The sequence below is a fragment of the Dermacentor silvarum genome, chromosome 9 (assembly GCF_013339745.2).
Source record: "Dermacentor silvarum isolate Dsil-2018 chromosome 9, BIME_Dsil_1.4, whole genome shotgun sequence".
Lineage (NCBI taxonomy): Eukaryota > Metazoa > Arthropoda > Arachnida > Ixodida > Ixodidae > Dermacentor > Dermacentor silvarum.
The window spans coordinates 115,562,820-115,631,905 of record NC_051162.1 but is presented as its reverse complement, the minus strand read 5'-3'; the positions used below and the strand labels follow the sequence as shown (position 1 = coordinate 115,631,905).

Genomic DNA, 69,086 nt, shown 5'->3' with positions numbered 1-69,086 from the left:
AAGCTCGCGCTGCAGCCCTCCACCGATATTACGGCGCTCGCGAGCGGACGCCGTATGGGTGGACGCAGCCTGCACGGGCGATGAAGCGGTCGCTGCGGGTGGTGGAAACACTCTCTCCCCATCGGAACACACACACATCCCCCCAGACACCTCTCCCGAAGCTGCAGAGGAAGCTGCCATTGCCCTGGCCATCGTCAACACAGAAGCCGGTATGTTTTATCAGATTCAAAACTCTGCAATCCTAAATTTCGCACGAGGCCGAGTCCACGTTTCCTGCTTTTTGCATACTGGACTCGCCCGCGCGCCCCCGCCCCGTCATGTGGAGCTGATTTGGGTGCCCGCGCACTGCGGGAATCCTGGAAACGAGGCCGCAGACCTCTTAGCCAGAGGTTCTTTAAACCGGGCTCTTGCGGCCTCCGATCCGGGATTCACGAAGGAGCGCGCGCACACTTTCAACGAGCTGACGCATGCCTCCAAGGCGGCGCGCCAGCTGTACCCTCCACCGCACGAATCCCTTAGCAATCGACAAGCAACCCTTTGGCGCAAATTACAGACACACACTCTCTCTCCTCTCATTCTTTCTCACTATCACCCCACTTTTCCTCACTTCAGCCTGTACTCTCTGTCCGGAACCTCGCGCTTCTGCTCTCCATCTCCTTTCTCATTGCCGGCGGATCCTCCCCGCGGGGCCTAGAGCACCTGAAGACTTGGGAGGACTGGGAGACCCTGCTCCGCTCCGGAGACCCGGTCGTGCAGACCATTGCCACTGACCGGGCTGCCAGCGTTATGGACCGGACTACATAAACGCTTGAGTGCCGTGGGGTCGTGCGGGGGCCCTGGAGCCTGCGTGCCAAAACTCCCCAGTCTATATATTAAAGTTTTTATGATGATGATGATGATCACACAGAGCCAATCAATGCACTTGTCATGCCTTTGTAGTAGAGGCTGTCACGACAGCCTAAGAAGCACAAATCGTGTGCTCTGCGCAACTGCAATCGGGCGCTACACGAACGTCAGGCTTTCGCAACTGTAAGAAAACATGGACGACGGATTCTTAGCATATGCATGGCCTCGGTGAGATTTTCTGAGAGTGAACCCCTCCTGCATACCATGATTAGCAAACCCAAAAACTGTGCCTTTTTCTCTGCACGGAAAGGTCACGGCTGCGATCAGCCTTTCTATGTTCGACTGCTTTGTTTCAGATACCGACACATTTGAACATTTTAGCTTAGCGTGACTGCTACCGATTCCGCCTCTGCCATCCGCAGTGGTGGCGTATTGACTTTGGCCTTGCGCTGCTATAAGCCGACGGTGCGGCATCAAATCCCGGCTGCTGCCACCGCATTTCACTGGAGGCGAAATGCAAAAACGCCGGTGTACCGTTCATTTGATACACGTTAAAAACACTAGGTAGTCAAAATGAATCCGCCGTCCACCACTACGGCGTGCGTTTTAATATGTCATTCGTTTGGCACGTGCAGACGAACGTTTATTCCTATTCCGCTCTCCGCCGACCCGCGCATGCCTGGATTTGAACGTGAATGCAGATAGTTGGAAAGACGCGGTAAAGGAAACGGTTGAACGTCCCGCTATGATAACTATTCTATTAGTCAGCAGATGAAACGCCATGGTTGCTCAGCAGCTTATCAGAAGCTCGTAGGTTCAACCCAGCCGGGGTGGTCGCATTTCGATGCAGGCGAAACGCGAAAAAGCTCGTGCTTAGAGATAGATGCGCGTTAAAGTACCCCAGGTGCATGGTCAAAATTATTCAGGGGTCCCCCCACGACGACGTTCCGCCAGCAATACCCAGGAATTTGATCAATATTTAGAGTGTAACTGGCGGTAATCACTAAAGGAAGTTTTCACATTACCCACGACCTGCTCACTATCGCTCAGAAAGCAGTGTGAAGGTGACACTAGTTGGTTGAGGCATGCGTAAGGCGACAAGGGTGGCACACCTCGTGAAATAGGGCGTTTCACGAGATGGGATGAGTGTTCAGCCCTGCAATGTAACCGCGAAAACAAGTAATGTTATGTGCCCGGACCACCAAAACCATTTTTTCAGGTACGGGTCGTGAGGAATCAGGTGACGTGCAAACAAGGATGTTTCGTAAACCGCGTCGTCGCGTAGCCGCCGCCTTTAGGCGCAGCACAGGCCGAGCACTTCCGCAATGCACATCGCCTCCAGTCGCGGCGTCCACATTTGTGGACGCAACCTATTTTTATCGTTTCTGTGCAGTGGTAGCATGGAATTAAGCTTAGGGTAAATTGAATGTTCTGCTAACCTAAATCACTTCCATTTTACTTCTGAGTGATATGTATCCGTGCAGAGTACCGCACTGGTGAATGCACTACCGTGTTTTACGTGACGTTTGACGTGGGGTCGCAGGTTGCAACCTCGAAATATTTTTCTTTCTTTCTTGAAATTCTTCATGCCAATAAATAACTTGTGCATGTAATTCGAACGGGTGATTCAATCCTTTTTATGAAGAAACGTAGCATGACTGGCTTGGCAATATTCAATATTTAGCATCTCTGTAATTATGGTGACTCATCATAAAACTGCACAGTCATTCTACCACCTTGATTTGCTTCCAGTGGAGTCTCAAGCACCCTGGCATACAATCATGCATGTTTCACACACGTATCGGCAATCGATCATAATTCGTGACCCAAGGAGATACATTCAATATTGGCGCCAAGTCCTCGCTCTATATAGATGAACTGAATCTCCTCTTCCCGCCTACCCATGATTGCGTGGAGCGAGTTTCCGTGCTTTGTCGTCACCGCGAGGAAAATTAATCTCAGTCATGAGGCACAAGTATACAGGATTATGCAACCCTTGCATTTGTCTCGTTCACAACGCGCAGAATTTTAAGAACACGCGAGTCCCAGCAGTGCTAGTGTCACGCCCTTGTTATGGGTTGCTCAAGCCGTTGCGCGCGCACTGTATCAAAAATAATTTGTTAACCACCTAGCTCATAGCCGAGAGAAATGCTTCGAATCTGTCACGCTTTGGAGATGTTGTAGGTCATCGCTAAAGCATTGCCTTACGTGGCCGTTGGGACGTTATGGGGTTTATGGAATGGCTCAAGGCTAAATCGAAATGTAGGAACCGCGAACGGCGATACACATGCCAGAGTTGACGTCAGTCCTCCCAGTGAGAGGGAAATTGTTTTAATGATTCATGGGGTTTATAATGCTTGAAAGCCACACTATAGGGCCATGATACACACCGTAACACCGCGCTTCTGGTTAATTTTAACCGCTAGGAGTTTCTTAATGCGCTGCTAAATGTAAGTACACGAGAGCTTTTCGCATCCCCATCGAAATGCGACAGCCATAGTCGGGAATCGTACCCGGCCACGACCCCGTACTCAGCAGCAGAAGGACATACGTATCAACTTAAGCACCGCAGTGGATAGTGAGATGCACGAAATGTCGACCTGAGCTGGTGGGCTCTATATCCGGCTATTCTGCAATGGGGCCGGCAAGAAGGGTAGTGAAAGAATAAGAACTAATGATGATGAGGAGAAGGAGCGAATTCTTACGCACTTACATTGCACAGAATGGGCCGACTAACGCCACTCGTCAGGTCCCGTGGCACGCAGAAACAGCAACAACACTTCCGTTGCCTGCATCGCAGCTCTGCCAAGGACTGTGTCATCAGGCCATGCATCACGTGACCTTTGTCCCGCAACACTGGCATACAGAAAACGGTACGCCCTAATGTCGTTGCAGAGCGCACGTGAAAGGAGAGTGAAACCCAGTGGAAGCCACGGCTGAGTCGACTGTACGGCGTCGACGATTAGAAGGCTTCGCGCGTGCGATACCAGTGAGCCTGAGGCCATAAAACTTTTTGTCACGTGCCATTACCAGTCTACTACGACGGAACAGAAACCGCGTTTTTATGTCGTTTACGTGTACGCAAAATTTTATTTTCTGATGTTTTCAGATGATGGAACGGCGCATGAGGAAGTCAAGGCTGATTTTTGGTATAACTTGAGGCAAACTTGATGCGTGAAATTGCATCTATTTAACAGAGAAAAAGCGTCGACAATTGGCGGGCTCCCGTTTTAACGACGCTCCTACTGCTCATCCTTGTCATTTTTCCCAGTTTAATTTAGCGAGCTATGTCAGCGGACAAAATAGAAAGTCATACAGAGCCCACGTTAAATTTGCAAACACCCAAATGGTATTAATGACACCTTTTAGCACATAAGGCACACATTTCTATGTTTCTGTTAGTGACAACAAAGGCAACGGCAGCACGCCAATCGCGCTTTGCTGTCCGCAGTTCTGCTCGGTTCACTGCGAAGCATTGGCATTATTAATGCGAAATCATTAAAACAGATCAAGACGGAGCGTAGGCGTTGTGAACCGGGTTTGCAACGCGGACTGATCCCGCAGACTGTATAATCGAATCCGCTGGTGGGCCGTAGCTGACACCTGTGCATAATATAAGTCCTCGCAAACGTTTTAAGGTCATATAATTGAACAGATGAAAACATGCAACATTAGATTAACGAGGCTTTTCCCGTATATATGCCAACACACTGATTCTTGCGTTAGCGTGCCTTCTGTATCACTGAATAGTAAAAACCAGTCAAAAGACGAAGTACAGAGAAGAGACGTGGCACACACAACGACTGGCCTAACAACTGTGCTTTAATGAAAAAACCCCGTCTCCCCGGAAAAACCAGGCGAGCATGCGCACCATGCGCAGCTCAAAAGCCGACACCCACACACAATATAATGTTGATTGCAAAAGGCCACGTTGGTAACGCCAGTGCGATAGGAAACTTAGTTCCTTCTGCATCAGTGAGATAGAGGTAGAACTTATTCAATCATCCCCTTGTTCATATGGTAAGCTTCGATAATTTCACGCTCCGTCTTGCCCTTGCCCCTACCAAGGATTTTAACGTGGCCTTTTGCAATAAACATTAGTTTGCGTGTCGGTGTTGGCTTTTGAGCTGCGCATGCTCGCCTGGTTTTTCCTGGGAGACGTTTTTTTTTTTTCAATAAAGCACAGTTGTTAGTGCAGTCGTTGTGTGTGCCACGTCTTTTCTCTGTACTACGTCTTTTGACTGGTTTTTTCTATTCAGTATGTACCAACTGAACCAGATAGCTACTCTACTGTATCACTGCATTGTATTGAAATACGCTATACCTTGCGAAGCAGCGCAGTTTAGCCCAGTTTATACACTCGTCCAACCTTCCCTGATGTAGGGAGGTATGTCCTCGACAGAGCAAGTGCCGAGATGGGAGAGCGACGAAACTGGGAAGGAGGAGCAGTGGAGCATTGTGACGTAGGGAGGCACGTGACCGAGGCAGGCGGTGGCGCTTGCACGGACGTGGGGCGGACGCACTGGATTGCGCAGTGTTCTCCACCCCCCACCCAAAAATTGCAACATCAAAGAATATATAGTGTAACAAGCATTGAAGCGTGTCAGCTGCAAACTGTTTTGTAGCATGCAAGGCACCACGAATGTGCCGGCTCGGCAACTGCTTTGTCAAAAGGGGTACGCGCATTCTGGTAAAGGTCAAACATAAGCAAGGTCGGCGCATATTCTGAATTATGAATGATATTCGTAATCTCATTTCCGCTTCATTATTTTTGCCGGCGCCGTTAGAATAGCGTCAAAGAAGTTCAGAAAGGCAATTGGTATACCACATTGAAACGCCAAATCGGAATAGAAAGAGCCAGAGAGAGAAGCTTTATTAAGAGAACGGTTGAGAGGTCGGCCTGAGTGACGTTTCTGTATCCTGCAACTGCAGTTTCAGAAAGGGGTTTGTGGGAACGGCAGGGACAGGGTAGAAATATGAAGGCGGTTTGACGAAGGTGATGTTGAGAACTGCTGCACAGTCTAAAATATGTCAGTCTAAATGTATGAGATCAAAATAACTTTCAAAGTCTCAGAGTTTACTGTGAGTTGCGTGAATGTCTCGTGATTTCCAAATAAACAGCGTCAGCTCTTTATAAATAAGTAAACAGCGTTTGGGCTGAAGCAAGTTATGTTATTAATAGATACGTTTCAAACCGGTTCATCGGTCACGAACCAATGAAATCAGACGAAAGGCGGAACATCGCAAAACAAGTCGTAGCAAACGGAGACGTTGAAGCGATGTCACCTGTTGCGATTGCAATTCGCAGCATGCAACACTGCACCATACTGCACCCGTACGAGAGGAAGGATAGAATGAACATGTGTCCCGGTGAAGAAGTATCTCTCGGCGCTTCCACCTACAATGGAAATGCCCTGACAGAGAGGACAGAAGAAACACACTTTTTTTCGACCGTAATCTCACCTAGCGGTCCGGCCACCCTCTGAGCACTGCATGGTGCACAGTTCAAACCATAGCTCACATCTCTCCCCAGTATTTCTTCTTTTTTCTCCACGTGAAAGATGTCCTCCGACAGGAGTGGAAAAGTATGTCAGTAAGCATATTTCACCACCCCCAACACTTTCTCTCTACAGTAAAGTAGTCTTGCGCCGATTCATTGTTGTGAAGAAGCAGCCAAAAGCAGGCGTCGAGGATAATATTTGAATAGGGATGTTAATAGAACCTGCTCATCTATCATCGCTGTGCAACAATAAAATTTTGTCCCTCTCTCTCTCGTCAATAATTGGCTGACAGGAACCCTATAGCCTCCAAGGCGCTGCACAGAGCTCTGTTAGGACGGAGGTATAGTATGCCAAACTCCCCGCCCCCACCTCCTCTATAAATATGAAAGGTCAATGACCTGCGTATAGGAACGTGACGAATGTGTACAAGACCTTCGCTTAAGGGATAACACAGATGTACCTGAACGAAGAAATAAGAAAGCTACTTGCCGGGTGCCGTCGTCGAGTTGTGGGATTGGAAACAGACTTTGAGGTGGTTGGAAGCGCGCACAACACGAGAGTTCATTTCACGCGACAACGCCCCCAGAGCAGTTGAATTTTGGCGAACGTAATGCGGCTTTGTCACGTAATCCATATTAGACTATGCGCTTCGCGCAGCCTGTGCTCGTTTCTCTGTCTTGCTGTGCACCTTAAGACGAGTCACGGCGCCTTTCGTAACCACCGAAATGTAATCTGGCTGAATTCCACTTCTGGTCGGGAAATTAAGAAACGTGAGCTCCGCACAAGATTCGTCTCCTATGCAAAAAAAAAAAGTGAAATGAGACACGTTCATCTTATTCTATCGAAGATGAGATTCGTCGCGCTGCGAAGAAAAGAACAATATATGAAGCGTTTTAATGCAAATTATGCGAGCAATGGACCAACAACATAAACAATAATGTCTATCGGCCTTCTGGAGAAGCTTCACGAGCCCGTCATTTACAATTTTTTCTGAAAAGACAAACCTGTCCCCGTGATTGAAGACGCCGAAAATATCACTAAAGCAATATTTCATAATCTATTAGGTGACGAAGCAGTGCGAAATACGAGCCTCAGTTTAGTCGTAGTTGGAATAGCCAGGAAAACTTAAAATAATTATTTTAACCAGCAAACTGGAAGTTCCCAAAAGCAATAAAACTACAGTATAGGCTGAGCTATTCGGTGTTGTCTGGTTCTCTTCTTTTTTGTCCGTGTATGCACGTCTTAAGGCGCGGATATAACCCGACGAAGCGTAAGCGCGCGCCCGTACACGCTACGTCACGTTGGCGAGAACAACAGCGTGTATAGTTCGACCATATATGGTTCGACGTACTGACGCAGCCAACGTAGAGTGTACTAGACAATCGTATTCTAGTACACTCTAGCAAACGTAACCAGACGCGGCCAGCGCGCTCCGACGTGCCCGACGTCAAGATGGCTTTTGCTCCATCCGGGTGTTGGTCACGCAGACTGCGCCGACACAGAATGCACTGCGCGCGAAGAAAGAAAGGCGCCCACGCCGCTTCGCCGACGGTCGCAGACAGCCGTTGAAATGGGCGCTCGGGTTGGGGATCGTTCTGCGCATGCTCTAAATATAACTGGGGATGGCGCGCGCGATCGCAGCGTGACTGGACACAAACGACGCTCGCCCGCATGGCGATAACGTGGGACTATAAACGGGACTTTACCTTCTTTCCCAAAAGCAATTCGTTCGGTTTGCTGCCATCTCAGTCGCAATAATTTTATCTTTTCTCTCTCTCTCTCTCTCTCTCTCTCTCTCTTACTCTCACGTACTGATTAAAAAAAAAAACTAATCGAACATCTTCAGCTTATCTCGTTGCTTTTTAAGCATCACTTCACGATGTCCAAGAGATTCTTAAAGCACTTGGCAAAGAGCGCAATCCACATTTCTAGTACCTGGTAGGCTCTGGTCTGTTTTCTTGCTAAACTCTACTGTGTTGTACCGAAATTTTATATTTTGTCCACTGCAAAGCAAAATGAAAAAAAAAGGTAACTGAAGCGCATATCTGTTGTAATCCCTGGTAGATGTTGATAGTTACAAGCTTTTCCAGCGCGAAATATTTATAAAGGAATCCAGTGGAACCCGGATGTATTGAACCCTCATATAACGAATTATTCTGCATAACGAACAGTAGTAAAACCCCCGGGAAAATTTCTGTGTCAAATTTTAATTTGATACATCGAATTACCTATATATCGAGCTTTTGTGTGATCCCCTCCTGATTCGATATATCCGGGTTCGACCGTATATGCCCTCTAAAAGATCAGATAAATGATTACACACTGCTAGTTACGCATTGCTACACGTCACATTTTGTTTCCACTTTTGAGTCACTGCAACACTCAGCGAGACCATGGGCCACCATTCACTCACGCCATAAAATACCCTCAACGTTCACCTTTCCTGAAGCAGCAGCATTAACGATGGAGCAATCCGGAAATTCTATCACATCCCGCGTTCGTATGCCCAGCCATGTTACGTCCCAATTTATTTTAAAGTAGCCTCAGTAGCTAAGTATGAAGCATTTCATAGCATGATTGGTTAAGACCGTCGCTTAAGATGAAGTTTAAAAAAATAAAGTTGGGGATGCTTCCTTAATCCCATAGCAGGCAAAGAGCAGTGATCTATTACTGTTAAGAAAATTGACGGCAGGGATGATGTTACGTTTTGGCCGAGCAAGGCTCCGAGCTGAGTCAGGAACCTTACGAGGAACAACGTATTTAATCCGGCGCCGGAAGACACACAACAAGCCTTCGGCGTGGCTACGCTATCCCGTTTAAATGCCTCGCCTTCACGAAGGGAGAGGGAAACAGAACCGTCTCGTAGATAATAATAATGCGCGACGGCACATTATCACGGTGACCAGGGTCGCCGGGCTTCGGCGCTTGCTGAAAACAGACGCATGCGAGCGAGCGCAACAATGGAAAGGGAAAGTGCGGATTATTATTGCTACAAGAGTTGTTAGGCTGTTACTTACGATAGCTGTTTATTCGTATTAAGTACGTATACTAGCCAATGATTGCTATACACACACACACACACACATATATATATATATTTATATAAAATATATTTAAGATACATCAATATATATATATATATAATATTGTAATATAATATATATATATATATATATATATATATATATATATATTAAAAGTAGAGTACCGTAGTCACATACGCGCTTTCAATGACCATTGAAATCGAAGATCATAGGAAAGCACTCACCTCACTGGCTTCTTTCTGCGGGCTCCCACAAAGCCATTGATGCCCTTTGGTTTAGTGGCCTTTGGTTTGAGTAGCCTTTGGTTTGTGTGGCCTTTGTTGTGGCCTAGCTTCGGTTATCTATCGCCTTTGGAGTGGCCTTTGGCCTGTTGTTGAGTGGCTTTTGGTTTCAACTTTTAATAGTCACTAAAATAAAATCCTGTGGCTGCGGTGTAAGATACCTGAGTAAAGTTTAAGATGGACAGCAGCAGGATGGAAGAATCAGCCCTCGGCTGTGACGAAGACACAAACAAGTCCATCGCATCACCTCTAATAGGGGCGGAACGTTATTCAATATGAATGGTGCCACCAGATTTCCAATCTAATACCCTTACCAGAACGTTGTCTGCTAGTGTTACAACATTTTACCTATTTTTCAACTGCGCTGTTCGAAATGTCAAAGAGCACCGTTCTCCGAACATCAATAATGTTGTACGACTCCACGAAAACGCATTTCCCCAGTGACAGTAGTCATCACTGCCCGAAGTAGGCGTCAATATCGAACGAAAGAAACAATTTACGTCCCCACAGCCAATGGATTTTCCTCGTTAGGGAATCTCAGAACAGGTGTCAGTGTCTCTTGGTCTACATACTACAGAAAAAAAAACAATACGTGCTACCGTATAAAACTGCGACTGTAAGGGGTTGCGACAGAAAGTTCAGGTCGTGAACACGATGCCACTAACGGATACACCCTCACTCATAAGCACTCGACGTACGTCCATCCGACCACCCGCCCGCTTCAGTGCTTTTAGGCCTCAGTACGTGATCAGTGCTTTCAATGCTAATCCATTTTTTTTTGCCCTGCGACGAGAAGTAGGCGATGTGACTAAAATAAAGACCACCAACCTGCCTTTTAGCATTATATCAATGAACTCAAAAAGCCACTGGAAATATAAACCTACGCAAAAGTTCTAGGGAGTTTTTCATTTCCTATTCTTTTAGTCGATTACTTACTCGGATACTTTCAACGAACGCTGTAGCTGATTGGCTAAGCCCGCAAACGATGGCTTTTGCATCAGCAAACGATTGCCTTCTGTCGTTGTCCTCTATGTCGACATCTGCACAGCGCGACCCCGTTTGAAATATCTTCAATATCACACCTACACCTTTCCACCGAAAGGAATACGCAGGTGATAAACAATACCTACCACGAGCCAATACTCTCGTGTTCTCAACGCTAACGACTCGCTTTTCTCTTCTTTGGTGACGTATTTTCTTGTGCCAGACCGGGTAAAACTTTTTCGACAGCTCTCAAACTCACGCATGGCCTTCGGAAGCTAGGCATGGGCCCAATATACTCTGTTGAGTTGACCGAGTTGACCGAGCCCAGGCTCATGTTTGCCTGATTTTACTTTCATGACCGCCTTTGTGCGGGGAACTGGGACGGCTCGTATGTGAAAGCTCAGTTTTCTATGCAGATCGCTTTTGACGAAGTTCGTATATCCAAAGACACGCGACAGACGAATGAGACGATGTCGGCTTCTGTGGTTGAAGGAAGGAAAAAAAGTAAAGCTTACTGTGACTGCGTGTACCTTTACAGCCTGTTGCTCGTGCTCGAAGCGCAGTGAAAATAAAAGGAAAGAAACTGCAAACAGTGGATCATAGTAAGCTCACAAGTTATAGTTCTCGGAAGAAGGCATAGCTCACATGGACTCCTAAGTTTGCTGGACCAGTTCGCTTACGAGGTGATATTTTTATCGTAATCTACCAACTAACTAATGTGGCTGACTATCTAGCCTCGAAGCTGCAGCGTAGGTTACTCGGTTACGAAGTGGGTCCTTTGTTAAAGTCTTTAGCCTCGATAATCAGCCCAGTGCAATCTTCTTGAACTATATTTTAAAAGCGATATCAAAAGTATATATGTGAGGCCTTCAGTGTGTCATATGTGCTTCCGAAATGTGCAGTCAAGGGTAGTTACTTTCCTCGGAGCCCTGACCAATGAAAGTCCCTTTCTCTAAACGTTGGTCCTGACAAATAAAAGACTTCTTGTCGAATCGCTGGCCGGTCCCTTTGTTGCGATACTACTGGGAAAGCCGATAGGTCATGGAACGGAGATAAGGGAGAAGTCAAAAGGCTGCTTTACAGTTTTAGAGTCGAGCGTTGCGCTATCCGCGCAACTGGCAGCCAGTCTGCCGTCGTGCGATGCGCTCCTGCTTTGAGAGATCCTCCCGCTATGAGAGACTGTGCAGCCCGGAGACGTCGGCCTTGCGACAATTTCACCTTAGCTACTCTTCCTCTATAAATTACTTTCGAAACTTTCGTTTCAAGCCGAAGACTAAAGCGCAAACGCAGATAGCGTTGCGCTCTCCTGTGACCATGCGTTATTTTCTCACTCCCGTAAGTTTTACCTAAGGTTCAACTACTTCGTGAGCCCTCTTCTCGAAGGCCACTCGTGTCATATGTGCCTCCAAATGCACTTGTGAAAACGTTGACTTTGATGAAGGCAAGTACCGCTGTCTAGTCGCTGGCTCTATGCTGAAGTGTTTCTTGTTCGTCCGCAGTTGATAACTTCAAGTGGCAATCTTCGTGCGAATATTTTGCCTCGTTTGAAACAAACAAACAAAAAACAGCACCTGCACAGGGAGAGTCTGCTCCTTTTATCGACGCGCCAGCGCAGTGAAGCTATCAGATGTCATTCCCGATTGTTAACGTATCTGCTTTTCATCTCGTCTGTCTTTCTCCCTTCCACTGTCTCTTCTTCAAAGAAGGCCTTCTATAGCTGTGAGGACGAACCCAATTAACACGTAGAGAGTTCTCGAACGGATTAAGAGGGGGACAAGCGGCTCCATTCTGCATATTTATTCGCGTAGCATTCAGCGTTTTGGTTTCACTCGTCCACTTTTTCCCTGCATGTACTCACTCACTTTATGGCACCACATTTCTGTCAGGTAGGGCTGTCTGACTAGAGGGTGTTACGGTAGAAAATATGCCGCGTACTTGCGCACGTACACGCGTGTTGAAATAGTGCGGAATACAATATAACACATTTTCTTAGCTCCTTGTCGTACCTATGCAGAGGTTAACGAGAACGTAGTATATACCTCTGGCCGAAGCATATCAACTCCAACAGTATCGCGAATTCTCGGTGTAGCGACACACCTATTACGTTATTTCCTTAGTCTTTTTTTCTGTGTGTGTGTGTGTTTCACTGTACATATTGCTTTTCTTTTTCTTTATTTTTCGTTTGAGTTGGTGTGCAATGTTAGTCAGAGAATGGCCCACAACGCCGTATAAGAACACCCAGCCGGACGCCAGCGTCGGTATACAGCCGGCGCCGCTTACAGGAACACGTGCCGGATATAGCAGAGAGTATCCCTTACAAAAAGTGTTGTTGGAATTCCATTGGTTTTCCATTGATATTTCGTGCCACCATCAACAAAAAAATTGTGGAATTTTTATTGGTATTTCATTGTAGATTTGTTGAGTAGTCATGGAAAAGTGGCCACCGTGAATCCATTGGAAATCTATTGTAGTATTATTGTGTTGTTTTTCCATTGGTTCGTTGTTGTATATTCATTGGATTTAGATCGAGATGAATTTTCATTGTATTTTCATTGTACTGGGATATATCTCACTAAGGTCTAAAGTAGCAAGATTTGGCTCACTGAGGCTGAATATTAACTGCAGCCAACAGGAAAACAAAAAAGGCACATGAAAAGGCATTTTTATATAGTGATTTTATTTCCCTTGTGAGGGGAGAGAACAGGCTTTCTTTTATATAAGAAACACTTGCGCCTGGAAACTTCGTGCTGGCATATTCTGAAAAAAAAAGATATGTAATCAGTATGATAACCAACATGTACCGTCATCAATAGCAGTGAAAGATGATGCTTAAAGCCATAAAAGTAAGCAAGTTATATTAGTGCTTAAAACTTTTGTGGTTTAATGCAGGTGAAATTGTTCTGCCTAAGGCATAAGAACAGTATAACGAGCCATGGTAAATGTGGCAAGAGTGATGTCTCTGCTGCGACACAGGATCGTCAATGAACTTCTATGCAGTGAACTATGAAATAAGTGCATATATGCAATAAGTGAACTTCTATGCAGATTAAGCTAGCTTGATGTTCTTATCATGCACGAGAACAGACCTCTAATATTTTTGTGTTCTTGCCTAAATGCTTATCACAAATTACAACTTTAAAATTAACATATGGTCACTATGTCAACACAAGGCTTGTAAAGCATATTTGAGAATATTGCGTCTGTTTGCAATGCACTACTTCCTGTATAGCTCTTTTTATGACTAAGTGAAAGACCTCAAATCTTCATAAGGTCCATGAAGCCTGCTGAACTAAATGAACTTCATGCATAATGTGCCTGTGACACAAACGTGAAGAGGCTCTTCATCTTCGTATGGCTGCTAAGGTCCTGCTAATGGTGAGGCTAGCATTTAGCATGAGTAGGGTTAATGCCACCTTGTGATAGCAATAAGCTATATGTGAGAGCTGAGTGAAGCCGAGAATCTTCTATTAAAAAGCTTTTGCAGGTCTTTTAAAAAAAGAGCAACAAAAAAGGTAGCGTGTCGCAAACAGCTAATAATGCGCCATCATAGCCATCTAGAGCAAAAATACACCTAGGACTGTGTATGTGTGTGCTAGCGGGTGGGCTATGATGAATTCATAACTCAATCGATCATTTATTTATCTCTACTTTAATGCCCTCTGGTTTCGACAAGATGTGCATTCGTGCATTTCGCTTTCATTTCATGCTTCTTGGCTTGATCAAAAATATCTGGATACAACTGAGATTCTAGTTCTTTCTTTTTATTGCTCTTTCTTTTGCAATATCCAAACCATATACCTTCGTTCTCGTTTAACTAGGCCCAACAAAGGAAACACTTGCATACACACAAATTGTCTTCTAGGTTTGTCACCCCTACTTGGATTAAGCAACACTAGTAGCCCTACATGTTCTCTATTACAAGAAACCTACACCTTCTTGTATTCTTTCTGTCCTCTTTTTTGAACACTTACAATTCCTCACCTTACTCTATGCACTGCCTGCATCATTCTCATCTTCCCCCAATGAAGTGGGGGAGCAGAAATCAGGTGCTGGCTTGACATAAGACAATTCCCTTGCCAAAATGTTGGTCCTAGTGATATTTTTGTTTAACCATTCTTCCAGCCTTCTTCTTCTGCAAGTTCTGTCTTGTTTGAATTTCTGGAAACATTGTGTGCTAGTAACCACTTTACGAGATTAGCATTCTAAAAATTTATGTATGATGTGACAATGTTACAAGGCTCTCACCAACAACATTGGCATGCTGCTCTTGCATCTTCTTCCAACTTCTCCTTTCGGGGCCTGGGATGCCTCGTGAACTGTTGCACTTGAGTGGCACACATGCTGCATAGATAGTTTTGAATGAAAAAAAAATTACCATAGCTATTTTTTCTAGCAGCAAAAGGAACGTAAAAATCAGCAGTATGAGCACATCATAACTTCTTTTTAAGATCCCACACTATTCAATATTCCTTATAAAAGCTGGCACGGATTGAAGGCTAACAGGAACAACATTGTTGCAGTGTTTTTCTGTTTTTCCTGTCCATAGTCATGGAATTCCTACATAATGCTGCTAGAGGGCCTCAACACCTACACACTCATAAGTATTATGGAGCACGTGCACAGGAACTTTTTACGAGGAAGGGCATGTTCAACTGTGGCTTGTTGTCTTACCACTGTTTATTCTGTGTGTAAGAATATTCACGAACGCAGGTAACAGTCTTAAACATTCTTTTTACATTCACACAAAGCATTAACCAGTTGGTATAAGAATGTTTTCTGCTGCTGATGTGTCACGCAAGTTTGCACCAGCAACTGCCATACCCTTTTCTCCAGATGCTGTGGATGCCGCTATTTAAAGAATTGTATAAACGCAGTATTGTGCAAGCTTTTTCTCGGCGGTGTCGCAATTCTTGTCAGTCCTCCGACTTGCATATTTTCTCTCTCTGGCTTGCATACTTTCACAGATCTTATTTTCCATTTTCTTTTGCGCGAAGGAATATACTTATAGTAACACCTGACTTGCGTGTTTTTTCTATCATACGCCACGAGTAAAATATTGGTTTTCAAATTATTAACAGTATAGAACAATAATTTAGTAGAAATAGTTTTGCAACGTGAAAAAGATATCCAAGGATGGGAGGGAAACTGGTGGCGTCGATCCCATGCGCTGTGAGCATTTATTTTCTTTTTTTACAATACGATAGCATTCCATTCGCGAACGATCAAACTGGCTGTTTTTTTTTAGACATGACACGATATCGTTCACGACATTTCTGTATGATTATTTTATAACGTACAACAAAAAAACGGACAGCGAGTTCGATGTTTACATAAACGGATGTGGCATGGGCCCCGCTGTAATAGTACCACTTAAAAAACAGGGTCAAACATTACGTTTATCAATCACATTCTGGGATTTTACGAGCCAAAACCATTATATCATTATAAGCCACACCGCAGTGTATGGCTCTGGATTAAATTTAACCACCTGGGAATCTTTAAAGAGCACCTATATCTAAGCACGAGCGTTTCTGCATTTCGCCCAATCGAAATCCGGCTGCCGCGGCCGGAGCTGAACCCGCGACCTTGCAGCGCAACGGGTAGGGACGAGCATGAGAACACATAAACAAGCGCCCATGTTTAAGTGGTTTGTTGCAGTTCAGTATTTAGGTGGTCTGATTGCGACAAACTTGCTTAAACTGCAGTACAGATAAATCGGCCTGGCTGCTAAATGCTCAGCTTAAACGGACGACATGCCCACACCTTGGCGCTCCATCGGCGGAAGGCGAAATGCAACACGCCACACGCACGCCGGACCGGCCCCGCACAAAATTCTTTGACACTGGCGCCGTGAACCAGGCGTGAAACATACATTCAGCTAGGAAATCAGTTATACACACAACACGAGACAAGTGCTTACCGCAGTCAAAGTATCGTTGGTCAGTCGGCGCTCCTTTCTTCGTGCCCGCGTCCACGCAGCCGAGTCGGTAGCATATCTCCGCGTCAGCCAATGCACGGACGGTATATAGATACATCCCGCTTTTCGTCTTGTACGCTCTTGACAAAATGTTCCTTATCGCGCAGCAGCAGATGACAACACACACTCACGTGCTTAGAGCTCACGACACACACGTGGCGCACACGCCGACCAAGAAAAAAAATGAGAAATGGCGACAAAAACAAACGCAAAAAAAGAAATGATATACCAATGTTGCTTGTTAACTTATTTAGATTTCGCTAGGTTTGGTAAAAACATAGAACATCATTTTTTTTCGAAGAACTTCAGTATTTTATTATATGTCGTCAGCTATACACAGAGTGTAATACAATAAAATACATCCTTGTGCAAATGACTATTGGCTGCGTTAAAACAATCATTTAGTGTTGAGGACAACACTTAGGCAAAGCCTTCGAGATCACCTGAGCGCAACAGATCTCAAAGGCCACACTTCGATCAATTTGGTCACAACGCAACCGATCGCAAATGATCGCGAATCACCACTGTTCTGGCTCATTCGCTAAGAGCTTGATTTCTCAGTCGCGCGAACGCAGTGGCAAAGCTGGTTAACCAATGCGCTGAAGATTATGTTACGCGGCGATGATCAATCGCGAAATGTTTTGTTGATGCGATTGGGCAGGTCGCGCTTGCTGCTGTGAACATGAGTCTCCATGAGTCGAGTCGCCATTTACAGATGTTGTAAATCTTGAATAAACCAAGCAGGCTAGGTGACATATGTCTCCGCCCTGTTTCAAACGTTTTTGATGCCGATAAATATAATAATAATCATCATCATCATCATTGTGGCTGGTCGCACGACCTCTGCCAACCGTCGGTGGGAATCGCACTGCATTTTGTTGCATGTCTTGCCGTAAAGTAATAGTGAAAATTTACTCAAGGTCGCGAAACCACTGGCTCTGTATCCGCGTGATAGCTTGCGATGCCACGTAATAGACATTTTAGTAGACACCAGTGGGATCCATACATTGACGTATGATGGGTTCGAAACACAAGTTCAAAAACCAGTCATCTGTTAGTATTCTGTCTCCTTCTGCATGCATTGAGCAAGGCATGAAGCTAGGCATGCTATCGCCAGCCATTGTAAATAAATGATGAGGGGTATTAGCGCAACAAAAGAGGCGCTCAGTGGTTAGTTCGTGGACAGCAGGAAACGTAAGTTTGGGCAAGTTGGTGCGTCATCCTGAAGTATGTGCTTACAGCGCGAGGCTACACGTGGGCGAAGAGAAGTAAACACGGACAACGTTTTCGTTGTTATGTCGCAGGGTCTCTTTTCTGGATCCGCCAATGGGTAAGACGGGGGGAGGGGGGATTGGGGGAGGTGGGAGAGTGACCTCAAAAATTCAAGAATGGCAATCTTCGGCCTACGATGGCAGCGCATATCCGAACGTAAAGCAAACAGTTAGCCAGGATGCCTGGCTTCCCTCATTGGATCGCGCGCCTTAAGTGAGAAAATGCAACGAGAAATCCATGAAAATTCGTCAACAGAAATCTTATTGAGCAATGCACAACGGAATTTTTAATGAAATCTCATTGTGCTGGCTCATTGAGTGTTGTAATTTCATAGAATTTCCATGGAATCAATGATAGTTCAACAAATCGACAACGGAAATTCAATACTCATTTTTGTAAGGGATAGAAGCACTATGCTCTTATAAAGTGAAGTATTCTAAAAGGCCCGGGTGTAATGAAGTATCCGCAACTTATAAAAGCAAAAAAGTTCTGGGTAGATTCCGTGTAGTGATAAACCAAACTCTACAGGACTATCGAAGTCTGATAGGAACTTCGATCATTATGAAGCTATACAGTCTTTGATGTATCAGTCCATCTAATTTGCATACATTTGTAGAACTGTTCTCTTTTTTGTGGCTTCTAAAGAGCTGACATACTTAGATAACACGCGATTATCTGCAGGCTTCGCGACGTCACCGTGGTCCGACAAGCCTACGGACACCAGTAGTTCTTGCGCGCAAGTGGTCTTGTTTTGGTTTGTTTTATGGTGCTCTGCCATGCTTATTTAGCGTTAACTGTTAGCGGTACGAGAAAAGGTAGAGTGCACGTGACACAGAAGCTAAGCAAAGAGCAGACGACCGGTAAAAGAGAACACAGTGGAAAGCTGTATGTCCCGCGTGTTGGCATGGTACATTAGCTAGGCGCGCCATTTTCATTACGAATGAAGGGCGAGCCGGCGTTCCTGTCGATCAGAGGTAATAAACTGGCGTTCGTTGGCGAAACGGTCGTTTGGCTTTAACTACATTTGTCGTCCCTGGCTGTACATGCGCAACGTGTTATATCCTCTGCCTGCTAACGTGCAGGAGATAAGTTGACAGTCACTTTAGCATGCATTAAAGAGGATGAGGAGGACCTGCGCGCTCACGACACATTCATTGAATGTGTCATTACGACAAGTTTGCCATTCGAATAATGCCTTAACAGACCTTAAAATTGAATTCGAGGACATATTTCCAAATCATGCTAAACTATTGCCTAGCCGACATTTAAACAATATATTAGAAGATCAGCTAAACCAGCTAGCTACTGACAACATAATAGCTACCGACGCTTCCGTGTGCAATGAGAAGGCAGGAGTGGGGATCTTCTCTGAATCTCTTCAATGGTCTTACTCCCTTCGCCTTCCCGACTTCACACCCATTTTTCAGGCAGAACTAATAGCGATTATATTAGCCCTACGAAAAATTCCCCAAAACGATTCATTAGCGGTTATTGTCACTGACTCACTGTCTGTATGCACAGCACTTACAGCCTCGTCGAATTCAAAAAAATTGCGAACATTTTGTTCAATGGTTCCTTCGTACTTGCGGCAAGTATACTTGCTTTGGGTACCGGGACATCGCGGTTTGCACTTGAATGAAATGGCTCATTCACTCGCACGAGCATCACTTAATGGCCCTGTCATGTCTGTTTTGCCGACATCAGCTTATGTCACCGCGGCTAGGTACAGAAATTTCTCTATATCGCAAAATTCCGGAAAATCTATTTTAACATCATCCTCTGATTTCCACCATTTTTGCTTGTCATGGAATAATAATTGGTGTACATCAAGGCAATTGGAAGTTTCCATTACAAAATTGAGATGCTGTATACCGCCACTAAAATTTTACTTATACAGGTCCGGTCTCGCTGTATCCCCTTTATGTTCTTTTTGCAATGAATCCGAATCCATTGAGCATTTTTTCCTTTCGTGCCGCCGATTTTTAACAGAAAAAAATCTTAGAAATTGCATTTAGAAAACTTGGCTTATTATTAACCTCACCAACCATTCTCTCCTTTGGGGCGACTTTACTGGGACACAGTCACAGGGATGCTTACAGTTTACAATTTCATTAGAGATACAAAAAGATTACCTTGCTGAATTTCTAGAATTATGAATTATTCCTATTATTTCACTTCTTTATGACATAATTGCTTTATCTCAATATTACGATTAAATCTCAAATTGAGATTAAGTTTTTGTTAAATTTCTCATAAACATAGTTGAAACCGCCTGCTTCTTGGCCAATCCCCCGTAGTGGGTATGCGCCAAAGTTTAGGAAACAAGACAAGACACATTCATTAAATGACTTGGCATTCTCGTTCGAATGAGTTGTTACTTCCTATTACTTGTTTTCTCTCACCGATGGTCATGGATTCGAGTGCCTTAATTAAGTATATCTTAATTACCTGTGTCTTAATTAACTTCACCCTAACCAACACCAAAGGTCGAGGGTTTGACTCCCACCAATGGTGGTGGGTTCTACTTCCATCAATGGAAGTAGCAGTTCCATCAATGGAACGGTGGACGGTCAATTATTCGATAACGCCGGTCAACGGATTGTGCAACCCAAAAGTCACTTAAAGCATTTCGCCTTAATAATTAAGCGTGATGTGGCAAAAGCTTTGGGTAGGTGTACGACAGAGGATGTTGCGGCCACAGAGTTTCCTAGAAAACGCTGTAGAGGGAAATCTTGCACAAGTGTTCGCGGGAGCTGCAAGTATTGCGGATCAGCTGTGCATCGGATTAATGAAAAGATACCTATACTCGCCGATGCTTTGTCCTTGAGGTTTGGATCCAAAGACTTGGTGATATTGCGAATTGCCCGTTTTCAACAAAATGTTGCGTTGTAAATGCGACAATTCGCGATGATTACTGCATTGACGTGTTCAGAAAAGTATTCTTGCTTGAAAACTCATTCAGAAGTATAGCGTGAGAAATAATGTTACAAGAACCTTTGAAGCTACAAACAATAATATTACACAAATCCTTGTAGTAAACGGAATTCACGTGGTAGCTGAACCGTTAGAGCGCCCCAGAATTCCCTCTAGTAATTTTTGTTGGGAACTCCAAATTCTTGCATCATTGCCCGGAAACCGACGAGAGCTTCTTTCTCGTATTTGTCCGAGCCAGCAAGTCCGCACTGTAGAGAGCGATCTGGGGAACATTATTGGAGACCGTTTTGCGAGATCCGGGTACTTTTGCCTAGAGAACCTTGCACGTAAAGGTGCCTTTGCCGGTACCACGGAAGTCGACATGCTTTTCTCTGTTTAGCCACCGCTTAGGCTTCCGTTGAAACGGGGCCGGTCATAGCGGCCAATACAGTGTCCGTGACGGTGAATCTTCAGTGCTTTTAGATGCGAAGCATCTGATGGTCGGGGCTATGTCACTCCCTCCCTCCATCCATCCATCCGCCGTGCGGCGTCCATACCCCTACTGCGCAAGCGCATCCTCCTCCCCCTCCTCTCCTTGTCTCATCTCATCTCCTCTCGGCAGTCCTCCTCTCCTCTCCGACGCTCCTCTCCTCTCCAGATTGCGCAACGAATGGCAACAACTGTGGCTCCGCGCGCGATAATGCGAAGCAGCTTAGGTTAGAGGCGCGACGGTAGGCGCCCTATAGAGGCACCGGCAACAGTCACCAACGCCGCGCGCGTTCGGTGCGAACGCGGGCAAAACGCCGACGGCGTCGACAACAGTTCTGCGCGTTGCTGGTGCTGCTGCATGTCCAAGTTTATACAGCTGATAAAACTACCTTGAGTCGACCCCATGGCTGCTTCGCATACTACTCAGGGTTCCCCTACGGGAAGATGGTGTAATTTTTTGTCACCAGGTTCGTCCGTATCACTGGAGTGCGCGTAGCATAGGGTTTGTCGCTTCACAGTGCGGCTTCCTCGCTATGCCTGTGCCAGGGTCATCGACGACGGTAGGAGTACGTGCAACATGGACACACTCTGCGTATGCACCGCACAGCTATGAACAAGTTCAGTATAACCTACTAATTAATATGTTACAGTAGAGCAAAATTTCAGTAAAAAGGTGTCATTATTCATTGGCCTGCGGCCGTTAAAGCTGCATTTCACTAAACTGTTTCCACCTCCTCCTCCTACTCCACTTCGCACCGGGCCACTTTGTTCGTGCACAGCTTACCAGGAACCCTTTGTGGCAGGCCTGCTGGTCAAGCATAGAAAAAAAAATTCCCCAACAATTCCGATACTCCCTAACGCGAAATTTGATTACAACTCTATACGTGTTTTCGTTTCACGATATATTGGCTGGCGTGGACAATCTGTCTCGTGCGGCACGTTGCACACGGAGCGAAGTGTGGCGTGACTACATCGCTAATCTGGAGATCACGAGAGCCAGTGCGCGGATGACTCACGGGCGCGATTTACAGCACCAGCCGCCGCTGACAGACCTATGCCAGACGACGCACGCTACTCTGGCGCCATGTCGTAGCGATCGTCGCCGCACTACGTTTTTATTCTCACGCTTTCGCCATACCCTCCTCCGCTTTCCGCCTCATGGTTCCACTGCACCCTCCTCTCCGCTTTCCTCCTCATATGTAATGCCCCTCAAGCGGCCTTTAAGGGTCAAATAAATGATGACGATGAGATGTCCTCATTGTAACAACTACACGTTATCAAGAGCATCATTCGTTTGAATAGAGCAAACATTTATATGCCTAATTTGCTAAGGTTTAGCGTTTGCCACGACTGGTTGGTCGGTCTTTCGCTGAGTAATGTGCGGTTTATCATTACAGTATCTATCCAGGATAAACCCGCTTTAGTCAGCGTGCCGACTCTGGGCATACAGTGTCATTGCAAAGGCGTCCGATGCCGGAGGCGGTATAATGCGCGGTGACCTGGGTACCAGGGGCGTAGCCAGGGGGGGGGGGGGTTCAAACACCCCCCCCCCGAAATTTTTCCGCACCCCCCCCCCTCACACACACCCTTTGTTCTCGTCGCTTCGCGCTGACATAATTCGTGAAACCGGTGCTACTATCACAATTTCATTCCTGGGCGCTTCCGTTTGGGTTGGTACGTAATTTACAGGGAGTCATGTCTGCATTTGGAAAAAAATGTGGTTCATCCCTCTTGTATAGGAATCGGTATAGAACACGAAAGTGAAACGTGTCTTCACAGAAGTAGTGTAATGTTTATTGCACATTGATATATAATGTCTATTGGTGTTTTGTGGCTAAAGCGCCCTTAGGCGTTGATGCACCCACGCTGACGCCTGGTGGCACGTCTCATCCATCACGACTACCAACGTCGATGACCATGAGCAACCGTCGTGCATATGGAAGCTGCACTACGCTGCACACGCTAGCACAACGCGAAAGACGAAGCACGTAACTGACACACTAATACAACGCGCAAGACAAAGCACGCAACTGAATCGTCACCGAGTCAAATCAGCGCGTACAGCGCGTCGTAATTGCAGCCTCCGCGATCAACTTCAGAAACATTTTCAGAGCTAATTGCGGAGGCCACGCTCCGCTGTGCTGAGTACGGTGAACGCCACCTAGGTGGCGTTGGTAGTGCTTCTTGATGCCAGCGTCCCTTCGAATGCTGGCATCGAGGCGTCGTAGTGCTGAGACCACCGAAGCGTTCACTGTCGGTGCGCGTTAGTGTCATAATGCAGTACTTCTCTTTTCTGCTCGTAGGCGGCGGCACCGCCCCGAGCAAGAGCGCGGGTACACGGAGGAGTGTTAGATATATAAGGCGCGTCTGTGTAGCTCTCTGCAAATGCGTTTGTGGCGCAATGGGTTAAACGCTCGGCGATCAATCGTCGCGGACCGAGAGGTCGTGGGTTCGATTTCCAAATTTTGCATGTTTGTGGAACTTTTTCTTCTGGTTTCTTTCTTTGTATTATGTTCTATGACGTATTTCCGTGACGGAAATACGTCAGTGAAGTCTTGGTGGACCCCGGCATAAAACACTTTCGTGTTAAAAATTGTCACGGTGTTTGTCAAGGCTTTGACACTCTGTGAAGTGTTGGGCGAGAATGTGGCGGCCGCATTCTGGAGCAACAAATGCGCAACAAATGAAGCAACAAATGCGGCAGCCGCATTTTAAATGATGGCGAAAACGCTCGAGGTCCATTTACTTAGATTTACGTGCACGTTAAAGACCCCAGGTGGTCGAAATCTCCGGTATACATTTCCGCCGCTTCCCTTCAGGTGCCGGTTAGGCCGCGCTCGCGCAGGATCTTAGGCTACGTTCACACTTGGTCTCGAAGCTGTCGGAAGCGGCAAAATCTTGCAAAAATCCGCCCGCCTAGGCGACAAAACAAGCAGAAAAACAGGCTGCGAGCCAAATCGGTCTCGGGCCGATTTTTTCGCCATGGCGAATCGGAAACGGGGCGGCAAGTCGTTCTGCTTCACTGGAAGCTACACTAGCATGTAAACAACCGGTCGTAAAATTGAACATGGCACCAAAAGTGTAGGCTGTAATGCTGATCGACGCGATCAAGAACCAGCCCTTGCTCTACGACAAGAGTGGAACTAAAACGTACTGTCAGCAATACTCGCGATAGTATTCAACGTCGCGCGACCGGAGGTGCGGCAACGAAGCCTTGGCATGACCCAACTTCTCGCGCTTTTGCAAAGCCAGGCGAACCCACCACCGCCGTTTCCGAGGTGTCCGCGTCTTCCGTTTATTCATTGTCTATTTCTAGAAAACAAGTAGGTAGAAGTTTCTTCTTCCACTTCCACAGCACAAAATAGTTAGGCAGATTCCTCGTTGGCGCTCCTTAATTCTCCTCGCACGTGTACGGTATGTTGCAGAAGTCGCGGGGTGCCTTTCTCGTCGCGAATAGATTGGGAGCGTAGGTCTCACGTAGGACGCGCAGGCTTTGGCGAGCCCCAACACAAGGACCAGCCCGGGTTTTAGCTGTGGTGTTCCCGTTGCCCCTTTGGTGTCCTGGAGGTGCCGACAATACGAAATGATGAAATGTTATTACAACTTGTAAATAAAAGCTATTAAAGAAATGTGATCACGCCTAGGCACGAACCTGTGACTCAGCGCTACCGCGCCCGTGTGAGCAGAATTACGGAACGCCAACGAGGAATTTACCGAAGGTCGCAGATGACACGCGAAGTTGCGTAAGATGATCACTTTTGATGACGGTACGTGGGTCAAAGAATGAACATACCGCTCGAAATAATGCGAAAGAATGAACATACCGCTCGAAATAATGCGATAATGAGCGCCACCACGCCGACAAACGTACGCAGACGAGATGGATCTGGACGAAAACAGCAGCGGCGGCCGCGGCGGTAGCAAAACAAATGTGAACAACTTGGACAGGCGCGGAAAAAGTTTTCCGGCCGCTTTGGCCTTTCCGCCCGCTTGCCGCTTCGCAAGTCTGCGCGACAAACGTCTCTTGTTTGCGATTGCGCCCCTACGGAAGGCTGGTAATTACTGTTGTGTTGTTGAATCCCAAACCAGCAATTACGGAAGGCTGGTAGTTGCTGTTTTGTTGTGGAATCCCAAACCAGCAATGTACACACGAAAGGGTTGATGACAGCAGTGAAATTCCACCGACTCGCAACAGAATGCACGAAACAGACAGCCGACAAGCGTGAATTACTGCTGTGCGCAGTACAGCGTAAGTAAACTCTTGTTGCAGGCGCTGACAGTTCTCGTCGGAGTTCACGCGTCCTGAGAAATTGATTATGTGCACTATGCACTGAACAAGACCGGAGTTCATTCCTGCATCACTATAGTACACCAATCAGTCGAGATTCTGTGAGGTACAAGGCCGCTTCCTGTTTGCACCGGCGTAAGTGAAGCAGAAATGAGTTGCACGCACTACTTAAAATGCGTACACATGCCATATCTATGCTGTGCGGTGAAATATTCTGTACAATTCTGAATCTGTTGACGTAAAGGCAAATGACGGCTGCACGCTCGCACACAGCGGAAGACACAGCGGCCCATGCACTTGCCGCAGGAAATGCAACCCTCTCGTATGAGGGAGCAGGGCGACAAAGCTTCGAAAGAAAAAAAAAAGAAGCCTTACGCGTTTTTGCGCGTATTTAAGTTTTCTAGCGCAAAGACGCAGCGAACAAGCTATTGCTATGGATGTAGATATAGACATGTGGTCACACGTGCATTTTCACGCGTATAGCCGTCCTTGACTTGTGAAACGCACTTCGCCCCGACGAAGACGACGCCATCTACGCTTAACGGAAATTTAACAATTAATGATGTCTTCTCCGATCGCACGGGTCGTCTCAATGATGCGGTTTCGAAGACTGGTCCATTCAGTGGCGCGATGAGAGACCGTTGCTCCAAACGCCCACTGTACCGGTCGTACTTACTGTATTTACTGAGCTTTCTTTAGTTTTTATTTAATTTCTTCACAAGCACACGCACACGCGAGGGGGGGGGGGGGGGGGGGGGGGAGCGGCCCCATGTCCTTGATATACATGTATAGAGTCTGCTGAAACTACCGATATTTGTTATCGATCACGTGACGTAGAGGAAAGCAGAAGCTTGCCCCCCCCCCCCCTCTCTTGGTCGGGCCGGTGATCCCCCCCCCCCCCCCCCCGAAAGAAATTTCTGGCTACGCCCCTGCTGGGTCCCGTGTTAAGGGTCTCTGCGTCTTGCGGTCTGCTCTGGCAGGCAGGTGATCGCTGTGGTGCACAACGCGGTACAGAATACGCTCAGTTGCATGGCATTTATTTAACGGCTTCACGACAACTTCACTTCTGAGATTCCAACATTTCTATTGAGTCAGCATAACATTATTTTTAGAGTGATAGCTTTGCTATACTTCAGGTGCAAACCCAGAAAACGCCCGGTTCCGTAAATCTGACCTTCAAGCACAGCCAAGGTAAAACTAGGGCTTAGCCTCCCTAATGCGTTTTGGACACGGGCACGCCTTGGGGCAACAGCAAACAATTAACAAAATAATACAGGAAAAAGGTTCTCGGGCCTTCATATTTTGATAACAGAGGGCCTATATTGCCCCTGGAAAGATGTCTTCCCAGCAATGCACTTGTGTTTAAACGTCAAGCCGACATTACGGGAATTGGTGTAAGCTTCGTCTTTGTAAGTTGGCTTTCCGACATGTTATGTTGCAGTGAAGCCTACTTATCAAGAGCAATGCGATGCGAACGGGGCCCCACAACGCTATCGCGTTCCGCTCTTAAAGGCAAAGCGTCTGAATTTCTTCCGATAAATTGAATGTTAACGTCGATATCGTAACACCTTCATTAAATATCTACTTGCAGCGAACATTTCAACAGCATTGTTCAAGGCAAATTGTTCCAGTATTTGGAGATGTTAGCATAAAGGGACCCGAGTCAGTTAAGGCGTTGCGCTGCTGAGCATGAGATCGCGGGATCGAATCCCGGCCGCGGTGGCCGCATTTCGATGGAGGCGAAATGCAAAAACGCCCGTGTGCTTGCGTTGTAGTGCACGTTAAAGAACCCCAGGTGGTCAAAATTAATCCGGAGCCCTCCACTACGGCGTGCCTCATAATCAGAACTGGTTTTGGCACGTGAAACCCCAGAAAGTAAGGTTAGCATAAAGGACCTAAAGTAATATCAAAATCTTTCTCAGTTAGACTTTATATGTTTAAGTATCACACCACGGTGATCATACCTGCAGAAAATAAACGCAGACTACCCAGAGCAAGCACTCAGGCTTTTCAGGATAGCACATGTTACCAGGCCTCCGTATATTCGCTTTCAATGAAAATAATTCCTGCCGCAATTCTTGCCTTCTTAAGAAACCAAGGTTTCTTTTAGATGGCACGTTCTCGCCTGAAGTACGTGTGAGACTGAGTCCCCAGTTCCCCTTGCGCCATTGATGCCGCAGTACGACGTCGCCCCCCTCCCTCCCTCCCATCCCCCATGGCCTTTCGCGCGACGGTCGCGTTCGCTCTCCGTCAAAGCGCGCGTACCTCGCGCGTTTTCACTCGCATCTATGGCGCCCGGCGACGATTTTATCGCCCTTGGAATTTATACGAAACCTCAGGGCGACGACGGCTAGGAAGCCTACATGCAACGCCATTTTAGGGTGGTGACAGCCTTTGTAAGGGTACTTGCCACCGCCAGCTAAACTTGCGGGTTAAATCTGGGGCACAAAATGGCGAAAGACCAGCCGACAGACCACATTTCCCGCAACCCTTGGTGATGTGAAATTAATTAACTTCTTTTAATAAACTTTGGCCTCAGCAGCCAGAGACAAATTGCGCGTCTGAACGCCGTACACGGCACGTCTACGTTTTAGGTAAACAGACTAGTAAGGACCGTCTTTATTACAGCACACTACGAAAAGCACCCTTACATATTATGTACAACTGGAAGGCAACGACAATGCTTAATGCCGTTCACATTCTTGGCGTGAGATAATCGTATACCACGAGCACGCCATCGTGCCTTATAACTTGTTGCTTTATATGTGTCGCACGACGTGCAATAGAAGAGTAAGTTTGATGTGTTCAAAAAAAAATTGAAAAGGCAACAAGTATAATAAAAATGTATGCAGGTTTCTTGTGCGCGTTGGCGCAAAACTAAATAAAGAAATTTAATAGATCGCGTGCCAACATGAGTACATCAGAGCGTGACAAAAAAAAAAAAAAAGGTAGAAAGACTGGGGACCAAAATGGCTAGCCACCAAATTTGGCGGTAAATAGCGGTTAAAGTGTTGGTGTTGTCCCCACCCTAAAACACCGCTTGAATGTAGGCTCCCTAACGACGGCGGTGACGACGCGACGCCGGCGGCAGAAATCCGCTTGGAGTGTCCATATAATTGCCGTCGAAATAAAATGAAAACCACAAGAAATCTTTAAACAGAATAGTACGTAGGCAGGCATATAGATGGTGCTGTGTGCGTTTGTTCATGCGCATGTGCGCGTGTTAGTGCGGTGCGCGTGCAAGAGAAAGGAGGTTTCTTCCGGAGCAAGTGAAAGGACTGGCAACGTTGGATTTGTTGAGTTTCTTATTTCGCGAGTCTCTCTCGGAAGCTTGCGCATTGGACCGCGATACATTTTGTGATTCGGCGTAACAAGAACAGAAAGCCCTAGGTGCGAACAGTGCCACCACTAAGCTTAACATACGCCTAGAAACGCCCTCGAAGCAAACTGAGTACTCGGATTGATGAACGCATCTTTCATCCCTGTCTATTTCGATGCACAGTCGGTGCGAAAGTGTTTACGGACTATATATATACGGTAAAATTCTCGCATTCGCAAACGCTCTTGGAGCCGGAATCTGGATGAAAGCATCACTAGATTCAGGCACGTCGTTCTGTTCACACAACGCACTCCCTTCGAGTCGGTGTGCCGTGTAACTTTTTCTCGGAAATCGTACGGTAGTACGAGGCGAATACCTCGCATCATATATATATATACGTTGATGTCCATGTTGAGTAAAAAATAGTACTGACGCACACGTATCGCATCCCGCTTTTAATTTTTAGCTGTCGGCTTCACACTTACGGCACAAAACCTCAATTCCTCAGGAGCGCCACAATTATTTCATTAAACCAAAATTGATATGACCCGTTGAGCATTCGCGTGAAGCGCACGGCAAGTTCGAATGCGAAAATTGCGAGTGCTCACGTCACCGAAACAGGAGGTGGCGTGACATGAACAAAATGTGTGTGTGAGAGAGGGGGGGGGGGGAGGGGGGGATGTTTGTCTTAGTGAGAAGGTGGGCGATGTGTTGTGCCTCGGTTAGGCCAAAGAAGCTGGGATGACGAAAACGTAAAATATCGCTTAGGCAGCGTTGTTAATCCGGTGTGCTTAGTTTTAACAGAAAACTGGACATAAAAGAAAATAGGAATCAGAGTTGAAACGTGAAATATAGAGGAATATTTGTTAAAAAGCAAATGTTGTGGTTGAAAAAGAACTGAGTCTTCTTCTTCTTTCCGGGGTTTTACGTGCCAAAACCAGTTCTGATTACGAGGCACGCCGTAGTGGAGGGCTCCGGATTAATTTTGACCACCTGGGGTTCTTTAACGTGCACTACAACGCAAGCACATGCACTTCGCCTCCATCGAAATGCGGCCGCCGCGGCCGGGATTCGATCCCGCGATCTCGTGCTCAGCAGCGCAACGCCTTAGCTGACTGAGCCACCCCGGCGGGTAGAACTGAGTCGGGTTCATATACGTAAGAAGTGCACGCAAATGGGAAGTAAAAGTACTGGTTGCAAATGCGTCGAGAAATTACAGCGAAGGAAAGACATCGATCAATCAATCATAAAACCTATCAAATATTTATTGATTGTAGTGAATACAAATAATTATATACATTCTTCATTTGTCTGTATGCATGGTGCATACGGTGAACATCTTCGTAATCGTTTGGCATTCTGCTATCGCGACTACAATACACACCGATTCGCGTAGAACAATCAACGAACATGGCTCAGAGGACTGTTTAGGCAAGCATTCCTGTACCCGACTCGGTACACCAAATATAATTCGCTGCGACCTGTATTGACAAAGCCTCCGAGACTAGAAGGGGCGCATGGTACAGAGCGCGACGTCCGATCTTAGAGGCAATGCAGTTATGAACACCTTCCACCGCAGCCGCCAAACGGGCGCCTCGCACAGCGACGATTTTTTTGTTTCGTTTTGCTGCAGAGTGGCGGCAGGTGGTTTCTGACGAGAGCTTCTTTCTCGCGTTTGCCCTAACGTTCGCGCGCACGCGCGAGTTAGGCCATCAGGGGACTTTCGCTTCTGGAAAGCTCTTAGGCGCCCGCTCCTGCGGCCAGCGAACGCGGAGCGTAGCGGGCGATGAAAGACGCGATAAAGGGGGTCCGGGTACAGCAATAAAAAAAAAAAAAAAAATCAGAAAGCAGGATGAGCGTAAAGCGAAATGATAATTTGCGTGGGAGTGATATCACAGAAAATGTATGTACGCAGAACGGTCGAAAAGCAACATACTTATCAACTAAATGCTAGGCAGAAAAAGGCTTCCATTGATGAAACAGTAAAGAAGAATTTTCCAAAGGAAACCGTGAAGGTGCTCTGTGATAAATTTAACGATGTGTTCTTAAATACAACAGAAAAATTGCGAAGCGTAACAGTCAGTAATCCTGTATCACATCAACCGAAACGAGCATGTGCGCATACAGCGTATCTGCCCCTCATATCAGCGGATGATCTGTGGAGCATTATTTGCAGAATGAAACAGTTCAAGCCACCAGGATATGATGGCATTCGTCTCAGAGATTTGCACAGGAACTTTGGCGTTTTAAAAGATGTTCTTCTGAACATACTGAACGGTATATTTGAAACTGGTGACATACCTGACGAACTTAAAATATCTGTTGTCAGGCCTGTGTATAAACACGGCAAGAAAGGCGACTTAATAAATTATAGGCCCATTGCAATACTGTCATCGATAGCACATATTATGGAAAAGCATGTTGCATACGTTATGCAATCATTCTGTGAAAAATACTCTTTGGACAATGATGCGCAAATTGGCTTTACAAAGAATAGAAATACGACAACACTACTTGAAGAATTTTCTGATTATGTTTACAATGCAATAGAAAATAACCGTGTTGTGTTAGCGCTATTCCTGTATTTAACGAAGGCATTTGACACGATAGACCATGCGTTATTACTCAAAAATTAAGCTCACTTGGTTTCCGCGGTCATTTCAAAAAGTTTTTTGTCAGTTATTTTACAAACAGGTTGCAGTGTGTAAAGCTTGATAATACATACGGAAATTTGAAGAATGTTACATTCGGTGTACCTCAAGGAAGTACACTCGGCCCACTGCTTTTTAACATTTATGTGTCTGATTTGGGTTTATTGCAGATTAAGTCAAAAATCTTTCAATATGCTGACGATACAGCGCTCGCACTGGAAATCACTGACTATTGTGCTGGCGTTAAAACGTTTCAGGCAGATATAACGGAAGTAATTGACTGGTTCTCGCAAAATTTTATTTTTTTAAACCTTCACAAAACAAAACTGACTTGTTTTAACCCCCATAAAACTGTTGCTTTAACCCAACCACTGTACTTACACTCATCCCGTTGTTACCCATGTGATTGCGAAGCCATGCAAATAGAGCGAACAGTTCAGTATCTGGGTATTTACTTCGACCAACATCTCACTTGGAATGAACACATCGTTTACCTTTCTAGAAAGATTACGGCCATCGCGGCTATGTTGTATCACCTTCGGGGGAAATCTCCGCTTCACCTTAGACGAGTAATCTACACAGCATTAGTCGAACCTGTTTTAAAATACGGTATTACATTATATGGCAACTGTTCCGAATATAAGAAGCAAGCATTAAATGTCATACTAAAACGAATTGTGAACAGCACATCTTACGGTACCAAATTACACTCAGTTGACATGAAAGAGAAATACGATGAGTTAGGTATCCTACAGATTCGTGAGCTGTTTTATTTTGTTGTGTTGACGCGGTATTGTTATTCAAATGAATATAAAACTCCTGTGAAAAAAGATGTTACATTGAGGAAAACAGAACGCTTTGATAAACCACGGGTCTATGGTAATTATGGTAAAAAGATGCGCAATTACTATGTACCAGCTATGTTTAATGAAATTCCTGATGATCTATGTCTTGCAAGCAACAAGAGAAAGATGATGACTAGTTTAAGACATTGGTGCGTAAATTTATTGCCTTGCGTATAGCTTTACTTGTTTTGTATGTGTTATTTTGCGCTGTCAAATTTATTGGCAATGTCGTGTATAACATGAAATGCATGTATATGAAGTTATTTCTTTAGAAGATTCTCCACCTGCTGCCTGACCAGCCAACAAGCACAACATGCTTAGGCAGGTCAGAATTTTTGTATGTATATCCTGTATTGACAAATAAACTTTGAAGTAACAATAATTATAAACATACATAGAAGTCACATACACATATACAAAAGGGTGCAAATGCGAGGGCGGAGTATTAACGAGATTATGAGCGAAAATGGTTTGTTATTAGTTGTTTGAATTTTAGCGGGTCACGCTCTGTAACGATCAATTCGGGTAAGTTGTTCCATTCCTCTATGGCTACAGGAAGAAATAATTTGTTAAATGCGGTGGTTCTACCAAAAAGTCGTTGGATGCTCATAGAGTTGAATAGGCGGCGTGAATAGCGGGCGGGAGGTAGTAGTAAGGAGCCATGCAAGTTCGGGAAGCAGTAACATAATTTATGAAATAAGCAGAGTCGAGACAGTTTGCGTCTGACGTCTAGACATTGCAGTGCTAGCGACTCCCTAATACTCAGTGAGTTATCAACTAGTCAAAGCCAACATATTAATTAAAGACAACTAACAAAACAGATTAGAGCAACACAACGCTGTGCTCTTGAAATGCAACCTCAACATTGACGACAGGCTCACTCATTGCCGCGCATAAATTTCGCAACACCTAACAAGTCGCGTGACTGCGCTGACCGGATAACGCGTCCTAACAAGATTGATGACCCCCCCCCCCCCCCCCCCGGTCCTCCCCTCCTATATTCACTTTCAAGAGGTCTCTTGACCATAGGCTGATGACCTTAGCTTTTTGTATACACATTCAGGGCCAAAGTCTTGCGAAACCACGGATTCTTGTAAAGCCATTGACGTTAGTGAAAGTGCCATGTCCATGTCGAAACTTTGTGATGATGGATGTACAGGATTTAAGCCTGCATGATTGTACTAAGGACAAAAGCTCCAGTCCGCGACAACAAAGGTGGTTTTTACAACGAGCGCTTCGCACACAAAACTGCCTCACGAAACAGCGCGTGAAAATCAATTCGTGACGTAACGTGCGGAAGATCTCGAATCACACACCCGTCTCGACCATTCTTCAGAAAGGCTAAACCGTACAGAGATAAGTGCATCTCCGTTGCTTCACTGAAAGCGGCGATCAATATCATGTCACTTAGCCCTGAAAAAAGAATGGTCGGGCTTTCCATTATACGGAGATAAATGAACGGCCGAGTCAATAGGTTACGTCTTTTTCTCAATTTAAATTGAAACTGTTGCACAGTTTAACAACCCGGCAAAGAGATTCGAGCGCTTTGTCAGAGGCAGCATTATCAAAATTCATCGCTTCTGCCACAGCTTTCGCGTATATTGACAGAAAGGCCTAGGTTGACCAAGAAATTTAGAGTACTGTCCTCAATGAGCTTCCTTTGCACTAACACACCTTTGAACTGCAAATAATTAACAATAAATCATTTACTTATGAGGTTGAACGTCTCAAATCAGCGCACTGTCAGGTACGAAGGTAGTGTAGAAGTGGCAGTCAGGTGAAGGCCATTGTTGACATGTGCTCAGTTGTTACTACTTATTTTCTTTATTGTGACATATCCACCTGGAGTTTAAACGGAAGTTTACAGTTAGACAAAGCATGCGCCATGAACGTATATTTCGCCTAGGTAATGTAAGGCAGAGTACGCAAAATACGTAGCGTACTCAACAGCACTGTAACCTACTCTTAAGAGCCTCTCCGACAAGAACGGAACTTTCCGACGCCGAATTGGGACAGAATGAGCGAGCTGCCCTTTCCCTCCAGTCAGTCAGGAACCCTGCCGGGTTACATATCCCGGAGAGATCCTCATGATCATGGCGGCATAGTAATTGGGGAAATGGATCTCGGCGCGCACCGACCTCCACTGATTACCGCCTTGGTGACGCTGTTCTGAATGTGGCTTCTGAGACTATCCTCTCGGAAAGATTAGGTGCATCCACAAAGCAGAGTGACCGAAGTGGTGGGCGTGTAATCAACTGCTCTTGCTTTTGTTTTGCTTCATTTGGTATCCCTTTTGTCCCTCTGTCGGGAACAAAAACGCCGAAACAAAAGAGACTGTCGTGTGGGAAGAGGAACAAAAGGAAGTATGACGTCCGTCTTCTTTTTTCTTCCTCCTGTTTCTTATATTTCTTTAATTGATGCTCACTTGAGCGGTGGGTTCTGTGAGTGAACAATGTCGCAAGTGCATCAGACCTGTTATCGGCGCCAAATGTTAACTAAAAAGACCTGTTATCTAAAAAGCCAAATGTACTAGAGGAAAGCAGGGAGAAAAGATAGCAGAAAAATGAAGTCTTTCCGGCCATTCAAAAGAGCTCAGCGAGCTGTTTAAAGAGAAAGAGAGAGAGAAGATGGAGAGCGTAGAAGTTAGCCCAAATAAATGTCCGGCTAGACAACGCTGTGTAATTAAAAATATATGAAAAATGTGGCATTTTATGATCGAGAACTACCGTCTGATTATGAAGCAAGCCGCACTTGGAGACTGAGGACAAATTTTGACCACCTGTGTTTCTTTAACGTGCACCTACACCTAAGTACACAACCTAAGTTCACTGCAAACCGCGCGTTATGCGACCGCCGAGGTAGGATGGAACCCCCAACCTCGAGCTTAGCATTGTACCGGCATATCCACTCGGTTTCCGCAGAGGATCTCTATGAAAGAAGGCAGAAGCGTAGAAGAGGTAAGGAATGATGGCGTGTAGGAACACAATAAAAAAATTCACCGACGATTACGATGCTCCCTAATGCGAAAGTTGAGCGCAGCTGTATACGTCTTTTCATTTCGCGTGCAATATTTTGTATCTTCATTATATAGATCATCATCATCATCACCCTATATTTATGTCCTCTGCAGGACGAAGGCCCCTTCCCTGCAATCTTCATTTACCCCTGCCTTGCGCTAGCTGATTACAACTTGCAGCTGCAAATTTCCTAAGTTCATCAAGCATTATATAGGTACACGGTTTATATTTAGGATTGCTCGTTTTCCGGTAAAACCTGATTTTACCCGATTTTGACCCTCCGAACATGCTTCAGGAGAATCGGGTTAAACCCGATCTCTCCCCGAATTCCAAAACCACATACCAACCTTTTTCTTTTTTTAAGCAGCACGGTGTTTGCGGAGTGCACGCGCTAGCTGCTCTGCCTCGAGACAACGAAGTCAAATCTTGTTGGCTTAAGTGAACTCCAATGGCCAATAGACTTCATTTCACAAGCTGTGTGCAGCCCTGTGGACGCTACACGGCTCTCAACCACAGCTGTCAACGACGATCGGTAAAAGCGATCAGGCAAGAGCTGCTTTGTCCATGTTACCCAAGAGCAGCGCCAGGTTAGTGAAAACATGTTCCGAGTAGTTTTGCACGAAACTCTCCACAAAATGGTACTGCACTGTTAAACGGATTGTCTCAGACAAAGACGAAAACCAGCTAATGTTATGGAAATTGGGAGCCGTCCCGGATCCATTCCAGAAGCGTCTGCTGAGCCAGTCATCATGGCTGATGACCTCTCTACATTTACGTGACCGACGACGCCGATTTTCTTCACAGCGAGTTGAACCAGCACTTGCTGGAAGTAAGCCCCACTAAGACAGCTGTCGAACTAGACACAGCTGGCAAATGCTGCACTGATATTGTTGTGCCTACGCGTATGTACTGGAAGCTGTGATATCGAGTGAACTTTCTCCCAGCTGAGTTATGATCGAAGATCACACAGGTCTCGGATGGAGACCGACATGTTGCGCATACAGATGATAATGTGTGTTAACATGGACGTGTAAAAAATCGATGACCAGCTTTTCGTTAATAAAATGTTTCATTTCGTGGGAAAACACGGGGAATGCGGGAGACGGAAATTCAAGACGGTGAGCAACAGGAGAACAAGGTGAGAGCTGGAGCCAACGTTTCGACAAGTGGACTCGTCTACTTCAAGGCGACATATGCTCACCTCGGCACAGTATATACAGGTAGGGTTCTTCTAAAGGGGAGAGAGGGTAAGGTGGCAGCGCCGTGGTGATTTAGCCGGTTTACGTGTCACCGTAGGTTCCTCTTTTCGTGAAAGGGGGCATACGTAGACATGTCATGCTGTTGGTAAATTTTGGATAGCGCAAGAAGCCAGCTTTCAAATAAAAAATGCTGTCTTATCTTGCCAAACATACTAAAGGTGTGTTACCTAATTTTCTTTTAAATTAAGGACATTTTTAAATCCCCTGTATGGCGGCGTTTCAGTGTTTTAGGTGGATTAATGCGAGGCGCAAATCACCAGCAAGAAAGATTGCAACGTCACGATAGATTATTTTAAAATGTGCCATCATCAGCAGTCTTTTTTTAAATTATTAATTTTAGCTGACATGCTGTACTAGCGAAACTGAAGCTGGCCAGTAGTGAAGCAATATCTATGCTAGACAAGGAGTCTAAAACAGGCATCATTTTCGAAATATCTATCCCAAAAAATCTACTCAACAATGCATTGGCGTTCCAGCTAAGGTCAGTCCCAGACTTCTATAGGGAAATTTTAGGAAAGCTAGTTCGCAGCCTATCCCCACTTGTTGCTGGCATAGTAGGTTCACACTTTTTACGATGGAAGACGCCAAACAATACGAAGAAATGCTCTTTTTTGAGAAAAAGATTCCATGTGATACTTAAGACCATATGACGACGCTTTTTTCCTGTATTATCGTCTCTTCATATCGTTTCGCGTCTTTTACGTTATAACAATAGAAATAGAACGATGGAACAATTTACCCCATTCATTAAAATCATCCCCATTCGCATTATTTTAAAATCGTCCTTTAAAAAGTTTCTTTCGTAATAAATTGTCCCATTTGTTTGTATTGAAATGTATATGTATTAGGTGTAGTAATTCAACAATTATTTGTGAAGTTTTTGTTGTTTGGTTTTCATCTTGAAAATTACCACTTACGGTATTATATGCTGAATTCAGTTCGTTGTTCAGTTTTCAATATTCTGCTGCTTATAATGCTTTATTTCTTTGCAACTGCTGCTGAGGGTGCCTGAGCGATCTTTCATATTGCGACCCTCGCCTGCATAATGCACTACCTGTATTTTCTACATTGAAATATTTAATTTTTGAAATTCTTGAAAACAATTATTTCGTGGCCCAATATAGAAGTGCTTATCTAGAAATTGGAGCTGTAGCTCCATAATTTTTGGCTAAGCAGTATTGACATCATTAGTAGTCGTTTGCGGTTTCACAGTTTCAGCATGTGCCATAAATATGAATAAATGGTTAATTATAACAACACTTAGTAGTAAACTACCTGGATATTGTGATTTCTCACGAGCAAACATCCGGCTCTTCCAGAAATCCACATGAACATACCCAAAAGCAGTGTCACAAGACTAGCAGACCATAAAAATCATTTTCGATTGAAACAAAAACGCGCAAGGTATGTCTCGTATTGGATAGGCAAATCAAGTATCTAAAAAATTATATCAATTCATATTAGATAGATTTAGCTAGGGGATAATACGAAGATATTTATATTAATATGTGCATGTATATATAGTATCGTGTAGCTCTCTGCATCACTTTCTTTTTACTTCTTCTACTATCTGTGTGTGTGTGTGTGGTTTTTTTTTTTTCACCACATAGATCAACACATTCTTCCTCACTAAAAGACTACTTCAGACTCTTAGCTACTTCGTGTGAAAGTCTTTAGCGCCTGATGACATGTCATAGAGGAGTAAAGAGCCCACTGAGTAGTAGCTACAGCATCGTGCTCAATTTAAAAAAGAGAGAGAGAGAGAAAGAACCACAACGGCCCCGAGTAAGATAAAATAATTTCATACCGTGTGACGTCACACTCACGAGCAAGCTTTCACAATTGAAATACGACCTTAATTTCTCATTCAGAAACAACCTCTTACGCAATATGCATGTATAACTAAAATGGAGTCTTGAAAGAATGCCGATTTAAATAATATACTGAAGGCAAAATACAATTCTTCGTTTATATAAGAATACTAAGGGCCACGCATTTTGAGTAAAAATAGTTTGCAGAAATAGTACTTTTCTTGAAGACTGAAAAATAATATGCAAGCTGATATCGAACGAAATTAAAAATATATAAAACATGTTGGCGCTCTCCGAAATAAATTGCGAAACGCGGGTGCGAAGGAATTAGGAAATTCGACAGCCTACGTAAAACTCTACACAGCGCTACTCATAAACATAACTGTTGGCGGTACAGCCACTGGAGAAACACATTCGAATATCCCAGCCACAGGTGCGAATTAATGCTCAATCACTTGCACAAATCCTACCTCGAACGAAAGTTTTCGAAATTCCTAGACGTCCGCCGACCCAGTTCAAAGTGATATAATTGGAGGTGGGGAACAAACGAAATTTCTCGCAAGATGCCACCCTGCCGGCCTGGGTGAAAAAGATATCGTCAGGCTTAGAAGAAGAATACTTCAAAGAAAACCATATTTCCTCCATTGAAGGCGTTGCCCGAACGAAAAGCCCTAGGGGCCTAAATCACACTTCGATCCGCCCAGTACAATATGATCTTATACCGAATTATCCGTTCTACAAGCCGCACAATGCCTGCCGTTAGGTAAACGCACTTTTAGCGTTTGGAATGTGGCAGAGACGTTTTGGAATGCTCTCAGTGTTTTGGAATTCCTTTTCTGATGATGTTAAAAGCGACTCCGCTATAGGTAGTACCAATTTAAGCCAGAAATTCAGACAGCAGATTATTTGTTCATTTAACTTTAAAATTATAAGCCACGATAAAGCAAACAATAAATTTCATATCGCACAGGTACTTGTGCACAATCCAAAGGAATCTGTTAATGTATTATCATCGCCAATTTCTAAATCATTCGCATTGAATAACTATGTATAATACAGAAATCTTAAATTTATTAATGCTGTTTTAAATTTATGTACGTTCTTCAGGTGCACAGTAATGTCTTTTAGTTTTGGTTAATGCGCTAATCTGATAACGACAGTTGAGGTTCACTTAATACTTTCAGTAAATCAACACGGAAATGGACGTGCTTGCAGTATTAACTGCAATACTACCTGAAATGTGCTCCATTAATTTGGCTCTTTAAATCGCAGCACTATTTTTTATAAACACAAATCCCTAACACAACTCAGTCTATTCTAGGGTTCTGATTCTTTTGACAATGCCCATACACCTAATACAACATGACTGCAAATTATCAGTTCCACTATCAACGTTCATGGAATCACACCGTCGGTAGCAAAAATAACTGTTTGACATGAACTATTGCAGTTAGCCGTTCCGCATTGTAATTATAGCATACGTAAGCAGGTTGGATAGTGCGCGGGTTGAATATACTAACATGCGAATAACATGGCTTGAACCCTTAACGATTGAAATATAGTTATTGGCGTTCCACGTACATCACAGGTCCATCATATTGAAAAACAGTCGTTTTCTTTTGTTCACAACATAAATAGTTTATTGCCTACTCTATACCAAAACTTGTATTTGCCAAGCATTATTGCATATACCGAATTTCGAAGCACATCGCAATTCGTACAAATAACCGTGACATCACTCTTCTGGTGAACACCACGAAAACTTAGCTAGAGTTCTCCGAGTAAACGCAGAATGCACAGAAGCCCATCGAAATGCGGCCGCCGCGGCCGGGATTCGCTCCCGCGACATCGAGCTGAGCAGCGCGACGCCGCAGCCACTTTTAAGAACTTTAGCCGGTGCGTTCGTAAGGCGTAACCACTTGGAGCGAATTCTCAGCGTGACACCAGTTTCTCGATATTCGTTTCCAAAGTGTGTGACGAAATACATCGACGTTCCCTTTCTTTTCGTGCTTCAATGCATTACGCAGCGTTCTGCAAAAAAAAAAAAAAAAATTGTCAGCCCGTCCACTTCGTGACGACGGTTAAGCTGAAACTTGCGGTGTTTATCACTGGGTTAATCCCGAAGGATTCATTAAAGTATTTAGGCTGCAACGGAGAGAGAGACAAAGAGTAAACTTTATTTGGAAAACAAGTCGGAAATTCCTCCTCAATGAGTGGGGCCCTCAGTCCAGGGCTCCATTGGGATGCGCGACTTCGCGAGCCCGCTGGATCAGGCGTTGCTGTTCCTGCCGGCTTGAGCTGAGCAGCGCAGACTCCCAAGAGGAAAGGGTAGGGTTGGGTATAGGAGGAACACCCGAAGGGTTAGGGCATTCCCAAGTAGAGTGGTACACCGTTGTTTTGACCCCACAGTACGTGCAGTAGGAAGGGTGTAGGGTGGGATGAAAGAGATGTAGCATCTGGAGACACGGAAATGAATTGGTCTGCCCGTTGCGCAGCCGGCATCTGCCAGCGGATGAGGAGGGGGATAGTTATGGCCGCCGCCCTGTCGGTAGTACTGGAGCGTCGCGGTATAGTGTAGGGACTCTGTCGGTGCGTCACCTGGGTTGGACAGCTCGATGGTGCCCGGCCAGTCAGACCTCGGGCGACCACATTAGCGCGTTCATTACCGTGGAGAGAGGCGTGTCCAGGAGTCCAGACGACACGCACCCTGATAACATGGGAGAGAACGACGTCACTGACGGCATGCCCGCAGTTCGCCGTTGTCACTTGCGTTCGATGTCTCGAGTTTGCTCGGCGGCGTGGTTAGCAGCCTCCGGCTACCATTGGCGCTTGCAATTCTTCGAAATTGAATTGCTTCAAAATTAAATCTGTCCATTACTAAGACAATGAATAGCTCATACCCCCTTAAGCAATGGCTCATACCGCCGTAAAAGCGGCCTCCCCATTACGACGGCAGAAGAGAAGTGAAATTCTACACTAGAATGATGAGCGGCAACGCAGCCAGCTGTGGAAGACGACGACGACGCTCGAGCCAATGCTGATGATGATAGTTTTCTGTACGCAGGCGATTTCGTCTAGCCGTATACGATTTCGCCCAGACGTATAAAGCTTGGCTTTAAAAAAGGTAAGCGTAACAACGGTGCATATTTACCGCAAATTTGACAGCGTATACCTCGAAACCAGTGTCATCCTTATAATTCATTCGACATCAACATGCCATGCAAACTGATCGATTAAAATAGGTAAATTACACTATGTGCAACAAAGTAATTAGTAAAAATTTCAATTGCGAGTTATTCAATTATGCATAAAGATTTATTGCGGATCGAAGTAATCGCCCCTCTTCGAGCAATTTTTTTTTCAATGATAAGAATTGTGCTATGTGCCACAGGCGATTTCGAAACATTTGTATAAATCTAAAAAAGACTCGTGCGATACCGAACGATACCGCGGAAAACCTGGGAATATACTTTCGACGTCATAAAGTTTCCGTTTGGAGAAGTTAACAGCAGCAAGATTGCACACGTACCTGTTGCAGGCACTAGTACCAATATACCTGTAGCCAGCTCGTCATTCGTAGAAAAAAAAAAAAAAAAAAACGCGCGAGCGGGTGCCCGCTATAGCCTGGAAAACGCGGCAGCTCGTCGTTTCCCATTGCGAAACGATCAGGATTTGGTCCATGGTACGCCGAAACTTAAAGGGCCCGCTACAGATACGCAGGTACCGATGAAAGCCGGACTTATCTACAGAGATAAGAGCGACGCTGTTGCGCCAGAAATCGACATAAGCGAGGATTACAAACAGGTTATCGAGGGTTAGAAACAGGTTACAGAGGTCGTAACCATGGGTATTAAGGAAGGGCTTACTTTAACCGGAGTCTCCCGGTCACCGCCGTGCGTTTCTGCAGCAACAAACTTAAGCAACGGAGGAAATTCAATCTGCCCTGGATAAACATTGCGTTAGCATTGGGAGGGCCAAAGTGTAAAGCAGTGCATCTGACGTTCGGGAAGCCGGTTATGTGGTAGATATCTATCTATCTATCTATCTATTATATATATATATATATATATATATATATATATATATGTCGATCCTGGCGTTCAGTTTTTACTTTTCTTATTATCAGTTGTGACTACACCGGGCAAAAAGAAAAGAAATACGGGATATGACAGGCACGCGTACATTCACGTATATATAATTACCGCTTGCGAAAACCTAACGCCCCATGCACATTAACATTTCTAAGCAACATATAAAATGCTGCGATTTTTTTTTCTCGTTTGTCTTCTCCGCCTCGCAGAACGTATAGAAATATTCCAAGCGCTTTGGAAGAAATATATTCAAAATACAGTACAGCCACGCACTCCAAAACATTGCCGGTGCACCAGATGGCGCGAAAATATAATGACGTGTATACTCACAGCACCGCAGTTATGCCTCATCTGCCATCATTGTGAAGCTATAATATGAAGCACATGTGGTCCACAAGCCGTGGTTAGAGGGTGTGCTGGATTGGACCGGTTCGTACACACTTGGGCTAAGAAACAGCACTATTGAACGGGACAGGACAAAACGACCGAAACAGCGCTCGTGTGTGTAGTCTTGTTCCATTCAATAGCGCCGGTTAAGCGTTCTTATATATTTAGGTTTGCCATGCAATCCACAATCCAGCTGACCTGAAATCTAAATATTTATGCATAGAATATAACAGTTAAAAGCGTTGTGTGACAGTACAGGTCAAGAGACATTTATCAAATTACTTGACATTCCCATTCGAATGCGTTGTTACTTCTTATTACTTGTTTTTTTTTCGACCAAAGGTCGCGGGTTCGAGTGTCTTAATTGACGCCATCTAAATTAACTGTCTTAACTTCGCCCTAATTAACACCAAAGGTGGCGTTCAACTCCCACCAAAGGTGGAGGGTTCCACTCCCACCTAAGATAGTGGGTTCTAGTGCCTGAATTAAATATATCTTAAATAACCTTGCCTTTTTCTTTTTTGGCATGATAAGCGCCATCGGACCCAGCTGTGGAAGACGACGACGAACACGAGCGCCGTGGCACGAGCGCGTCTCTGCGCGAGGTGAGCTCACGCGACTTCCTGTACCGTACGCCGCGTTTTTCCAAGGCCACGCTATAGCGCAGTGATTGGTTGAACACTCTTAAAAAGGTAGCAAAAAGTTAGTAACCGCGGAAGTTCTTATACCACCATCGGTAACTTTTACTACCTGATGATTAAGGGATTTTCATGGCACCAGCGCCAGTTCTGGCCAAACAACGCAAAAGTACCTATTTAACGACATACGTGATCCATGAAAGTGATTAGAGGGAAAGTTAGTAACTCTACTATTAATCTTGGCCGTTGTCTTAGAGTGCCTTATGTGACAATTTTATGTAAAATATAGATAAGCTATAGCTTCTTTCATTAGGTTGGATTAACAGTTATGTGCTACGTCGTCGTGCACGTATTTGCAGATACGCTATCGAAATTTGTCAGTACTTGGATACTCATTCATAGTAATAGGATTCATAGGATTACTCATAGGTGCTCACCAGTACTAGCTGTGCTTCCCCATGGTATAGATATACATACTCGTACATTTGTTGTTCCGTACGTGTGCTGCTGTTGTTTACCGTTCATGAGTTTCCTTGAATTAAACTCTGCAGTTTTACGTAACAAAACCGAGATATAATCGTGAGGCACGCCTGTAGTGGGGGACTCCGGATTAATTTTGACCATCTGAGGTTCTTTAACGTGCACCCAATGCACGGTCACGGGCGTTTTTGCATTTCCCGCTTCACGGCCGGGATATTATCCCGAGCCCAGGGCTAAGCAGCGCCAACGTCGAACCTACTTCGCCACCATGGCGGGTCATTACCGTTTTCAGCCTCATTAATAAAGCCCACTACGTTTCTTAGTTGGTAATGTTGCTACCATTACTACCGTATTTCCCGGTCTATAAGTCGCACCTTTGTATAAGACGCACCCCCCTCAAACCGGCAGCTTTTCCGAAAAAAAAAAAAAACGTATATAAGTCGCACCGGTGCATAAGACGCACCTCTTCGTTCGGTAAGCGATTAAAAAAATTGTGACGTTTCTTTCTGCGAACGCTGGTCACGCGCAAGCTTATGGGTGCCATATATTTTCACTCCAGGCGCATATCTGCTGCCGTGGTTGTCGCGATGTTCCGTATAAAGTCCAAGGGCGATAAAGGGCGATAACGTCGTCCCCGCGCGCCATACGCTATATGTGCGAGTGAAAGCGTCCGACGGTGAGCCGAAGCGCGCACAAGGGAGGAAAGCGGGAAGGCAGCGCGGGAGGGAGAGGGGGGGGCGGTTTGTACTCTGGTAGCAACTGCGTAGTTTGCGCAGCGGCGCGCACCGTATCTTGACAGCGATCTGCAGATGCGATGAATGCAGATGCGGGTGGCCTGCCGCCGCTTGCGTTGCTGCTCCGTCCTCGCACGGCACTCGGGAACTCGATCACGAGAAGAACCCGGCACCTCGATAGCGCGCACAGAAGACGTAGCAATTACGTCAACCAGCGCGCTACGCGTGACCATAACATACGAATCCGATTTTGACGGCAGTCTTCCCCGGGAGGGGGGGGGGGGGGGGGGGGGACGTACATAAGTCGTTCTATAAGACGCACCGACGAAAAATTGAGAAAAAAGACCGCGTCTTATACACCGGAAAGTACGGTACCTGCATTTACTACCTAGGTAGTATATATTGTGAGAAACATTTATTACCATAAAGTTAGTAACTACTACGTCCTTTTCTAAAAGCGAATGATGAAATTTAACGCCTCAGAACAAAATGGAGGCTATGAGACATGTCAAAGTGAAAAGGATTACTATTGACCTACGGTGCTTATTCGAGATGCACGGATACCCGGAATACCATCACTCTTGCCTTACACCCCTCCCAGAACTCTCTCACCACTACGATACACTACCCCCTCCCCATTCCCCCAAACTTTCCCTAGCTTCCCCAGCAGCCATGCACTAAACGTCAGACCGCCATAGCAAACGATGGTGGGCACTCTGCCAATGAAGATCACAACACCAACACTGCATTGTGACTTCTTTTACTCAGTAAATAAATAAGAGCTCTCATTGTCATTTGCACACAATTTTTTTTCGTTTTTTTTTCTTAGGCACGGCAGGGAGACGCCTCCGGTGGGCTCCAAAATCCACTTCGACACGTCCGCACGTATAAGCTCATGAGCGCCACGCCGCAAGGTTGCCGAATCAGACGCTGTTTAACGGCACATCAGCGCCCATATTTGAGAGATTTAGCCCACTTCTACCCCTCTACCCTTAGTGCTATACCATCGCCACCGCGCCTGTGACCCTCAGTACGCGCGCAATAGATAATCCGCAACAGATATATGCTTGCGACGTACGGCTTAAGCACGCGCACATTTAGGTGCTATAGGTTGGCGAGACGGTATCGCTAACGGTAGAGCGGTACACCCGTCTATACTTTCAATGGAACACCGGCACTTATCAGTGGCATACCGCTTCAGCGCTTGTATAGTATACCGCTCTGCTATAGAATGCTCTACCGCTAACTTTAGGGCGGTATACCGGCCTACAGTAAGCGCTGCGGCCTCGGCAAGGTAGCGCGTAAAGTTGCACGTGGCGGCTCATACACTCTGCGCATGCACCTATAGGGACTTTGCTATTGGAAGGCAAGTAAGATTACAAGCTCTGCCGCTTTACCACAGAACACTCTACCGCTAACCGTGGAGCGGTATACCGCTCTACCGTTAGCCCTCGCATATCGGGAAACACGCACGCAACTTTGCACGTACCGGATAATCCGGGCGGCTCATGCACCTGTTATGGCTTAGCTATAATGTGCATGCTGTAAAACTGTGAGGTGGCGAACGTGGTATTGCAGTAAAGCCAGAATGGCAGCGATATGCTGACGCGTGTGACGCGGTTGCGTTGTTTACACCGCGGGCTCCGTGACGAAGTATAGATCAGCTTTTAAGTCTGGGTGCGCTCTTTTGCGCAGTTGTTGAGGGTCTCGAGCACGGCGGCCAAGATCTTGCGCTCCAACAATCTCAGCTGCGACGCCATCTTGATCCGGGCGTTAGATCCTTTGTCGCTGACGATGCTTTCGTACTCCTGCAAGCATACAAAGGAGAATGCGATGGAGTGTTCAGAATACCACTGCATCGCACTCATGTGAAGTTCACCAATCATTCGTTTTATTTCGAATGTACGAATTTCGATTCTACGATTTTCGTACAATCGCTGACTTAACAGTAGTATCGCTACACAGATGCGCTTTATCTCTCTCCCCCCCCCGTCCCCCGTGTGCTAAGTTATTTTAACGCGAAACATTCTTCGCCTCATTTTTGGCACTTTGCGGTAGGTATAATAGGTATATCGGTTCCCGTACGTCTTGCTTCGCTTTAACGAAATGTATATCATGTGTGACCGACGGTGGCATCTAAACCTCTGTCGTCGAGCCCAGCAGCCCAGTGCTCTAAAAATTAGGCCAACATCGCACGTACATACAATTCTCATGTTCCAAGGCCAGCCAGCTGTTGACACGCCTTGGCACGTGCCACCCGCGCCACTTCGTCTAATTTCCCTGTGACACGTCTCGCTCGGAGGCGCCGTGCTTGACTGCACTTACTGCGGGACCAGCCCACTTCCAGTCAGTACTTTTCAAAATACTTTCCCGAGTACTTGCATCGCAGCACGCTACGTAGAAATTGTGCTACGCTGTACCTCCTTCATGATCGACCAGGTTAATTATGCTCTAACATTTCTTCGCCGGAGTACGAATGTTGTCGTCGTTTTACATACGCCGCATGACATAACCTTACACACGTACGACTGCACAATGCATAGTCGCTGATGACGTCATTATCGGTGTTTCTGTCGTTTACGCTCGCCCACTACGTGTGTGGAAAGCAACTGTTGCCATGTCGCAAGCTCGCGCCGAACGGCCCGGCGTAGAAATCGTGCCGTTGCCGCCGCAAGATCGTTTTCAACGTGGCCATCGTCGTACAGCGGTCGTCACAGACACGTACGCTCACAAAACTACAGAATTTACAAAACAAAAACAGGTTGGTCCACTTGGCATTGCTTTGTTCCCCGAACCATGCTACATAAAATGCTGCAAAATGCTTCGCATAACACCGATTCCTACAGTGCATAGGAATTGCACAATCTTTTTTTTTGTTTCATCTTTCGGTAGTGAGTGTTTATATGCACTGATGACCTGTGCACGTGATTCGGCGCTACCGTGTTGCAGATATATCGCGATTTCCGATACGCGTAGTGCATTGCGGGCTATTCTTAAATTTATGCTATTGTTAATACAGGACAGGGCAAGGTGGTAGCAGCGACCCGCGACGGGCGATCGGCGTGGTAGAGGGATACAAAGAGAGAGAGAGAAAAACATTTATTCCTTGTCCCGCTGGGTCGACATAATCGCTCTCTATAAAGTTAAAGGTGATTCTGAAATGCCGGTGCGTAAGTGCATGGTGTGGCCCCTTGAATCTACAGAACGTGGGAAACAGGGGAAAGGGTGAGAGCGCCGGCTGAGTGACAGAAAAATACGCCGAATAACCACGGCGATTGATCTCTGACACTCACGGCGGTTATTGTACGTGACCACAGCGATGGCCAATCGCAGACTATTTATGAAAACCGAAATGCAGAGAACACGGACCACATTATCAACTTCCGTTAGCAGCGTGCAATTATCTTCGTTAATATTTAAAACGACCCTGCCGTTCGTTTCTTTGCAACTACGTCGACAGCAACTCGCTGTTCAACTAGGTTCATTCCGCGTAATGATTCTTGCGCATTTGGTTTTAAGTCTGATTATTCAAGCAAAAGAAGAATACTAGACGTTTGCTCTGACTTGGAAGCCTCCGATTTCGTAGCACACGACCCGTTAATTAATGTTCACGGTGGGAGAGGCACTTCTCGTAAATTGTGAATAGTTAAGGCGTTCCGCGCGTTCGCGAAGAGCTAACGCCGCGCTCGCCGGCTCGTTAGCTGCACGTACGTGACGGGAAAGCATCGATCCTGCCAGCTAGAAACACGAGCGTCCTTAGCCGAAAGCAACGCGAAAGACGGCCACACTGCCAAACAAATGCACTCCTTTTCTACGGAGCGTTAATTAGGAAGCGCATCAGAGAGATAACTCCATCCTGTGTCATACGTGCTAGCTCTATGCGTCATTAAAAAAAAAGAGGGGGGGGGGGGGGGCAGATCCCACGCACTGTGGGAATCACTGTTACGCAAAGCCTTTAGCGAGTACATGGCCATACAGCTATTTCGAGGGTTCCGCAAAAAGATACCAGGTGGAACAACGTGTTCCTGTAAATTGAGTAGCTGTGCGGTTGGGTGACGAGCGTGCGTGTGCGTGACAACAGCAGTACGACGACAACCACGCTGTAGACAATCGTATCACTGCAGCATTATTCCTGCTCCGGCCGTTCGAAGGCGGCCTACGACATGGTAACTGACGGGTTCTACATAGTCAGTGGACAAGCGTTAGCGAGAGAAACACGGATTGTGAAGTCATCAGCCACTAAGTGTTTCGCATTTTTGCGCGCTCACGGCTATTTCAGGTGGCGTATGTTAAAACGATTAAAACGACGACGGCGCATGTACTGCGACAAATAAATGTTAGAACTTTACTAACTTGGGCGGATTTCAGAGAAAGGTTTACTTCCCTTAACTCCGATTCCCTCTCAGTTTTTATTTCAATCACTACGGTATACAATGCTGCAAGCTTCAGAGTTCAGTATTTTCCTTAATTCGCGAGTTTCACCCACATCACTGTAAAAGATAAATGATGGCATACAGAAAAAGGAATGTGCTCGCAACGGTGAAGAGATTTTAGGTTGTTCTGTTAAGTGTAACAAACCTAATCAAATTTTCTTCAACGAATGCTGAGTAAAACGTTGTTTTTTTTCCTCGTGTATTTATACAGAAGCCTCTAAAGAAGAGCTTCTTCAAAGGGACGCTATGTATATAAAAGAACGTATATTTCAGCTGACTGAGATAACCCTTCTGCAAAGCCAAAAAAAAAAAAAAAAAACGGCCCCCTTACCGTGAAGAGTAGCACTATAACCAAACAAAGAAGATAAAAAAAAAACACAAAAACGCTAGAGAAAAAAAAAAAAAACGCAAGAACGAGAGGCAGGTGGCAGCGCCGCGTACCCGTCCCAGCCGGCGGTGACGTCATAAATTTTTACGGCGTCTGCTCAAGCCTACGTAATTTGTTATCGGTCAAGCTGAATAAATTGCCATTCTAAAGGAGCCAAAGACTGAGCTTTGACCTAGTTTCCAGAACTTCTACTGCGATACAACGGCCCAAATACGAGAAGATAATTTTTTAATCGGTGACGACACACCGGAGGTGCGGTTTCGGTGCGAAATTAAAAAAAAAAAAAAGGAATAGAATGGAAGTCTTTCCAACATTTTCTCTTCTATTATCAACCTATCACCACGAAATTAACGAATATGGAGTTCTTAAACAATATTTTATCACTCTAAGTGTTCCTTTACGTAACCTAAGTACTGGCCTCCAACATAAGTGCCCCTCAACATGGAACTCACCTGGTCGCTCCTTGGGAAGGCCCGGAGCAGGAGCTGGATGCGGACAATCAGGAAGTTTAGCGCTTCCCGGGCGTTGTCGTCGGTTGCTCTCATAATGTGTTCGTCAGTGAACTTCGCGACCTGCGACGCTGCGATCGAAGGAGCCAGTGCCGAAAAATTACCCTCCATGACTCAAGTCAATTTAGTAATTACTTTTCCTATTTGTTCAGAATACTTACTAGGACAATGAAACTACAAACATACAACCGCAGATCATTTTCTTATATGCCACGCACGAAAGGCACTAACAAACGCGTGAATTCCTTCGATTTAGTTTAATCGGAGAATCCGCACAGGAGTTTGTGAGATATCAGAAAACTAGAGACGTGGCGGACACCAGCAGCACTGCTGGCGACATCTCATGGTCATTTTTTCAACCACACACACAAAAAATAATAATAAATAAGCCATGCGTTACATGACGTTCTCCCGCAGATACCAAACAAGAGAAACGCTACTAGATGTTGATTATGTTGCTACCATCACCTTTACGCAACACGTTTGGCAGCACAACGTAGATCATTGTCATAACAGTTTTCATGCGTTTTCCTTGAACTCAATATCACGAGATGGCGCCACCACCGCTGCTACTTGCGTCCACGTCATCAGCATGGCAGGTATTCAGTAAAGCGCCATATGCAAATATCGAAAGCCTAAAGCTATCTTCTATTACGTCGCCTATTTGTTCACAAAGCTTACAACGTTATTAGCGTAGGCAGCCAGGTAACCCGAACACCATGAACTCGTGAACATATTTAGTTGCTTCTATACATGTTTATTCAGAAAACTTACAATGGCACCTGCATCTGAGAGCAGCGGTCACTTACGGATGACCTAGGTACCTAAGCACATAACAGAGAATTTATTCGCACTGTTTGCACGAACGAAGTATACATGTCATTGGCCAAAGTGTGACGGCGATGCACTCAACGCAGTAACGTTTGACAAGTACAGTACATCTCTATTTACTGGTGGAGATCTCTGTCCCTTAGTGAAAAAGGTAGAAAAGAGATAAGAACGGAATCGAGAAAGGCATCACGAGGTGAAGTTGAGATAGGTTGATTGATAGATTAGAAACAGCATAATTGGCTCACACAGGATGAGTGGCTATATGTCGCCACACTTATTCGAATGAGATGCCGGTAGTGATGATCGATCGACATAATCGCCTCCGGCATTACGGAACCGGTAATTGTTCACGGAGAGGCTAAAATTATCTAGAGAGTTTTAGTTTGCGCGTAAGAGTACTGCCCTTTGCAGGATACCGCGCGACTGGCGACGTAAACGTGAGCGGCGGGGACGGTGGCGCAACCTTGTGGCGCAGAGCTTAACCACAGGCGACAAATAGCTATTATTGCAGTGACCAAGTACGTTCTACTCAGCTGCGGGTATAAATTTTTGTCACCGACATATTCATTGATGAAAGGGAAAATTGGCATTCACCCAAATGTAGCACTAAGCCACAAAGCAAACCCGTACGGGTTTCTCAGAACGAAAGATTCGTAGTAGACGGAAAATTAGGTCTGGACCGGGATTCGAACCCTGGACCAACGCATTTTCGGTGCGGCTGCTCTACCATTTCAGCTAACGAGGCGGCTACAGATCGCTGCGCGAGGGGCGAGTCCTTAGACAACTCGAAGTGCAGGGACACTGAATATGGCAAGTCAGTTCTGCGGGTATGGCTTTCCTTTGTATGTGTTTCCAAAGTATGAGTGTCCTTCGTAACTTCGTGGTACGTTCGGGTGAACAACAATCTTTCCCTTTCACGAACCTTTCTCGATCTTGTGGAATTCCGAAAAACTTATTTGCCGTATCCGGCACATTCATTCAACTCATCCCTTTCTTTTTTTCGGCAAGAGCACCCATTTCTGAAGTGAATCGAAAACGCGTCTAACACACTGTCTTGAGGCAAAGCCTCCAAAGACGCAGCTACCAGCTTTATTGGTGCAGTTCAAGTTTCCAGTAACCTAGGATTCCGTAAAGGTCATTGCGTTTAGGCACCAGCTGAAGCTCTCTACCCTCTCCAGCACGCAGGGCACTGTAGCTACGCAAAACGCTTACCGTCCTTCAGAACGAGGATCCTGAGGAAAGTTGAGAGGTCTTCGCACACCGGACGCTCTCGGTCGACGAGTGCGAAGGTTCCGCTTCTGTTAAGACAACATAAATAATAACAAACAAGTATTTCTCATATTTAAAAAAAAGTATAGTTGTACGCACTATTGTCACCAACGAAAAATACTAACAACAAAATGATACATTCTCACATCAAAATGATGAAGCAATCTTTAGAAAGTCAGTTTTCTTTAACTTAATTGGCGGAAACACACTGATTACCAGATAAAAGAAAATGAAGGCCGAACTTCGATCTTTTGAACTTCGCGCCGGAACAGCGACGGCACGTCGGTGTGACGTCATAGATTTAAAATTATTTTCTCTTATTTGCTGCCACTGTTGTGCAGTAAACGGTCTCGAAACTCTGAAACTTCAGCCTCTGGCTTGTTTAGAACTTGCAGTGCAGTCCATCTTCAGAAATAAAAGCATTAACTATGCACGAGCAGGCGCTGCGAAAATCACTGACGTCACGGCGACGTAGTGCGGGAAAATGAAGTAGGCGTCACCACGGCGTTTTACTTTTTCGTCTTTCCTATAGGCTGCCCTAATTGGGGGCGCAGAGGGAGCTAATCAAAGCAACCTACGTTCCTGGCTTATCAAGCGTCCTCTCGTGGTATAAGAGTGGGCTTACTAGTTTTATTTTGTTCTTGTAGAAGCCTAATTTATTAAGACAGCTTATCGTGATTTTTTCTCTTTCATCACCATCGTCAGCAGCAGGAGACCAATTATTTCCACTGCAGGACGAAGACCTCTGCCAGCGATCTCCAGTTGCATCTCTCTTGCGCTTGCTGACGCCACGTTCTTAGGCCTGAAAATTTTCTTCTAATTTCGTCACGTCACCAACTTGTCTGCCGTCCTTGTCCACTTTCTTTCCCTTAATAGTCATTCTATAACTATAACAAACCAACGGTTATCTGCCCTACGCATTACATGTCTAGTCTATCCGTGCCTTAATGTCAATCAGATTATCGGCTACCATCGTCTTAACTCTAATCCACATTGCTGTATTCCTGTCTCCTAATGCTACGCCCCATATTTATCGTCCCATCGCTCGTTTCGTGGCCCTTAACTTCTTCTCAGGTTTCTTTGTTAACCTTCACGTTTCTACCCCATATGGGTTCTCAGTAATGTCCCTTATTTGGCGGTGTCATTCTCTCTTGCGTAATTCAGCAGAGAAGCAATTGACTTTTCACAAATAAGTGCCGCGCAACTGGAGCCTAATAATTCGAAAACCACGACTGTTCGCCTTCCAAAGTCACTGCGCGATGAATGATGCGGCTCATGATGCTGATCTAGCCGTGTCGTAATCCAATCTGGCGGCAACTTAAAATACGGCGACGAAATACACAACTCGATATTTTGAGAATATATACGTACGGAGTGAGATCATGATCTTCGCACAGCTTCGCCTTGACGGCGAATAACGGGTCTTGCTTGCTTACACCTAGAACAAAAAAGCAAGGAGATAGTTGTCATGAAGGATTAAATACGGTGATGGACAGGTTTTCTACTCGAACGCGGTCACCCCAAACATGACAAGCATAATGCCCGCGCTAATCACTACAACCTGCGAGAAATTAATAAAAAAATAGAAAACAAGAAAGAAGCAGATTTCCACGATTTATCCGGCTCTGATCAATTACTGCGATAGCAGCAGGCTTTCACAGTGCATATCAACATATTTTCCAACTGTTGTTGTGGTTGTTGTTGTTGCAGCCTCACAGGCAACTGCTCAAGAAAGAATCCCTTCTTTTCGACGCAGCCAACACCTACTAGGAATCGTCTGGTACGGTATCGCCAGCTGTGACCTCGTAAGTACGTCACAGACGCCAATCTAGTCTCGATTCTATGGAGCGCAAAACGCAGTGCAAATCGTTCAGCGCTAAACCTGCGCGATAACGCAGTGGTCAGCCCGACCAATTACAAATTGCACATTGCCGAAGCAACAAGAGCTCGAATCCCAGTGGGAAGTGCATGATTGGCAAGGTTGTATTTTCCTCTCAGTATGGTGAAAGAAGATATTCGGGAGCGGCATTGCAAATCTAATACAGAGACTGCGAATCTGTCGACATCGGAAAGACGGGAAACTACAGAATGCGAGTTAAAAGTGCCGAAAACGATGTGGGCACTGTGCGTCAAATGCCATCTTAAAACACGGGCCACGTAGGGACGAAGTCGGGCCAACATCAGCGAAAGAAGCGCATCAGCAACGCTGCATCTGGAATCGTCTGGAGGGCCTTCATTCACAAAACAAAAACAAAAAATTCCTACGCTGGTATTTTTTTTTTTTTTCGTAAGGCCAAATTCTAACCAATCCTGACGCTGGACATACTCTTAGCGAATGACAAAGATCGCGTACGAACAAAAAGCTTTGTGAATTCTGCCCCTGGTTATCCAAACCACAACAAGCGTTATCCCAAAGTGCAAGACAATTTTGACAGCGCGTAATCTCGATCCCTTTGCCGGCTGCACAAGCGTCCACAAGTGAATCTTCTAACAGCCGGCGCACTGTGAACAAAGGTTTGTGTACAGATCCCGGGTCGTCATATGTGTTCTCCACATTTGTCAGCACTTAGCTTACTAATAATGCTTTTCACATGACAGAAGGTGTAGGGCTTCGGACCTTTGATAACATAAGAAACATTCTCCCGATAATCGCTTCCTTAAGCATCGTTTCTGCAGTAATCGTATTTCTTTACGAGGAACGTCCGACACACACAGACACACACACACACACACACACGGAGAGAGAGAGCGACAGTCGCACACACACAAAAAAAATCAAGGATGTTTCTGAGGGACTCTATTCATTTAAATTACGTAAACCTGCTGCTTCATGTGAGCGACTGTCCTTGAAATCTGCATGCTGCAGCACTCTGACATCAGCTGCACACAACAATCACTAAAAATTCAGATTTTAGCCTTGCAACTGTCTCACTTATAGTTGTTAATTTTCACAACTTGGACAATCTATTAACTAGCTGCTATATTTTAGCAGTTCAAATTCAATTTTACTAGCGTACAAAGGGTATATGCATATGTAAATGTACTAGCTTTGGTTATATAACATCTTTTGACTCGTTAACAACGTATAATATGGTTCACACTTCTAGCAAGGCCTGCTTTCTGTACTCCCTCCTCAGGCAATGCTCATACTCTGGACCCCGGGAGATCCATTGACTAAAAAGAAAAAAAAAACGCTTCAATAAAAAAAAAGACATCTACACGACACGCATAAGTCACATTATACATGGCTGAGACAGCATGTAAACAGTCGTGGAATAATTCATCGCAATCCTTCACAAAGTCGCGATTTGAAAGTCCGATTTTAAATGATCCGTATAAACTCTTGGAAATCTCCTGAATTAGGGAATAGAAAGGCTTCGATACGTTGCGACAGAGCGCAGTGGATTCTGCTTTTATTTCACTTTTCTTAAGTTTCCCTTTCTTTCATAGTTCGGACCGCACTGAAACTAGTTTTCAAAGCTCGAATTCGCGCCAGAAGGCTTAAACGCCTACGGTAACGATACACAACCGACACCTCAAGCATTTCGCAACTGCGGACTCAGCAAAATTCTAAGCTAACCGCTGAAACAGATTGAGACGGCGGACCTCAAAAGCTGCTGACCTGCAAGGTGCAGTAGACATAGTATATCGGCTTGGTTCTTCGGTTTATTTCTTATTATCTGTTCTGCTGTTGTTGTTGTTGTTCTTGGAGTTGTTGTTCTTGCGTATCAGCTCGCTTACTCCAGCGACAGCTACTGTTACATCCACCACCGCCCCTGTTTCTTTACGGCCTCTCATATTTCTTCGAACACATTGCGCAACTATGGAGCCAATTTCGCCGGTGTCAGGTTCTCAAGCATACAGCCTAGGAGCTGACCGCACACGATAGCGACGTTCTATGGAGCTCAACTTTGCATTCAGATGAACTTTCCGATAGTGGACACTCAAAAGCAGAGCTGTCGCCGTCGCCTCCGTATGACGTCATTTACAGCTGTATGTGCGAGTGAAAGGGCGGAGGGGCGCGTCTTTCACGGGGAGTAACGGCAGAGAACAAACTTAAGGGCTGCGAGTAGGCGTCTCTGCGACGCGCCTTCTTTGGGGGAGGGGGAGGGAAAGGAGGCGACGTTTAGCTGCGGCACGCAGTGCCTCAGAGGCTCAACAGTCATTTTGAAACGCGGGCAAAACGCGGATGGCGTTGACAACATGCAGATGTCCAAGCAGCGATAAAGCTAATATCATTACTCCGTATAGCTCTGTCCAAGTTTGCTATCGCAATTGATGCTTCACCTTTCAGGTGAAACTGCGACAACTTTTTTTTTTCTTTTCTCACATTTTTTACTATGCAGCAGCAAAAGCGCATGTGATGCAAAAATAAAGTAAAGAAAAACAAAGAGATGTAAAGTGATAAAGCCTAATCTCAATCGGCTTCCCTGAAACTTCCGAGATCGACCACTGTCACGAGCTACCCTCATGGTCGTTCTTTGCTTCGGTCATTTTTCTTCTTTCGTTCTGTTTCGTTCACGCCGAGAACGAAAGAGAAAGTAATAACAAATGGGAGAACGACAAGGCGAACTGAAAACATGACTCAGCAGAATTTGTTCTCGGGCGGGTCGGTTCGTCTGACAAGTAACGTTCGTCCAGTCATCTTTCACGTGAGTTGAAGTGAAAACAGCCGAGCAAATGTAATCTTCAGTAGCATCACAAGACTTTTTTGTGCACCCCATACTCTCTGTCAGGTAACATTTCATCAGTTCCTGTTGTGAACGCTTACTAAATCGGTATTTACGTTTTTTTTTTACTCTTTTCTGGGATATTGAGACCAAATGCTCTGTATTGCTAATTTTACCATCTTTCTTGTTCTTAGTTTGTTTTTTTAATTAAGTTTACATATTACCGCTGTGCAGCCGGGTATCCGGACATATTGCTGGACAACTTACCACCTTCCTCTGATTAACTCTTTCCCTACCACGGTGAAAATAAGTGTTTTGTATGCTACGGCAGATGTTTCTTTCTGAAGGAACTACTGCACTTAATATTTAATGTAATACATAAACAGAAATCAATATGAACACACTTTTCAAGCTTAAAATTTTATTAACGAGATGTATGTCAAAAAAAAGATATAAATTGTTAAAATCAAGATTGTGCGATCAAGTTGAACAAAGTTTGTAAAGACACGCTTGTATCTACTAAGGGAAAAAAAATGTTACGAAAATTATGAGATGTACAAAATGTATTGCCGTCTCTTAGGCACTGTCTCCGAAAAAATCGAAATTTTTAATTCAACAGGTATTCCGCTACAAAAATTTTACTGCAAGCACTACAGTTGGGCGGGCCGGGCTGCAGCCGCCGATGTTCCGGGCTGGTTTGCGTCGTCGTCGCTTTCAGACTCAAAGTCCGACGAAAAGTCAACGTCCACTGACTCGCTGCTATTCGATGTATCGATAAGTACAAACGCAGAGGCAGCGGAATGGCGACATCTGCGATCTGCCGAAGCGCGCGTCCCCCGCACGCTTTCGCTCGCGCATACCGCGCGCGGCGACGATTTTTATCGCCCTTGGACTTTATACGGAACCTCACGGCGACGACGACGGTGACGGCAGAAATCCAGTTGAAGTGTCCATAGAATTGCTATCGTAATAAAACGTTACGAAAATTATGAAATAAACAAAATGCATTGCCGTCTATAAGGCACTATCCCCGAAGAAATCAAAATTTTTAACTGAACAGGTTGGGCGTGCCGGGCTGCGTCCACCAATATTCCGGGCTGGTTTGCGTCATCGTCGCTTTCAGACTCAAAGTCCAACGAAAAGACAGCATCCTCTGACTCACTGCTATTCGATGTACCGATAATATCAGCCGCAGAGGCAGCGGAAACGCGATATTTGCGATCTCCCGAAACGCGCGCGCCGTTTCCAGAGCCAGACATTTTTTCGTTCTGCTTTGACGATAGCGAAACTTCGGAGCGCGTTTAAAAATCACCGCCTCGCGGGAAAAATGAACTGCTTATAAAGCTAACATATAGTTCTCCTCCTTTACGTCCGATAGCGCAGTATGTCCGTAAGCGGCGCGGAATCTCTCGAAAGCGGCGTTTCAAATCATCGATAGAGGGCTATTACTATGCCCAATCGGCGCGGTACGGAAAGTTGTCACTTCGGGTGAAATTATGGCGTCTCGTTTACTTTCGTACTTGAGGCAGAATTACGTTTATTATTTATTATTTTATATTTTATGAAGTTCAAACTTGAGTCCCACGGACAAACGAAAAATAAAATAAATGCCGACTACTGAATACTTCTTTACGTTCAGAAATCTTGCATTAACGAATCTACGTATTACGACTTTGAGAAGACGTAATCAGCGCATTGCCAATTTCTAAAGTAATAATAAAACACATTACTTTTGTTTCAGGTGAAACTACTCACCATAGTTTAGAATACACTAGCCGTGAACATATATTGTGACGCGCGCGACATCGCATACATGTCATTTTTCTTGTCATTTACGGCAAGGAATTTAAATCCCTACCGCCTCAAACGAGTAAGCCTATAAGGCTGCGGTTATTGTACTGCATGACCTTGTTTTTTTTACTTTCTTGTATGACCTCAGTAAAATACCACATTTTCCGTACTCGCTTTTCATGCCCCTGTACGAAAATATCATAACAATGCGTCATATCGAATGCCTTACGACTGTTCCTGGGAACTTAGGCAGTAAACGTTAGAGAGTTTTAGCTCATCCGTAAACGTACTGCCGTTCGCGGAGTACCAATTTACACGAGAGGTGCGAGGCAACAACAACGCTGGGAGCGACATCTTGTGGCGCGCAGTTTAATCGAGGAGCACACAAAGCTGACACTGCAGTGACCTGCCACATTCTACTTAACTGCCCGCGTAAAGCGTCAGTATCGACATAATCGTTAACGAGCTGTTTTGTTTTTAATTAATAAGATTCCTTTGACGACAACAATAGGGCGACACGCAAATGTTTGAAACGCATTGTAGTTAGGCAAAGTCTCACAACATGTCGCAACCAGCTTTGCGATCGCTCTCTCCACGGTTCCGGTATATCGGGTAACCCGCACACGCTAAGATGTTTACGCGCAAGCTAATCTTCTTTACTGCCAGGCATAGTAGTTTGACTGACTGTCGTGATGACACGACAGGGAGCGGCACGAAAGAGACGGGAGGGGGGGTGAGGCGCACTGTAAAATAATTTACGCCGTCAGATGTGTATAAAGGTCTAAATCGATTTATGTAACTCCCATCTTTACACACTTTCCTGGGTGTAAGGGTGTGTTTTAGAGAGAAATTCACATCCTTATTCCCCTTTAAGTGGGTACATTATTTTACAGTGTGGGGTGTCTCGAGAACGGCTGGCGGAACACGCATACACTCCCGCTATCCGTCTTATAATCCGGGTTCTTCGAAGCTGCCTCCCCCCCACCCTATCTCAAGTTTCGTCGGTTGCAGCTTTTCCCGGGAGAATACTGAGCATCTACAAACAATATTAAAGAAAGCAGAAATGGATTACTTAACAGGGCGAGAATACATCCACGAAGACCAACAACAACACGTGTGTATGCAATAGGATAAAGCGTCGGGTAACGCGAGTCACGTGATCCCGTCAGCTTGGAACCTGAGAAACGGCGGTCACCTTGCACGCGAAGCGCAGGATCATTCGGGGCACGAGACACACGATACTCCAGGCCTCCGTCGACGCGAGAGCGCCACCGTCAATCCATATAATAACAAAAAAAAAAAAAAAAACTGAGAAAAAAAATAGGGAGTGATGCTGTACCTGGTGCGCATTCTTTTGTGGTATTCGCATTGGTCCCTGAAAAAGTTTCTGGTTGGCTATGTGAAAAATTTGCACTTGAAATTTGTATTTGGCTATGCGGACAATTGTATTTGATATTTGGAATTTTGCATTTCGCTATGTGGCATTTGGTTTTCGGCTATGTGGAACTATTAGTCAATCATGAGGAAATTATTTACGCATGAGGATAAACTTGAACTATTTGGTAATGTGGCAAATTCACAATTGACTATTGGGAAATATGTCTCAGCATTGTGGTAACGTGTATGCTGCTATCTGGATATTTGCATTTTATTGTTTGAACATTTCTTATCGGAAATGCATAAAGCTGTTGCAGCTACGGGTAAATTCGTATTTCTTCATGTGGAAATTTACATTTGGATATTGCTAAATGCGTCTTAGCTATGTGGAACCTTGTATGCGGCTAGGAAGATATTTGTATTTTGCTTTTTGAAATTTTTTCGGCAATGGGTAAGGTTGTGAAAGCTTTGTGCAAAATGAGTAGTTTCTGTTTAGAAATATGCGTCCGTCTTTCTTAAAAAATTCGTATCTGATTATCTACATATCTGCATTTTGTACATGAGGAAATTTGCATTTGCCTATGAGAAAAGGGCTCGGTGCGAATGCTGTCGTTGACAAAATTAAAAAGAAAAATAGAAAGCAAACGAGATGGCAGAAAGTAGAGCGCTTTCCTGCGAGTAATAGGGATATTTTATGCATCTCTTTATGCTAGCGTTGTACACATACTGCCATGCCGGGAAGCGTAGATGGCGGGCCTCGGCGCCTGCAGCGAGATCTTATGCAGCTGTGCTTAACCAATCTACGGAGAAATCTCATTTTTGTGTTTTCTCTTATACGATTTTTTTAAAGCAAGGTATGTTGTACTGTAGCGCCGACTACAGCAGCTGAACACACGTCCACTTCGCAGGACTTTATATTCAACAAAAAGCGCGACACATTTAAAAACGACGCAACTAGAACAGCCACAGGTATTGTTTTCCTTCTGTAAAGGTCGCTCACCCGCGACGCGCTCAGCGCTAGCCTTGTTTTCCTTGGTTGTCGACCTACGTCGACGTCACGATGTTTGCACGATACCTGACGTCCGTATTTATCCTACAAAGTTAAATAAAGGTTAGGCTGAAGCCTCTACCCCGTCATCTATTTGACGGGTGCAAATAAAGTCACTTCTCTCTCTCTCTCTCGCGGTTACCGTTGCTTCGTTAGCACTCATGCGCCGCACACAACCAACGAATTGTCATATTTTGCAGCAGAGCTGTTAAAATCTCGCTATAATGATCATTCCGTCGTCGGCAGCTTCGCCGAGCTGGGGGAGAGAGCTGAGAGAGATTGAAAGCAGAGAATAAAAAAAGGGCGCAGTTTCGCCCGAAAGCCGAAGCATCAATTGCGACAGCAAAATAGTAGAGAGCTATACGAAGTAAGGATAGTAGTAGTTTTATCGGCTGTATAAACTTGGACACATTCGCTTACTAACTGAATTAACAAGCATGGTGTCAGCGCGCACAAGAAAACATGAATAGATCACACTCGATGACCGCACATAACCACTGTCAAAGCGCTGGCGTGAGCAAGCGCGATGCAGCAGCGAGCGAAGGTTCGTGGGGTCTATCGCTTCAACGGAAACAGCGGCGAAAGCGCAGTGCATACAAAGCTATGAGCCGTCTGCAGATCGCTCTCAAGATACGGTGCGGGCGACCGGCCGCAGTGCGCAGTTGCGGGCAGAGTAGAAGCCGCACCCCCTCCCTCCCACGTTGCCTTCCCGCTTTCTCCTTTCGCGTGCGAGACACAGTCGCCAGTTCCACTTGCGCTGTTGGTGCCGCAGCACGACGTCGCCCCCCTCCCTCCCTCCCTCCATCTCATCCCCTCGCGGCCTTTCGCGCGACGGTCGCGTTTGCTCTCGGCCGTGCGCTCGCTCTCCGTGAAAGCGCGCGTCCCTTGCGCGCTTTCACTCGCCCATACGGCGCGCAGCGACGATTTTATCGCCCTTGGAATTTACACGGAACCTCACGGCGACGCCAACGACGACGGCGACGCCAAGGGTAGAAATCCGCTTGGAGTGTCTATATAATTGCTATCGCAATAAAATAGCATCACGCAGCATAGCAGATGCGAGGTGGAGTGGAGTGAGGCAGGTGGTAGTGGAACGCGTAGAGCTGCCACCGACGCCAGCCGCGTTTCCTCGCGTTCGCGCCGAACGCGCCCCGTGTCCGTGACTGCAGCCGATGCGTCTGGCGGCGGCTCGACAGGTTTCGACGAGAGAACTGGACACTCATCGCTTCCGAAAAAACTGAAGCGAGAAATTGCTAATCTTAGCATTCTGAATCTGCACTGGCATGTCAAAAAATTATGCGTGGCTCTGCTATATCGCAAACACCAGAGACCAGTGCAGATGGGGAAAGCCCAGCTGTGGTTTACCACTACTTTACTACGCTTTCCCTAGCTCCGCTGGTCTGGTGTTTGCGATAGCAGAGCCACGCATAATTTTTTTCTACTTTCATTTTTTTTTCTTGGCGAAATGAGGTATTTTGCAACATATATACAGCTTGCGATCTCCGGAAGAAAAGAAGAAAAAGCATACAGCAGATCTAAGCGATACCACTGCGTTAGGTTGCGTTGTTGTTGGACAGAGCCATCTATGGATACAGAACTGAACTTAGGAGATGTAGGGAGCCTACATGCAACGCTTCTTTAACAGCATCGCACGTAGGCTCCCTAAGGAAATGGTCCACTCCACCAGAGCACCTCCGCTTCATGCTCCAGCAACCCCTAGCGCACCACATCCAGGGAATATGCCGACCACAAGGCAACCCATGACGTATTACCAGCGGCAACGCGGCTCGTTGAAAGAGCCGTTCCTAAAATTAAAATCAGCTCATTCTCCTCGTGAGATTTCTTTGCGATGCACATAACGTCGCGTCCGTCCGCTACAGTTATATACATGTCACCACTATCCCATCTTTCCTTCAAATGTACGCGAGAGAGGTGCGGTGCATTAGGCTGCAAAAACGACGAATCCAAGTGGACGCACCATCATGGAATTCTCAATCGACTCTGCGGCGGAGCCAGGGCAGCATTTTGCCTTGCTGGCACGAGCGTTGCGCACCCAAACACTGGCAGTCTTGCTCAGCAGCTGCGCGCACAGCACGCTCTCAACTCGTGCGTCATCCAGGCGTGACGCCAGTTGCAACGCCGCTGGCGGCGCTCCTCATTGACGCCAGCGTTGTGAGACGACTGGTAGCTGCCGGGACGCTGTTGCTTCCAGGTAGCAGCAATTAGTCCACGTAGTGTCTCACGCCATCATGTCGCCCCCCCCCCCCCCCCTCCGCGCGTATAGTTAGGGCAACGTTCGAGGGGCTACAGCACAACGCTAAATCTTGCTAAATTGTTGAACAGCAAGATGGAAAATTGGGCGAGTTGGTGAAGCTTCATGGTAGCTACAGCGCGACAGACGCGGACAAAACTTGGAGGACGCTTAAGCGTCGCCTTTAAGAGTAGAAGGCAATAGCGTTATCGGGACCTGTTCGCATCGCATCGTTCGCATACGGCAAGTAGGCTTCATTCACTGCAACACTGAACGTGGGAAAGCCAGCTTACAAAGACCAAGCTTACACCGATCCCCTTAAAGTCGGCTTCATATTTAAACTGAAATGCAATGCTGGAAAGACGTTTTCCAGGGGCAATACAAGTGGTCTTATATTAAAATGTGAAGGCCCTAGCACCGTTTACTGCGATAGCAATTGTATGGACACTCCAAAGTAGATTTCTGCCGTCGGCGTCGCCGTGAGGTTCCGCATGACGTCAACGGCGATGAAATCGTCGCCGCGCTCCGGACGCTGTATATGCGAGTAAAGGGCGCGAGGGACGCGCGCTTTCACGGGAGCGAACGCACGTCGGAGAGCAAACGCGCGTTCTGCGCCGTGCTCCCTGAAGGGCTGCAGAATTAAGCGTCTCTTTCCTCCTTTCCATATATAGAGAGCAAACGCAACTTTTTCCGTAGCGCGAAAGGCTGTGGGGGGACAGGAGGGAGGGAGGGGAGGCGACGTTTAGCTGCGGCACCAAAAACGTATTTATATAAAAACGCCGAGCGCGTTCGGTGTGAACGCGGGCAAAACGCTGACGGCGTCGACAACAGTTCCGCGCGTTGCTGGTGCTGCTGCATGTCCAAGTTTATACAGCTGATAAAACTACTATCCTTACTCCGTATAGCTCTCTACTAATTTGCTCTCGCAATTGGTGCTTCGCCTTTCGGGTGAAACTGCGACAAATTTTTTTATTATTTTATCAATAGTTTGCTATTGCCCCGACGCGCGCAGGTCTGGTAGAAATGTTTGAGTTTCCTCGTAGCAGAATTAGGTTTTCGCGTACATTCAAATTACAATGCGACGCCGATTGGTAAACAATCCGACGGTCAATCTGACGCCGAATGGTAAAGACGTACTTTACCATTTTTCTGACGGATTTCACTGCGAGAAATTCAATTTTTGTTCGCTAAAACCTTGCACCACATGGAGGGCCTGCGCGGTCGATGTGGTGGGATGATTTTCTCCGCCACCCGCGATCACACGCCGGCTGCCGACGCCGGATTTTCTGCGACACGGGGCCCTAAACGTTATCGCGTTAAAAAGGGAATATAGAAGGGCTCACAATACGGCACCTGTATCGTGTCCCCTTCTATTCCTTTTGTCTGCGTCTGTCGCCTGTAGCTACCCTGATGTTAAACAGCTTCCAATGCGATTGCAAAGTTTGAACCCTTCCGACGAAACTGTCAATTTCTTGTATTGTGGAACGAGAACTTACTAGAATAGCTCGACTTAATTTTAAGCGAAGCTTGATTTGCCTCTCCTCCTACTTTCCGGGCGCTGTTGCTGTAATGGTCTTGCTCGCGTGCGCTGGGTTTCCTGCAACACCACCAGATGGCGCTGTTGCTGTAATGGTCTTGCTCGCGTGCGCTGGGTTTCCTGCAACACCACCAGATGGCGCTGTTGCTGTAATGGTCTTGCTCGCGTGCGCTGGGTTTCCTGCAACACCACCAGATGGCGCTGCTGCTGTAATGGTCTTGCTCGCGTGCGCTGGGTTTCCTGCAACACCACCAGATGGCGCTGTTGCTGTAATGGTCTTGCTCGCGTGCGCTGGGTTTCCTGCAACACCACCAGATGGCGCTGTTGCTGTAATGGTCTTGCTCGCGTGCGCTGGGTTTCCTGCAACACCACCAGATGGCGCTGCTGCTGTAATGGTCTTGCTCGCGTGCGCTGGGTTTCCTGCAACACCACCAGATGGCGCTGTTGCTGTAATGGTCTTGCTCGCGTGCGCTGGGTTTCCTGCAACACCACCAGATGGCGGTCGCCTCCGTGCATCCCGGTCGCCGCAGCAGCGTTTCACAGTTTGTGCGTATGGCACGAGCGTGTTGTGCTTGCTTTCCTACGCGACAAAAATGCAGTTGCTGGGCTGCGGAGGTCGCGTGCTGGGCTGTGATAGTGCAAACACTATAATCATCCATAACACGAAGAGCGCGCTTGGAGCTGGCATCTCAACAGCGTGCCGGCCACGTATGCAGAAGGAGCATGTAAACACGCGCCAGCAAAATGTCTCCAAACCGCACACTCAGCGCCGAGGACACCCAAGCCCGAAAAAAGCGTCACGCGGAACAGGAGCGTCTTCGCTAGGCAGCGAAACGTGGCGCAGACCAAGGAGCTTTAAAATAAAATTTGCAAATTTTATTTTAAACCTCCTTGGCGCCGACCACGAATGTATGCTGGCTCAAAGTTGTAAGGCAAGGCAACGACGCGTGGCAGCACAAACAGAAGCGACAAGCAGAAGAATAATTATCGTCAATCAAAGCAAGCAGCATACATAGCTTCGCTTACATCAATTCCTACAGAGCGTGGGATCGGCATATTTTAAATGCGTAAGCATTTCTATGGTTACCTAAAGAGAAAACTGTCCGAGCGTCCGTCCGTTCTCCGCGTAAGACGATCGCTTTCAAGTTCGCCAGCTGTGGAAGAAGACAACGATGAACGCGCGAGCAGTGGCACGAGCGCGTATCTGTGACTACGTGACGTGTGCAATCAGGCACGCTCTAAGCACACCTTTAGTGGCTTCGGTTTATACTGGTCGGATCAAGTTTCCTGACATTGGTAATGACACCAGGCTGCATGGGGATGCGCAAATGGTACAATGCTTACGCATACTTAGACAATTCCCAGAAGAGACTCTGCGTGATGCCTATTTTTAAATTGCTGAAACTCGATGTCTCAAAACAAAAGGAAGCACGAAGTTTACAAATCCGTAGCTTTGTACAAAGAACAAAAATCTCAGTTCTGTAAACTGCATCCGTTAGAGCATTCAAAAAGGACGAATTTGATATATTACTCTATAGTTTAGGTGAATTTGTTACAATGCTTACGATGATCTGGCGAAAGTCGTACTCACGTATTAGTGGCGTATTTAAGAACCTTGTACATCACATCAATTTTGTCCTCTCAAGATGTACCATTAGGCGCAATTTACTGAATTGCGATATAGTTCTTCATTGCTGAGTTACAGAGCTGTAAACCTAATAGTACTGTTCTCTGAAAATTTGGGATCTTCAACATTTTTTTATTTAAAAAATCGACGGCCCAAATCAAAACTCCGCTTCCAACAATCACTAGAATTTAACTTTTTGTTGTAAATCTCAGAAACCTCATCAAATTCTGCGGAGCGGTTGCCAAGAAACACGACGTTCCAATTTATGCAAAAGAAAATTAAACTGCATGAATAGCCTTTTTTTTTTCTAATGATAACGCGAAGAACAACTAAGACGATACGTTGTTGCTCAGATTATAACATCTGCATGCTCCTCTCAAACAATTAAGTCAATCCAGGGTGAGGATTCTCCCTGCAAAAGAGGGCATCTCTTTACACAGATCATATGGCAAGTCTACAAGGGCCACGTGAGCCGAGTACTGGTTAAGTTAGTCACGCGCCTTTAGTCGTTTTGAGCGGACATCGAGTTTCGGCAACGGCACGAAACGAAGCCGAACGACCCCGAGTGGGCGTCTCTTACCCAGCTTGATGTCGACGGCGTCGTATCGGTTGTCCGGAAACACGAAGCCATTGTGGATGAAGAACTCGGCGTTGGTGCGTTTCCCGTAGAAGATGGTCACCTGAAACCAGCAGGATCGAGAGCATCGACTACCTCGACTCTTAACACCCTAAAGCAGCACGCGGGCTATGAGGCACGTCATGGAGTGGCGTACGTCGGGGGTGAAGGCTTGAGAGCTTCGAAAGAGTTTGGCGGGGGCTTCTGACTGTTTTCGAAACGCTGCGGTTCTTTTAACGCGCCACCTAAATCAAAGCTCGCGAGCGTTCTTCTTTGATTCCGCCCCCATGGAAAGACGGAGGCTATATACGGACGGTAATCGCACCCGGGACCTCGTACTCGGTATGTGCCATAGCCACTAAGCAACCGCGGTGAGTAACTAACTACGGCTCGCTCGGTCGCTTCCTAGTGCTGCTACCAAAAGTGGCAGTACAAAAGCTGTTAAATCATTTATGAAGCTCTGAGGCTTGTCACTACTTTTTCTAGAGTTTGGAACTCTAGGACCTTCAATTAACGCAAGAAAAGTCGCAGTTTCGCCCAAAAGGCGAAGCATCGATTGCGATCGCAAATTAGTAGAGAGCTATACGAACTAAGGATGGTAGCTTTAGCGTCCGCATGAACTTGTAAACATTCGCTTACTAACTAAACTAACAATCATGGAGCCACGCACACACTCACCGTCAAAGCGCTTGACTTAGGAAACGCGGCAGCAGCAGCGAGCGAATTGACCTTCGTGCAGCCACTCACTTCAACGCGAACTAAACGGCGAGAATACAGCGCACACGAAGCTATCAGCACTCGGCGGACTCTGTCCCCATCGCAGATCGTTTTCAAGATAGGATTCAGGCGACCGCGCCATACGAAGCCGCCGCTATAGTAGAACGCCCCCCCCCCCCCCCCCCCCCACAAGCTTTGCACGCGATGGAGGAAGACGGCGCGCTACCTCCCCGCTTTCCTCTCATGCGCGCTCGAGATTCAGCCACGATCGTCGGCCCACCCACGCACACCTTTACTCCCACAAACAGCATACGGCGAGCGGCGACGCCGACGACGAAAACGACTGGCGGAAATGCGCCTGGGGTGGCCATATAATTGGTACTGCAATACAGTATGAATAGTCGAAAATACCATGTCGGTACCCCTTTACGCGTGCTTTCGCAACGCTGACGAAAGTGGCGGTGAGATGAGAGCTGGGAGCGTTGCCAAACTGCTTTATGCAATCATAGATGCATTTGTGCAGGCCAAAAAATCTATTGTGATAAGAAATACAGTCACAGGCAGTCGTAATGCCCGTAATTCGGCCTAGTGATTGTAATTGTTTCGTTGCCATCATGCAGCGCAGCTAAACCAATAGGGGGGATGTTATTCTGGATATTGTCAAATTCCACCATATTCTCAAATTCTTCGAGTAAACCCGAGAGACCGCATAAGCTGCCCACTGCGCCATTCAGAACTGACAATTTGGCGAATTCGACAACACTGCAGAAGTTCACAATGTCCAGAGTGCTACCCCAGGCGGCCTAGGCAGGAAAGCCCGAGTTCGGCGAAACTCGTGATCTTAGTGAGTTCTGACGACGCCCTCCGATGAATGAACTACAATCGTACAGAGACATGAAGTGTCGCCCACGGGACGCGTCGAGTTTTATTGGCTAACATCACTCCCACGTCACGTCATGGGCGGTCGGTGAAGACGGACTCACGTGGTGAAACCGTGGTGCGCACTTCATTCACTAGCTTATCGTTCCATGGATTGCATATATGCTGTGCAAGAAGCCTCAACAAGAAATAGTTTGTGCAATTTCTATCACAAGCCTTGCATACCTGCCAACCTAGCAACATGAAAATTCGGGAGACCGCCGCGCGAAGGGAGGGCTTCAAAACAAACGTTGCCACCGTGCGAAATGGCGCACGT

The 69,086-nt window shown here is 45.9% G+C and overlaps 1 protein-coding gene and 1 long non-coding RNA gene across 5 annotated transcripts in view; both read right to left on the bottom strand.

Moving 5' to 3' along the window:
- Positions 1 to 13,313: 13,313 nt before the first annotated feature.
- On the bottom strand, positions 13,314 to 16,787 carry LOC125940113 (uncharacterized). Its single transcript, XR_007463352.1, has 3 exons — positions 16,577 to 16,787; positions 14,902 to 14,997; positions 13,314 to 13,413 (listed from the first exon to the last, which is right to left on the bottom strand). It is a non-coding gene; the product is annotated as an uncharacterized LOC125940113 (long non-coding RNA).
- Positions 16,788 to 45,564: 28,777 nt separating this feature from the next.
- LOC119464127 (actin-histidine N-methyltransferase) overlaps positions 45,565 to 69,086 on the bottom strand; it is an 88,576-nt gene continuing 65,054 nt past the window's right edge. For all 4 annotated transcript variants that reach the window (XM_037724965.2, XM_049655626.1, XM_049655627.1 and 1 more), the window contains exons 11-15: positions 67,139 to 67,238; positions 53,629 to 53,695; positions 52,201 to 52,286; positions 50,101 to 50,228; positions 45,565 to 46,635 (exon numbers count right to left, since the gene is read on the bottom strand). In XM_037724965.2, the coding sequence (XP_037580893.1) occupies positions 46,495 to 46,635; positions 50,101 to 50,228; positions 52,201 to 52,286; positions 53,629 to 53,695; positions 67,139 to 67,238 (522 nt within the window). In that variant the 3' untranslated portion in view covers positions 45,565 to 46,494. The remainder of the gene's footprint in view (positions 46,636 to 50,100; positions 50,229 to 52,200; positions 52,287 to 53,628; positions 53,696 to 67,138; positions 67,239 to 69,086) is intronic.